At 35.9% G+C, this 72,089-nt stretch overlaps 2 protein-coding genes across 2 annotated transcripts; both read left to right on the top strand.

Annotated features, from left to right (window-relative positions):
* The first annotated feature begins 25,244 nt into the window (after positions 1-25,244).
* Positions 25,245-34,501, top strand: LOC143609828 (agamous-like MADS-box protein AP3). The gene is made up of 7 exons (XM_077084471.1): positions 25,245-25,556; positions 26,024-26,090; positions 33,266-33,327; positions 33,486-33,585; positions 33,987-34,028; positions 34,119-34,163; positions 34,272-34,501. The coding sequence occupies exons 1-7, from the start codon at positions 25,369-25,371 to the stop codon at positions 34,473-34,475; spliced, it is 708 nt and encodes a 235-aa protein (XP_076940586.1). The 5' UTR covers positions 25,245-25,368; the 3' UTR covers positions 34,476-34,501.
* Positions 34,502-43,942: 9,441 nt separating this feature from the next.
* On the top strand, positions 43,943-48,309 carry LOC143609827 (uncharacterized). Its single transcript, XM_077084470.1, has 7 exons — positions 43,943-44,042; positions 44,908-46,410; positions 46,499-46,574; positions 47,153-47,301; positions 47,369-47,455; positions 47,922-48,050; positions 48,142-48,309. The coding sequence occupies exons 1-7, from the start codon at positions 43,974-43,976 to the stop codon at positions 48,235-48,237; spliced, it is 2,109 nt and encodes a 702-aa protein (XP_076940585.1). The 5' UTR covers positions 43,943-43,973; the 3' UTR covers positions 48,238-48,309.
* Positions 48,310-72,089: the final 23,780 nt, after the last annotated feature.

Below are 72,089 nucleotides of genomic sequence, written 5' to 3'. Positions count from 1 at the left end.
AGGCAATGTCAAAGCAGATTGGTCAGCTCGCAGCAGATATGGCAAAGTTGCAAAAACGTACGGGTCAACTACTGAGTGATACTACAGTCAACCCGAACCACTACAGCTCAAGTTCGAAGAAGCACGTCAACCAAAAAAGTATTTTAAAAAAATGGAAAAAAAATATGATAATAAGGTTAGGGGTCCACCGCCATTGTTTGAGGGGGGGTGGTGGAAGAAATTGACGAAACTCTCGTTAGTGATGACGAGCCGGAACCGGTTAATTTAACTGAACCTAACAAAATAAAAATAATATTAATAAACTGACTCCAACAGATGACACCAGAGATCCTAAGGACAAGGGAAGGGTGAAAACCGTCCCCTATCCTGATGCATCGTTGGTGCCAGCTATGGTGAAGATGGCATCCAAAAGGGGCCCACAACAAGAAGAAATGTGGGAAACTTTTAAACAAGTTAAAATTAATATTCCCCTTCTAGATGTCATAAAATAGATTCCCGCTTATACGAAGTACCTAAAGAACTGTGCACACAAAAAAAGGAGTCATAATATTCCAAACAGATTGATTTTACCGATAATGTGAGTGCAATCCTTTCGGGTGCTCTTCCACCAAAGCTACAAGATCCTAGAACACCTATTATACCCATTCAAGTGGGTGATTTTAATATGACACATGCGCTTCTAGATCTTGGAGCTAGTATTAGTATCCTCCCGAGAAGTCTATAGGATCGGTATGACTTCGGTCCGCTTCGGGCAGCCGTTACCACAATTGTTCTAGCTGACCAAACACCAAAACTTCCCCGGGGGATATTGACTGATGTGATCGTCAACATGGAAGACTTTTACTTTTTTCAGCTGACTTTTTGGTCCTCGATTACGTTTCGGGTGAAAGGACCACACAACCAAAGGTTATCCTCGGTAGATCATTTTTGGTCACCGCAAATGCCAACATTAATTGTAGAAGTGGTACTTTTGACATGGCATTTGGTAACCGTGATTTGAGAATTAAATTTTACACACATGTAAATAATTCTCCGGTCGATGACGAGTGCTTTGTGGTCGATGTCATTGACGAGTACGTCCCTTTATACGACTCTGTCATCAGCATGGATGGCACAACGGAGACGTGTTTTTTTGTTTGCCAGGTTACATGTGGAAACTGCTAATCAATTGGAAGATGAAGAGAACAGTTGGCGGTTGCAGCTCTGCGAGGGGACCGTACACCATGGTCATTTAAGGTGGAGTCACCACCCGAGAAGATTGATACCGGGTTGAAACCGTCACTGCAGGAGGCACCAAAAGTCGAGCTGAAAGAGCTCCCAAAGCATTTAAAATATGCTTTTCTTGGTAAGAATGAAACTTTACTTGGTATCGTAGCTTATAATTTATCTTTTGAACAGGAAAGTGCTTTGATGGCGGTGTTGATTGCAAACAAGGAGGCAATCAAGTGGACTATAGCGTATTTGAAAGGGATTAGTCCCTCTATTATTATGCACAGGATTTTAACGGATCCGGATGTCAAACCCGCACATGATTCTCAGCGGAGGTTGAACCCGGACATGCAAGAGGTAGTGAGGAAAGAAGTGCTGCAGTGGCTAGACGATGGGATTATTTTCGCCATCTCTGACAGCACGTGGGTGAGCCCAATTCAAACATTACAAAAGAAAGCGGGCATCCAAGTCGTCAAGGACGACTCAAGTAACGAGGTAGCCACCCGGCCGGTAACCGGGTGGCGCATTTGCATTGATTATCGAAATCTGAACACGGCTACATCGAAAGATCACTTTCCGCTTCTGTTTATCGATCAAATTTTTGAAAAGCTTTCTGGTAAAAAATTTTATTGCTTTTTAGATGGTTATTCCGGGTATAGCCAGATAGCTATTCATCCTGAAGATTAAGAGAAAACTATGTTTACTTGCCCGTATGGTACATTCGCATTTAAGCGAATGCAACTCGAGCTATGTAACGCCCCTGTCACCTTTCAAAGGTGCATGATGAGTATTTTTTTCCGATATGGTGGGGGAGTATTTAGAAATCTTCATGGATGACTTTTCGTTTTTTGGCACTTATTTTGAATCATGTTAAAATCAACCCGAAATAGTATTGAAAATATGTGTTGAGACGAACTTGGTTCTCAGTTAGGAGAAAAGCCATTTTATGGTCCAAGATGGGATTATTTTGGGCAATGTTGTGTCGAGTTGTGGGATTGAGGTGGACCGAGCTAAGGTTTAATTTATTTTCACTCTACCTCATCCCACAAATGTCAAAGGCATTAGATCATTTTTGGGGCATGCCGGGTTATATAGATGATTCATGAAGGGATTTAGTGATATCACTAAACCCTTGTGTAATTTATTGTTAAAGGATGTCCCGTTTGCTTTTAATAATGAATGTGCTAAGGCCTTTAATATTTTGAAATTGAAATTAGTTGAAGCCCCTACATTGCAATCACTTACCTTCTAAAATAATGTGTGATGCAAGTGATTATGTGGTCGGGGCTGTTTTGGGTCGACAGGTTGAAAAGAAACCCGTTGCCATATACTATGTAAGTAAAACCCTCTGGACTGCTCAATTGAATTAGACCACAACCGAGAAGGAGTTACTAGCAGTAGTATATGCTCTAGATAAATTCTGGTCTTACATTTGAGGTAGTAAAGTTATTATTTATTCTGACCACTTTGCAGTCAGGTACCTTACGGACAAAAAGAATGCAAAACCAAGGCTTATAAGATGGGTTTTGCTGCTTCAGTAACTTGATCTAGAGATTCGGGACAAAGGAGTGAGAATGTTGTTACAAATCACTTGTCCCGACTTATGGTGGAAGATGTAGACAATGACGGGCCCATTAATGAGTTTTTCCTGAATGAACGCATTTTGGCAGTTTCACAAAATCCCTAGTTTTCTCATATTGTTAATTTTAAAGTTTCAGGTGACATACCGGAGCACTGGCAAAGAAGTAAGAGGAAACATTTGATTTCACAAGCTAAACAGTTCTTTTGAGATGACCCGGACTTGTTCAAGATTGGTGCAGATTAGATGATCAGACGATGCATACCTGAGGAGGATGTCAGATTCATGTTGGAACATGCCCATTCGTCAGCGTGTTGGGGTAACTTTAGTGGCCAGAAAACTACTAGAAAAGTCCTTACGAGTCGTTTCTTTTGGCCATCATTGTCAAAGGATGCTCACGAGTTTGCGACACACTGTTTAAAGTGTCAACAACATGGGAGTATTTGTAAGAGGGATGAGATGCCCTTGAACCCGATCCTTATAGTTGATATTTTTTATGTTTCGGGGATCGATTTAATGGGACCATTCCCTAATTCACACGTTAATTTATACATCCTAGTGGCCATCGACTATGTGTCTAAATGGGTTGAAGCGATAGCCACTAGGACAACTGATCACACGGTCGTTTGCAGTTTAATTCAAAGTAACATATTTTCAAGATTTGGAGTCCCCCGGACCATCATAAGTGGTTGGTTAATTTGTATATATTTAAGTTCGTTTATTTACTAGTTTTAATCATTTATTGTGTGAACTTAAATACTTCATACGTGTATATTGTATTTCAGGTCACATGTGTTAAAGAAGTTAATTTGGACATGTTGAGGCACAGGATGAAGACCCGAGATGTCCAGCATGCAATATATTATTTTTCAGTTGATGAAGACTCCCATCGCGGTACGCGATGGTAGAGGTTGAAGGCCCATCGCGTATCGCGATGGGATTAAATATTATTTCAGCTGCCTAGGGCTATCGCGATACGTGATGGACCCCAGAAGACCCCATCGCGTACCGCGATGGGTGGGAAAAACGGAGAATGTTAGGGTTTGATTAAAATATGTTTTTGACGACCCTATTCGTATCTAACTCATTCGAGGCAGCTTCTAGAGCAACGAGTGATCAATTCCATCATATCGGTTCATCCCAATATCATACACATGTTCCATATCATTAGAATTAAAGATCTCTTGATGTCAAGGCTCGGCTAATCCTTTCTAATCATACCCAGGATGTAAAGATTGTATTATTTTCAGTTTTTCATGTACTTAGAACATACATTTTGTAATAATTGTTGATTAATGTATGAGTATTGATGTATAGTTTGTTGTGCATTCAATCGGTTTAGGTTTAACTTGATCAGAATGATTACTTTTCCGATTGCAATAATAATTGCTCATATGATTGTTTTAATTAGTTGAATACAAAGAAGCTTACAATTGCCCTTAGTTGAAACACTCTGGCAGGGACCGTTTGATAACTAGTGTCGCGTGTTAGCGATTGTTGATGCCTAAGATTTAGCTCGTTTATCAGTCTATGTTATTAAATGATAGTTAATATGCTAGGTTGCATGAGATTACTGTTTGTTTGCATACTTGAACCCCGAGTGTGATTTGCTTTTGTTAATTGCTTGAATTTGTTAAATTCTTAACCATTATTGAAATCAAACTATTTGCTTTTGTGATCAGCACTACAATTCAATTCTTCATAATATTAGAAATTGGTTACACGTTACACTGACCACATACTCCTCGTGGTTCGACACCCTACTTACCCTAGCTTGCTTAGGTGATTAGGAACTTGATTTAATTGTTTTTTACTAGATAGTGACAGTCTAGCATCAATAATTATGGTACTATTTATAATACAGCAGAACTACAATCATTCCTTAATCATAGAAGTCTGACTAGGCACATTAAAGATACAAATAAATATAATAATTGAGATTATTGGCTTTCTATTTTCTATTACCCCTTCAATCGAAAAGGTGGCGGTCCAAGTCGTAGCGTAGTATGTAAGTCCTTGGAACGGATCTTTCAATATGATATTAAACTGTCCCGTAGTTAAGCGGAAATTAACATGAGACGATTCAAGGTAAAACAGTTAAACACACGAAGAACACAAGAGGAATGTTTCAAAACACACGTATTATTACGTCTAGTGCTTAAGCACTTTGTTACACAATAACTCGTTCAACAATGTTATGAACGGGGCCAACCCAAAACCTAGATACAATGCATGTATATATAGGTACTATATCCTTGCCCAACATAAGTTAAAATCCCACCGAGATCACTAGGATCTCGGTTTACATATAAGCCCAAAAAAGAATATAATCAAGCCCAAAACTAAAGTACAAACAAAAATAATATAAGCCCAACAATCTCGCCCTTGGTTTGTATCTCAATCTTCAATTATGCTCCAGAATATTCGCATATGCTTCTTTATATCCACTAAACCACAAACCCGTTCTGATAATCGATCTCACCATTCTTGTATACTCTTTAGCGGCAGGCTCGAACAGTGGTTCGGCCACAATCTAAAAATTTCTAAGAGTCTTGATATCTCTCTCATGGAACTTCAGCAAATCACGTGGAACGACAAACCTAAATTGTCCCTTTCGTAGACGAATGACAACTGTAGTGGTTTCACTGTCGTACGTCCAGAACTTCATTTCATCAAGTGACCCCTCTGGAATTGAAGTAGACAAGGGAATGCAAGTTGCTTTATTGGTTGCAGGCCACATCACATTAACCATCGTCTTCCCGTCTTCAGATCTTTAACTCTCTTTGCTTTATTCAAGAATGACTCAGCAGCAGACATGTTCGGGAATCCTTTGTCAACTTGTTTTCTCAAGAAATTCCAAAAATAGATAGCCCTCTTGTCATTGTTGGGATTGTGAAATGGAGCATTAATGAGGTCGCTAAGATCCACCTTCGTCCAGGATCCAAAATCCTTCATTTTCTTATAATACTCAGTATTCCTGGACTTTCGTTTCATCCACCACATGGACTTATTAACATCAAAACCCTATGACATAATACCAGATCGATCACCATACTTGTCTGAGAAACCTTTCTTGAATTCAACAATAAACTTATCTGGATGATCAGAAGATTCCATGTTTTGATTCGAATTCTTCATGATGAGAATATTCTTTTGAAGTCTTTCAGATTGTTCGGCTATTCTTGTAGGGGCAGAAAGATGCTATTCCAGTAGTTCAGATACCTCGATATTTGAAGTCGGACGTGCACTGGAACTGCCACCTTGATCATCAGCATGTGTCTTTGTAGCAACGTCTTCACCGCTTTTAAATACATTTATAAACTTATGAATAAGATTTTGTTGGAGATCCAAGTATATAGCGGTGAGACCACCCATGTTAGCTTGAAGCTCTTTGATATTCAAATCCTTTCAGCATTGCTAGCTTCAAGCTCTTGGATGCGTACATCCTTCAGGACAGAGTCTTGTTCAAGCTCAAAGACTCGTCGTTGCAAGGACTGTACATCAACTGGTTCATCATCCAGAGAAATTCCCTTGCCTTTATCCTGCAAAAAATTTATCTTGCATTGCAAGAATGTAAGCAATCTTTTCAGCAGCGCTAGAGTTTGACTGGCCAATCGGGTTAGATGATCCCGATGGCTCGGTAGCAGATGGAATATCAGCCTCAAACTCGAACTCGTGAGCAATATCTTCAAAGATCTTTTCTTGAGTCCGAGTTTCAGCAGTAGATGGACTTGTAGCAACATGAGTCTCAGCAGGTTCAGTCTCATGCTTTGATTGTTGGCTTGTCGGTGTAGTTTCAGTAACCAGCACACTGGGTCTTGGATCTTTCTTTATTCGCTTTCGTGGAATAAGATCGGTGGCTATTTCTTCAAGAATCTCTTCATCATGTGTCACGGTGACTGATTGAGGAGGTTTCAATGCAGTCGACTGGAGCTGATCTTTAAATTTCTCAAAATCTGCTAGTTGATCAGCAGGGTACGGCTTCTTGTTCTTGGTGTTCTATCTCCATGTGTTGTACTGGAGAGCTTTCTGGCTCATCATCATCAGAGATGGTTTCAAACGAAGCAGTGAACCTCCGAGAAGGTGTCACATGCTCATCAACAATTGAGGCACTGGCAGGGGCAGCCTCAGTTTCAGAAAACCTTCCGAACTTAACCAATTCGAGAAGGCCTTTGTACACAACCTTCGATCCCTTCCTTGATTGCTTCATTAGCCCAAAAGTATTGGGACCCATGGCTTTCAGATTGAGCGTTCCCACAGGTTTGATAAGATCAGGATAGTGTGAGTCAAAGATCATCTGCAGATCCTCGGGTACATCAAAAACATCTCCTTCTTCTTCCCCTTGAGATTGCTCATTATCTCATCAAACACGAACTTAGAGTAGTTATAGTTCCAGTCCATGATTAGAGCAACCACAACCGACATCTGAATGTGGCTAATATCGTCAAAACCCCCTTTGCGTCCTAAGAAACACGTAAAGAACGTGTGAATCAAGAACCTCTAGTAAGGATGAAACAATTTCTTGATGGATTGAGGGTAGGATCCTTCATATCACATCTTGAGTGCAACGTCAGTAATGACATCAGTTAAGTATTCAATTGGATAGTCTGGTTGATCGCCGAATAGTAACACTTCACGGATGATGGCCTCTGAGATGACGACTGGCTTCCTTTGAATCTTGGAGTCAATTGCAACGACTCTCTTGACACCCCGTTGATTGATGGAGGCCTTGTTCCAAATATCCGTCACCATCTTCTTACAAATAATAGGAGTTTCTCGTATAGCGTGAGAAATCCTGCATGTGCTGAGCCCCACAATCATGTATTTGAGTTCTTTGCGCACCAGGGGTGGATCATATAAGCATCATGCTATATTGTGAGTATCTACAAACTTCAATGGTGCTTGATAAGCCATTACTGCAACAAACGAGTCAAGTTAATACATCATCCACTTAACTTAACAATATCTCAATATTATAAGGACAAAATTTTAATTTACAAAATAGGAGGGACCAAGAATGGAAATTTTAAGTAATATTGGACATTTAATGTAAATTAATGTCAATTTAATAATAGTTTTCGGTCCAATGTTGAGTTTTCTGTCCAAACACTGAGTTTTTAGTCCAAGTAATGAGTTTTTGGTCCATAGTTGAGTTCTCTGTCCAGATCCACCGAGAACATGAGTTCTCAGTCACTCAGAATGAGTTCTCGGTCAATAAGTCAACTGAGAACCCTTGGAATTTCAAGAGAACTCAGGAGTTCTTGTTTGACCACATGTTTTCAGTCAAATATCCCGAGAAAACCCTTGGGTTTCTCCTCAAAGTCTGTGTCATCTTCTCCAAAACAACAAAGTCCGCCATTGATGTTACACCTGCAACCTTAATTACTCACAACATGTTAAGCCCACAATCTCATAGACATCATAATCTCCATTCTAAACAAGATTCATAACAAGATTAATAATCTGTCAATTTTGTCTAGTTATCAATTACAGTGAAACGAGAAGCCCCTTATCAAGCATTTGTTTACCTATTTACTGATGATGATCGCAAGAGAGCTTGAAATATAAGAGTTAAGAAGCTTAGTGACACAGAAGATCAAGGGTTTTCAGCTTTAGAGAGAGTTTAAAGATTATGAGTTTGGAGATACGAGACCAATAATACACGTAAATCTTTTTATAATTCAAACTTCTCAAGATGGGCCGAAAACCCTGATGGGCGGAGAACCTAAAGTAAGCCAGGCCCAAGTTATTATATCCAAACCAATTGTTTATGGGTCACATGGGCTGAGAGCAGTTTTAAACCAAACATGGACGTGATCCTTGGTTTTAAAAAACTGATTCCTTATAGCATCCGTTTCGACAAGAGTTATTAAGAGGTAAAAATAAAATAATAACTAAATAAAATATTTTTATCACTCGGTCTTCTTGCAATTTAACAGAATTTTGGATCAGATTTCAGTTTCGATAAAAACGCAACCTCTAAAGAAAAGATTCGAACATGGAATCACATTGATTAAGATGTTTTCACAAAGATTCATGTTCAGCGTTATCATAACATAAAGAGACAGGTTGATAGCAGGTATAATAGACTTAGCATGATTTTCATTCCATCAGTGATACGAGTTAGGTTCAATTTGGCATAAATATTAGATGGATATCACTCATGGACCGACCTGTGATGCCTTCTATCTCTTCTCAAAGTGTATTTGGCTTTCCCCAGATCACTACAATTTGACTCCAACCCCCTAGTGCTTGATCAAAAATTTCCTTTAAACGAGCAAAAATGTAAGATTTAAGGTTGAGCGTTGGACTTAAAAGCCATCCAGACTTACATGCCTTTCATTCAGGGTGTTTAAAATCAATTTGAATGCACCACCCTTGTAGTTCTAGTTTGACCCTTTAAGCTTTTGAGAAACGAATTTAATAACACAATAGTGTAAAATAAGAATATTTTTTTTAAACAAAACAATGACATAATACTTTTGGAGATCAAGACACTAACGGGCTCGTGTATGACTGGGTAATAACCTTTACGGCCTATCATTCGGAGAGATGTATACGGAGCCTTTTAAGCCTAGTAACTTCACTCGTTAGGCACACAGAATCAATTTTCCTATCATTTTCCAAAGATTGGATCAATTTTCATTTGAAAATAATTAAAGCTTCTAAAGATCTCTTAACTAAATAATCATATCACTTCCCATAGAATTACAGAAGACAATTTTTTAAACTCAGTCGCCCCAGTCACTTTTAACTTTCATGTAAATGGCTATCCCGTATGCCTAAAGATAGATAACATGACCGAACACATATATAAATACATGTCCCTCAAACTTAGAGTAACCGACAAAATTTTAAGCGAAAGAATTCAAAAATAAAACACATCACAATCTCCCCAGATGCTTTCAGTTTTTAGGTGATTGGCTATCCTGTATGTCTACAAGTAGATGACAGGACCAAACATATACAAGATTATGTCCTTCAAACTTAAGCAACCGACATGATTTTAAGCGAGAGTGTTTAAAACAAAAATTTTTTAGTAATAACACACACACACACTCTCTTTTTGAATTTTTTTTTTAATTTTCTCCTCCTAAATTTGTGCAAATTTTAAAAAAGTACAAATATAACCTCAAAAAGACTCAATCATCGAAACGAAACATTTTAAGAAACCCCACAAGCACATTAAATCTGGTTGTTCCGACCGGTTTTGTAAATAAGTCTGCCACATTATTATCAGTGTGAACTTGCTCAAGATGAATCAATTTACGGTCGTAACAGTCATGAATAAAATGAATTTTGATGTCAATGTGCTTGGTTTTTGAATACTAAACAAGAATTTTAACAATAGCAATAGCAACATCATTATTACAAAAGATTGGGCTGTCAAGAAATTCCAAACCGTAATCCAGCAATTGATGTTGCATCCAGATAACTTGTGAGCAGCCCGCTGACACAACAACATATTCAGCCTCGACAGTGGATGTGGACACCGTTTGTTGTTTCTTGCACTGCCATGAAATGAGTCGATCTCCCAAAAATTGACAACGAACAGATGTGGATTTCCTGTCAATATCATCTCCACCATAATTTCTATCAGCAAAAGCATACAAATCAAAATCTGAGTTTTTTGGGATACCAAAGACCTAACTTCGGTTGCCCTTTCAAATATCTAAAAATACGTTTAACAGCAATTAAATGAGAGAGTTTAGGGTTAGCCTGGAAACGGGCGCATTGGCAGACATCAAACATGATGTTAGGGCGACTGGCGGTAAGATACATCAGGGATCCTATCATTGACCGATAGTACGTTTGATCTACGGGATTCCCTTCAGGAACAAACGACAGAAGAGGTCTTTCCACCATAGGAGTTGTTGCGCTCTTAGAATATTGAAATTCGAAATTTGCTAACATGTCTTCAACATACTTTCCTTGATGCAACAAAATTCCCGTCGAACTCTGACAAAACTGTAACCCCAGAAACGTTGTCATCTCCCCCAATGAACTCATTTCAAATCTCTTCTTCATCACCTCTTCAAATCCAGAACATAGTGCAGTACTTGTAGATCTGAAGATGATGTCATCCACATTTATCTGAACCAAAATCAAATCTTTCCCAACAATTTTAAGAAACAGAGTCTGATCGATGGTTCCTCTCTTGTAACCATGCCCCAGAAGATGAGTTGTCAAAGTTGCATACCACGCCCGAGGCACTTGATGAAGACCATGCAGTTCTTTATCTAACTTGTAGACATGATTTGGATTCTTCGAGTCAACAAACCCCGGTGGCTGATCCACATAAATCTCCTCCTTGACTTCACCATATAAAAACATTGTTTTGACATCCATCTGATACACTATGAATCCCATGTAGGAGGCATATGCCAAAAAAATCCGAATGGCCTCAAGTCGAGCCACGGGAGCATATACTTCAGTGTAGTCTAAGCCTTTAACTTGACGAAATCCATGAACGACTAGTCATGCCTTATTTCGAATGATAACCCCCGTATCATCTTGCTTGTTGCGAAAAACCCATCTTGTATCTAACGCTTTCTTTCCAACGGGCAGCTCGACCAATCTCCAAAATTTGAGCTTATCAAACTAATTTAATTCCTCATGCATAGCATCCACCCAGGTTGGTTCTTGTAGTACCATTTCCACTGACTTAGGCTCTATCTGAGAGATGAAACAAGAAAACAAACAACTGTTTATGTGTCCGGTCTGGCTTCTAGTGGACACGCTTGTTTCAAGAGGACCTATGACATTGTCAATTGGATGACCTCGTTGAATTCTTGATAGATTGAATGCCCAGGAATAGAACTGGTGGAAGGTAAGTTTGATAAAAAAACTGGTGGAAAGTAAGTTTGATAGATCTTAGAAGATTTCAGCGAGAGGGTTCTTCCATCCAGATGTCTTCGTACAATGTGAGTACGAGGTACTGGCGATGTATTCATTTGGTATGACATCTGAGAATAGAGTGGTTCTAAATATTTGACGAATTGGACTCTCCCCCTCAACTGATGGAGTGTTGACAGCATGTGTTGGTGAAGACACAGTTTCGGTAACCTTTTCTTGTTGATTGTCTGACAATGGCTGAGTGGTATATAGTGACTCTGAAGGATCAATACCCATCACTGGAGATATATGAGAATCAGCAGTTAAGTCTTATTCTTCATCAACAGAATTAGAAATAGATGCACTCAAAATTTCTGTATTGACAGCTGGAAATACATTAAAAGGCTTAAAAAGTTCATTATAATCGAATAACGAGTCAGGACCAACACGAGCTACAACCTCATTTTCTTCCAGCCAACATACGTCATACGATTCCACTATCTACTTAGTTGACTTTTTGTAGGCTCTGTAGGCAGTACGACCAGCATATCCGACAAAGTAACAATCGTCAGCTTTGGCCCTAAACTTTGGAGTCGATTCAAGATTCAGCAGAGTACAAGGACAGCCAAACGCCTGAAAATGCCCAGTTGTGGGCTTGTGACCATAGACAATCTCATATGGATTCTTCATTTGAGACTTGTTGATCAGCTCTCGATTTGGAACATAACATGCCGTGTTAACAGCCTCTGCCCAGAAAAACAATGGCAGCTTTGAATCACACAACATAGTTCTTTCCGTCCCAATAAGAGTTCTGTTCCTCCGTTCAGCAACACTATTTTGTTGCGGTGTCTGAGCTGAACTGTACTTTCGAAGAACCCCCTTTTCGGCACAAAAATAATTTAGTGTAGAATTCTTGAATTTCGTACCATTGTCACATCGAATACCCTTCAGTTTTAAGTTGAGCTGATTCTTCATAAGAACCACGAAGCGTTTAACCAATTCTGCAGTTTCACTCTTGTTTGACAAGAAAAACACCCAAGTGAAACGTGAGTAATCATCAGTAATAACAACGCAATAAGAGCTGCGAGGAATACTCAAAACATGAACGGGACCGAACAGGTGCATATGCAGCAACTGAAAGACTGATGAAATGATGTTAAAAAGTTTTGGCTTGTGAGACTTACGATTGTGTTTACCCAAGGCACAAGCCACACATTTTTCAATAGTAACAAAATCTTTTACAGGTAAACCACGCACCAAGTCGTTGTTAGTAAGACGGTTTAAATTTTTGATATTTTCATGACCAAGACGACGATGCCAAAGCATGGAATTATATTCTGACACTTTTGAAAACAAGCAGTTTATTTCTTCAGGAACATTCTTGTTCCTGTCGATCACATAAGCATTATCTTTTCTCTATGACCGAACAAGAACCCAATTCTCTAGTATAATGATACCAGGTTTTAAAATCAAACACTTTTTGTTAGTGAAACGGGTTGAAAAACCTTTATAACATATATGCGAGACACTTAGCAGACTGTGCTTCAACTCGGGAACAAAATTAACATTTTCAAACTTTAGAACACCATTACTTCCAGTACCCTTCTGCGTAATCTTCCCTTTCTCTCTTCCCTCAAAGGAAACATACCCACCGTTAAAGGTTTGAATGTCGTGCAGTTGGGAGATATCTCCTGTCATGTACCTGGAACTACCACTATGAACATACCAAGGTCTAATGATATTCATCCAGAACTGTTCCTGCACAATGTGAGAGATTAGTTGGTTTTTGGTATCCAGTCCATAGTAACACTGGGTGAACCTGATTCATCTAAACTTGTCACGGGTTTCCATGACATGTCTACCCGATTATCTAATATAAAACTTGATGACGTGATCACCGAAGATTTAGGCAGCCATTCATATCTATTTTTAAAAGATTTACTGTTGTTTGTATGAATGGATGGCTTAGTCTCTGGTTTACGAGTGGGATACACAGATGACTTTGTCTTTCTAACTCGTTTCAGTCCAGAAACCGAGTTGGTTCTTGCGACCGAAGAATAGTTTCTATCACCTTTCCGAAACGTGTTAGGCTTGGTCTGATGAGGACTAAACCTACTAACTTTGTTTCTCTTCCAGTCACCGTTAGAGAGATTTGCCTTATAATACCTTGATTCTCTTTTATAGGTATTTCGAGGCATATTCCTCTGATAGTATCCAAAATATGGAACATATGGACGGTGTGGGGAATTTCTAGCAATATGACCAGGAGTACTACAATTAAAACATATTTGACGTTTTCTGTGAAATTCAATGTGGTCAACTCCTTGTATAGACTTGTTGTGTGAGCTAGTTTGCTTTACTTGGCGTTTACCGCCTAACTTATTTCTAGGTTTATCACAATTTTGATCACTTGAACTTCCTTCTTTAACAAACTTAGGTGATATATGTTTATAAGGTTTCTTATTTTTATCAAGTTTATTCAAAAACACATCACCAGATTTCAAAGTTTTAAAGGAATCAAGCGCACAAACATCTGAAGTCACAGAATTCAAAACAAGTAAATTTAAAGAAATGTGAGAATCAGCGTGTTTATTATTCAAAATAGGCAAATCATCATCGTCATCAATCCAATCCTCGACAACTACTTCATCTGCACGTGAAGTAAACGCATTAGTATCATTCACCCCTGAGATTGACTCATTAGCTTTTACTGAACCAGGAGTATCTTTACCATTCTTATTGTTTTTACAATATTTCATGGTTTTTACCCTTTCTTTCTGCTCTTTGGTAAGAGGAAGACTGGGGTAATTTTCGTTGTATGGAGGGGGTACAGCACAGTAACCTATCCCTTCACCAGCGTTTTCTTTCCACCATAATTGATTCTCAATCATGGAGCTAACAACAGTACTAGATCCTTCGATTTTTTTAAAATCTAATTCAGCTCTTGCAAATTTAGCAGTTAAATTCATAATTTCTAATTTAGAGGCTTCCAGTTCAACAGTTAACTCGGTAATTTTCTGTTTTGCATCAAGGTGATGACAGCATTTTATGCTAAAATCAATAGAAAATTCCTTTTTCTGTGCCTAAATTTTATATATGAAAGCTTTTTCATTCTTCTTTAGAGTAAAATTTTCAGATTTTATTCATTCCATTTCTCTAAGCATGTTACTATTATGTGATCTGTAAAGATCTACTTTACTAACACAAGCTTGAGAACGTAATTGGGAACTTACCACGGATGAGATGGAGGGAGTGAAGGCCATGAAAGCAAATTGAAGCTCCTTAACTTGTTCCTCAGCAGCATTTTCTTCTTCAGCAATGTTAACACAAGCAAAGTTTGAAGTCTGATTATCTATGTTGAGGGTTGCCATCTTATCGTTCCTGGAGAACTGTTAAGCCACCATACTTCTCTCACCTTCAGCCGTACTTGTCCCATTTTCTCCTCTAGCCTTTCCCACTGGAACAAACTCCTTTTCTCTGTTTCCTTCCTTCGTTGGGTTAGTACATTCAAGAGCAAAGTGACTCGGCTCGTGACAATTATAGCATCTCAGAGTATCCTTGTTGAATCCCACCTTCTGGTTTGCTGGCACATTCCAGTTGTTTCTACCTATTCTCTTAGTAAATTTCTTTGCACAAAACACTGCCATTGCGATTTACCTAGAGATATCCATTTCTTCTACATCATCAATATGAATTTGATCCAGCTCAGCAGCTAATACTGGTTGAACCAGATTTCCAGCAAGAAAGGCTTTGTAACAATTCATGAACCCTGCCATTAAGGTGATGGTTTACTGAGTTTCTTTTGAAATGGAGGGAATCTGACTGGAACCCTGATTGGAAGAAGGAACAGATGTCTGAGGTTTAACGGTAGCAGTAGACGGTTGAGCAGATTTAGGAAAGAACACATGAGCTGGTTGCGGTGGAGCTTGAGAGAATTGACCCTGAGCGGATTTAAACATAGAGAAATTGTTCTGAGGCTGATACTGCTGAGTATGCTACCCTTGAGAAGCCTTAAACATTGAGAAGTTGTCTTGTGAAATGAGTGCATTGTTGGAAGCGGCACTGTAACCAGCTGCATTGTAAGAGTTTGCATGGTTTATGGTACGCTGTTTGTCATCCATGTCACAAGCCTTGATGATTACCATAACTTCTGATAGAGGTAGTCTGTTGAGATCTTTCGTCTTCTTAATCACCGCAACATTCATATCCCAACTTTGAGGAAGGGAATTCACCAGTTTATTGTTTGTTTCAGCGGCTGTCAGATTGATATTCGTAGATCTCATCTCAGTCAGAAGGGTTATGAACCTATGCAGCTGAGTTTCCAATGACTCTCCCAGTACGTGATTGAACATGTTGAATTTTTATCGCAGGAGATCTTGACGACTTCTCCTCATGTACTCATTACCCTCATACACTTCAATCAGGGCTTCCCATAGTGCCTTAGCTGACTGTAATTCTCTAAATCCCAAGGCAATTTCAGGTGAGAGTGCCATGGTTGTCATCCTCTTCAACCTTTTCAAAATCAGCATCATCATATAGTTCAATAGGTTTCACGGCAACTTCCTCAGAGTTTTCACATTGGTACGTGATAACTTGTGGGCCTCTAGTAATACTTCTTCAAACCTTGACATCTTTCATTTTCAAGTATTTTTCAAACCTGAACTTCCACTCGCTAAACCCCTCATGAGACAACAGACAGGGTATATGAGTAGTAGTTCCCATTATAGAGTCCAGTTCTTGATGCAGTGTAGCATTAGTTGACCCATTAGTTATTTGGTCCATTTTAAATAAGAATAAAGATTGGTCCAACGAATAATTTCAACCAAAAAAAATTTGATCAGGCCCAGAAAATGATTCCAAACCTAAACATTTTCTTAGTTTACTTAAGGCCCAATGTGATCAGGCCCATATATAGAGTCCAACCGAAAACAACAGTTGACCGAGAACTAGTGTTGACCGAGAATAGCCAAAGTCAACAAAAAACACTCAAATCTGACAGAGAACCCTGAAAGTTGACCGAGAACGCCCAAATCTTCCAGAGAACACTGAATATCTGACCAAAAACGATCAAATTTACCCGAGAACTCTTGAGGATCAACCGAGTGTAAGGCCCCGTTACCGGTGCTCTACTTTGGACGTTGGATTAACTCGTTAACATAGTTCTAAACATCAGAGTTAATTAATACTTTACGCGGAATATAAAAACTTCAGACCAATATATTACATAACCATCAATTCTTTTCTTAAAGAGCATTCAATTCGTTTAAACATAAAACATTGTCTTTTAAATAACATAACATTTCCTTGAGATACCAGTATCTTAGATTCCATGCCATGTGTTTCCCCTCAAGCGAGCTGCCTCATTCTACTCACCTGCGTGCATACTAAAAGTCAACTACGCTGAGTGAGTTCTAGTTAATCATACAACATACAATCAGTTCACATACTTGCACACATTCCCGAAGGTGTGTACATAATCCATACTTTACTTTACATGCATAACTATCCATACTACTTGAAGAGCCTCCCGCCCTATAACCTCACAGATATTATAAGGGTCTGGTCCCCAACATCCCAGATATTATTAGGGTCTGGTCCCTACCTTCACAGATATTACAAGGGCCTGGTCCCTATCCTCACAGATATTATAAGGATCTGGTCCCTATCCTCACAAATATTATTAGGGTCTGGTCCTTATCCTCACATATATTATTAGGGTCTGGTCCCTTTGTTTCGTGCAACTGTACCATACTTGTCTTTACATACTTTCCTTAACAATACGTGCAATATCCGAAGTTCGTTCACGTGCTATCAACATAACATACATACATCATTCATACATCATATATATTAATCATATCTTTAACTACCACCTGGCGGTACATGCAATATCTGAAGATCGTTCACGCACCGTCAAGCAATCATCATACATGAATCATACAAGGCATACACTTACCACTTAAGGTAATTGTATTAACTATCACATCGAGTATGCACACAGCCCCGAAAACATAATAAGGAAGTGGGGCTAGAAACTCACCTGAACGCGATCACATTCACCGTTTATGGTTATTCCTTTCTTGAGCTGTGCACGACTAACTGTTTAATAAATGCAATATTAAATGCTACTCTAGCCAATCTCATTGTTTACTTAATAAATCTTAACTGTCTAAGCCGGTTTTACTTCATTAATTCGTTAACCAGTTAGTTAATCGTTACTTGTTAACCTCTAAAGGTATCTTTCATAAATTATCAAAGTCCAAGGGCTATTATGTAATATATCATTCTTTTCTAAGTCTATGGATTTTCTGTCATTTTGTTAAACTTCCCGTTCGTTGCTCAGTTCTTAACGAATTAACTATCATAACAAACTGGTCCTTGTAACAAATTGGACCTTATAAAGAACTGGTCCTTTTGACGAATTGGACCTCATTCGTTTGGTCTGGTTAACGAATTGAACTTCATAGCGAATTGAACCCTTATGACAAACTGGTCCTCATAACGAACTACTCTTTATAACAAACAGGCCTTAACGAAGGATCATAACGAACTGCTTCTAATTCATTATTTTACTTAACGAATAGGCTTGACGAATTACCGCTAATTCATTATTTCTCTTTAACGAATTACTTAGCGAGTTTCATAACGAACTGTTTCTGTTTCGTTGTCTCTTCTTAACGAATGGAATAACGAATTACCTCTAATTCGTTAAGTCTCCGCTAACGAACTAGGGTTATGTTAGAATGTCAGAACATTCTCTGACATCCTCGTATACGTTTTTTCGACGCCGTCATCGCCGGTAAACCGGGATCTCGCCGAAAAAGCGAGATCTCGCTTATTTCACCACTGTTTTTCATCTCGTTCGATCCAGATCTGAGCTAGGGTGATCCCTAGGCTCATCTTTTGCTCGGTTCATACCCGATTCCACCCGGATCTCGTGACTTTAACGGTTTAAAGGTGTCGGCTTGTCGTTTCGCAACTAAGTCTAACGGGTTTGAGTTTATACATTACCTTGGATCGGGATCGGTTTTCCTTCTTGGTTCGGCTAGAGAAAAGAGAGAAACTAGAGAGAGAGCTTAAGTGTATGTTTTGGGTGGTGTATGGAATATGTTAAATAAATGAATTAATTGGTAATTAAGGTTTATATATTATGGATCATGGGCTTAAGCCCATGGTCTTTTCTTCTTTCCTTCTTACTCCAAGTCCATAACCCATATTCATTACACTAGCCCGACTCATAATAACTCATATTTTCATTTTATTAACCGAAACGAGAAAAACGGGACGTTACACTGAGAATGTCCAAATCTTCCCGAAAACAGTCACAAATGCCTGAAAATGTGCTGATCAGTTAAGTTTGGTAACAAACCAAATCCCGAAGTTAATGGGATTTGAATATTTCACCAAGAATAACTCAATCTTTGACCAAAAAATTTCACTTTCCTTCTCCGACGTATGGTTCACCGGAAAAACAAACACCAATTCCACCAAGATGATCAACACACCAAAATCCTTGAATCTATTATATAACAACCGAGCCTAGAATAGGTCAATAGGCTCTGATACCAATTGTAAGTCCTTGGAACGGATCTTTCAATATGATATCAAACTATCTCATAGTTAAGCGAAAATTATCTTGAGACGATTCACGGTAAAACAATTAAACACACGAAGACACAAGAGGAATGCTTCAAAACACACGTATTATTACGTCTGGTGATTAAGCACTTTCTTACACAATAACTCGTTCAACAATGTTATGAACGGCTAACCCGAAACCTAGATACAATGCATGTGTATATAGGTACTACACCCTAGCCCAACATTGATCTCGGTATACATATAAGCCTAAAACATTATATAAACAAGCCCAAAATTAAAGTACAAACCAAACTAATATAAGCCAAACATAGTACGAAAAACTTCAAACAAGGCGCCCAGAAGACTTTTGTTGAAGATATTGGCCACTTAAAGATTGGTTGGAACAAACCGTGCATATAATTTTCCCGATGTAATAAGCTCTTTTACAAAGTGATAATCCATATCAATGTGTTTAGCATGCTTATGAGAAACTGAATTATGAGTCATAAACATGGCACTTTTTTTGTCACAAATAAGGGTGGGTTAATCGGGTGGTAAGGCATTAATCTTTCGTAATAAATGGGTAATCCATACGATTTCTGAAACATCCCAATTTTCCGTTCGGTTGATAATAATAATAAAATATGATAGGATAAGTAGGCTTTTTAGATGGAATTAATTATGAACCAAAAAGGAAAGATGGGCCTTAGGTCCATGGGCTTAAGGGAGTATAAAGACCCCTTAAACCCTAATCCTTTCCATTTTTATCCATCTCTATACCATAGCCTACACCTTGAAAAACACACACAAACATTATCCAAAACCCGAGCTAAGATCCGAAGGTGGAAACCCGAACCCGTTGGTGCTAGATCATTGTGACGAACCAAAACAACATCAATACTAGACCGTGTTCGTAAACCTACTCGTTTAAAGTACGTTTATATCGAGAACTTGTTCGTTTAAGTTCGGATTTAGTCTAGAAATCGTAGATCTGTTTTAGTATGGTAAAAATGAATCCAAAGAAGTAGATGGGTTAATTGTTAACCCAAAGGAACCCGTATATATATACATAAAGCGCACCATGCAAATGCGAATGTTTGGATGATTAATGGTTTAGGGTTTGTAGGCACTGCATAGACGATTCCAATGATACCTAAATCATGATTATTCGTTAAGAAACGAAGGTTTAATTGCAGATCTGATATATGTTGACTATTTATTGTTCTTGACGATTTTGGCTTTGACCTTAAGTCAAAGATCTGGATAAGAATTGGGATAATTCGTTATGACTGGTCAATTCGTTACGCGGTCATAACGAATGGGGACACATTCGTGTGACTTGATAACAAATGAACCTTTAATTCTTTACTCACCAATTCGTTATATTAAGATAACGAATCAAGTCACGTCAAGATAACGAATTAGGCTAACGAACTGAGATAACGAATCAGACGAATCAAGTGATTCGTTACTTTCCCAATTCGTTATGTTTAGATAACGAATCCAGCCTGGATAACGAATCAGAATGACGAACCAGATGATGACCAGATAACGAATTAGCTAACAAACCAGAGTAACGAAGCATCTAACGAAGAAGATAACGAACCAGTTGACGAATCGGGGTTAATTCGTTATAGCAAATGGGTTAACGAAGTAAGATAATGAATTAAGCTAGATAACGAATCAGATCATGTGCAGGATAACGAATTAGGCTGTGTTCTGATAACGAATTAGGCTTAATTCGTTAAAGCGGTTGAGATAGCGAATTAGATAATAATTCAAAATCCTAATGGAAAATGTGTTAAGGTAGATAATGGAAATAAAAATTTTCCAAGCTGACCTGACAGCTCGACCCCAGCCAGGAGCTCTGCCCCTTGGACCCTGCTAGGGGTTGTCGCCCCTAGAACCCCGCTGCCAGGGGCTCTGCCCCCGGACCCCCGTTTGTTGAGGATAATAATTAAACTAGAAACGCGATATGGGTAGTGATAGTTAAATTGATACGTGTAATTGTTATACAATTAGTCGTGCACAGCCAAAGAAAGGAGTAACCATTAACGGGAGAAGTAACCGAGTTCAGATCAGTTTCTAGCCCCATTCCTTGTTATGTTTTCGGGGCTGTGTGCATACTCGATGTGATTAGTTAATACACTTACCCTAAGTGGTAAGTGTAGGCCTTACATGATTATGTATAAATGAATGCTTGACGGTGTGTGAACGATCTTCGGATATTGCATGTACCGTCAGGTGATAGCTTAAAGATATGAATATGATATGTAATGTAAGGATGATTGCTTGTCGATATGTGAACGATCTTCGGATATTGCACGTATTGCCAAGAATAGTGATTGTCTCCTTATATGGATATTAAATAATAACTTATGTATAGAGTTCCCTCTACGGATAATATATATTATGTTCCTCTAATGGAAAGCATGGTGTTCCTCTGATGGAAAGCATAGTATTCCTCTAATGGAAAGCATAGTGTTACTTTAATGGATAACATAGTAATAGTAATAGTTCTTTTAATAGGTGTTACGTGACCTTCCTCTTATGGATATTTATTTAAGGTTAATATATGTATGTATGCACGATATGTGTATGTATTTTATGTCGCCTGATTAACTAGAACTCACTCAGCGTAGCTGACTTTTAGTATGCACGCAGGTGATCAGGTTTAAAGAGCTAGTACGAGGGCGGCACATGGCATAGATTGAACGGCTGGCATCTGGAGATGGAAGAAATTATGTTTTAAATATAATGTTTTATGTTATGGTTTTAAGGAAAAGATTAATTTTTTGTATCGAATGACTAAAGTTAACGTTTCCGCGAAAGTTTTTAATGAACTCTGATTTGTAGAACTGTGTTTATGAGTAAATCTGACGTTAAAGTTGGGCTACCTAGTTCGGGGCCTTACAATTTCTGCAATCGTGCTTGCCATAGCCCTATACTCAGATTCACAGCTGGATCATGAGACCGTAGGTTGTTTCTTTGCACTCCATGACACGATATTGCCCCCCCACCCCACCCCCAAAATAGAATAACCATATGTGGATCGTCGTGTTTCAATGCATCGTGCCCAGTCAGCATCAGAGTATCCGACTTGTGAGGAGTTACTAGGTCGACTAAAAATGAGTCTGAAAGAGATAGTGCCTTTCACATAATGAACTATTTGTTTAACCGACTGAAAATGATCAATGGTTGGAGCATGCAAAAATTTATAGGCCTAATTCACAACATATGATAAATCTGGACGAGTTATGGTCTGAAGAGCGCCGACTAGAGACCGAAATAGAGTGGGATCGGAATGAGGTTCCCCGTTGGTGGTAAAAGTATCATGAGGTGCAAGTGGTGTACCAATCGGTTTGGAATCATAGAGACCCGCACACTTAAGAATATCAGTGGCATACTTCGACTGTGTGAGAAAGAGGCCAGTGTCGGTGTAGGCCACTTCAAGAACTAGGATATAGTTTAGATCTCTAAGATCTTTTTTGGCAAACTCGGCATTAAGTTTAGAAATAAATGGATTGATGGTTAACCCGTCATTTTTTATGAGAATAAGATCGTCAACATAGAAAAGTAAATACATAGTGTATGCGGCTTGGCAAAACACAAAAAGTGAAGTATCGGCACGGTTACATATGAAACCATAAGATAAGAGAAACAAGCTTAAATGTTGAAACTATGCTCTTGGGGCTTTCTAGAGACCGTACAAATCTTTGGATAACTTGCACACGTGATTGGGAAATTCTGGATTAACGAAGCCCGGTGGTTGTTCCATGAAAACGGTTTCGCTCAAGTTATCATTCAAAAATGCAGTTTTAACATCGAGTTGGTTGAACTTCCAACTGTTTACAACAACAAGAGATAGAACTATTCGAACTGTGGAAGTTTTCACCACGGGGCTAAACGTGTGTGAAAAGTATAAACCTGGTATTTGGGTATAGCCTTATGTCACAAGACGAGCTTTGTATCGTTCAATAGATACATCAGAATGATACTTAAAGCGATAAACTCATTTGGACCCATCAATATTTGTAGATAGTGGATGAGGAACAAGTGTCCACGTGCGATTAAAGTGTAAAGCATTGAGTTCTTCATGCATAGCTGCCAACCATTTGGGATCCTTGGCCGTTGACTTGAAACCACGTGGTTCAGCGAGAACGGATAAGGTAATTTGGAGAGGATGAGAAATGAGAGAGGCTAAATCAGATATGTGTTTCGGTTTAAAACTCCTTGCTTTGGACCTTGTGGTCATAGGATGAGAAGATGTTGAAGGCATAGGCTCAGTTGTATCATGAGTGTGGGAAGTATGGACGAGTGAGGTTTCTTGAGTGAATTAAGCATCTGGTACAAGATCAGAATTGGTGGCTAATTGAGCAAGTGATGGGTGGGGAACCGAAGATGGGCAAGTATTTTGGGTCGAGGGTGAGTTTGGGGTGATGAATGAATTTTCTTGAGAAGAAGTATTATCAGAGGGATGACATAAGGAATAAGGATCTGAGCCACTGGAGGATGGACTGCTGGATGGAAAAAGCTGGTATGGTTGGGTGGGCTTACCTGGGCTTGGATTTCGGCTTTTGTGATAAGGGAGATGGTGGGTTTGGATGTTGTGTGGATGGGTTGGTATCAATAGGTGCTGGACCGTTGAATTCTTCTAAAAATGTGGTGATATCAAGCTTGGATAAACTCGCAACATTAGTTGAGCCTTGAAAAGGAAAGATTGTTTCATTAAAACGAGCGTGTCAAGTGATATAAATATGAGAAGTAGATGGATCAAGGCACTGGTATTCTTTATATTGTGGGCTATATCCAATAAAAACACTTGGGATACTCCAGGGTGCTCGTTTGTGTTTGGAATAATCTCGTAAATATGGAAAAACTTGACAACCAAATGCTCGAAAATTTGCATATTGCGGCTCTTGAGCAAAAATTAATTGAAATGGTGACTTGTTGTCTAATAACGGAGTCGGCAATCGATTAATAATAAATGTTGAAGTAAAAGCCCCAACCCAATAAGAAGCGGGAATGTGAGCATTAAATAACATGGCTAGCCCAGTTTCAACAATATGTCGATGTTTTCGTTCTGCACGACCGTTTTGTTGTGGCGTGTAAGGACACGAATATTGATGAAAAGTGTCATTTTCTTCAAAGATCTTACGGACCGTATAATTCACAAACTCTATGCCACCATCACTTTGAAAAACTTTAATTTTTCTTGCATATTGTGCCACCGTTGAATGGAGATTAGGATAAAGGACAGGCTCTTAGTGAGTGATGAAGTACATAGTTTAGCAAAAGATAAATGTTTTGAATTGTAATTTAGCCTAAAAGATAAGATAAAGATAATCTTTTGTCACTAAACAACCATTGCTAATAGGGCTATAAACGAACCGAGCCAAATAATCTTTTGCTTGTGTTCGTCCGTTAATAGCTTTGTCGAACTAACGAACGGTTCATGAACACTTTACCGAATGCAACCTCGAGTCTGTGTTTATTCGTTAATGAATTGAGCTTGTTCGTGTTCGTTCATGTCCATTCACTAAGTTTGTAAACGGACACAAACGAACGTAACGATTATAACAAAGTAGCAATAGTATAAAATATATACATAAATAAACAGATAAAACTAGTAATGGCAAAATTCTAATAAACGAACATATGTATATAAACGAATGTAACCAAATGAACGCAAACACACATAAATAAATGAACACGTTACCACACGTTCACAAACACATACTCTATTCATATTCATTCGTCAAGCTTACAAACAAAATTCTATATTCATGTTCATTTAATTATTAAGCGGACAAATATACACGAAAAGTTCGTCAAACGTTCGGTCCGTTACAACTTACAACCTACTTGCTTAAGAAGGGTCTAAATGTAATTGTAAAATTAAGTAGCTATCTCCACCTTCCCACCCTTTTCTCCTTTGAGGCAACTTAACTTAACGCTGCTTCCTATTTCTGGTAACATTTCCACCCGCCTTTCTTCCTCTTCCTTCCCATTATTATTATTGTTCACACACACATACTTACTGTGTGTTTGTGTTTCTTTTTCTTGAATTCTTTCCTCACCACACAATTCCAACCCACCCAAACTAAAACTACTTGTGTGTGTTTTCCTCTTCTATACGCAACAAATATATTCATTCCAGATCGATGGCGCGAGGGAAGATTCAGATTAAGAAGATAGAGAACTCGACGAACAGGCAGGTGACGTATTCGAAGAGGCGTAACGGCTTGTTTAAGAAGGCGAGTGAGCTCACTGTCTTGTGTGATGCAAAGGTCTCCATTATCATGGTCTCCTGTACCGATAAGCTTCATGAATACATCAGTCCTTCCATTACGTACGTATCGCCGTCGCTTTTGTTAATTGTTATATGCTTAGTTTCAAGTACTTGAATCGGTTGATTATTTTGCAGTTTGTTATTGATCGATTTTGTTAGATGCTTTGAGTACTCGAATAAGTTAATTGTTTAATTTACGGGTTGTTTGTTATTGATTTTCTAATAGATGCTTTCGAGTAGTCTTCTTTTTCGATGTAATCACTACTTTTCATTTAACATTTATAGTAATTCTAAACAATTTGATTTACGGTTTTTATTGATTTTAATTAGATGCTAATTTCAAGTACTTAATCGATTGACTGTTTTACGGTTTCTTATTGATTTTGATTAGATGCTTTTGAGTCTATATGTCACTTGATTATTTTAGGGGTTTTAGAATGTTACATGTTTTCGTGTACTTGGATCGGTTGATTGTTTTACTGCTTGTTACTGATTTTGATTGTGATGAATGTTTTGATCATGATCAGGATGAAGCAGTTCTTTGATCAGTATCAGAAGGCGTCCGGAATCGATCTCTGGAACTCCCATTATCAGGTGAGTGTTTTGATTAATTGATTTGAACATGTTGATGATTTTGGCTAGAAATTTTGTCAAAAGGTTATGACTTATGAGAAGATTGGACTGATACTAGTCTACTACTAGCTAGATTCATGTTAAAAGTATTTAAAACGCAATAATTGTTGATGAATTAATTTAATAAATACTAACTATTGATATATAAAATTATTGATATATATAATAATTGCATGTGTCATGTATAGAATAACACCGTTTAACTTATTGTTGATGAAAACAAATTAGTGAATATAGGAAATGAATAATGTTATTAAAGGTCGTACTTGATTAATACATGTTAATAGATTGTCCGTTGTGTTTTCAAGTGGTGACAAATTGAAGAATTTTGTTAGTTGCACATACTTGTATCTAAAGGCACATAAGGGTGTAAACAAACTCAGACATTTGTGATTTACTCAAGATCAACTTGCTAAAAAATTGAATCAAGTCAAGGATAAATAGACTAGAATATGATAATAAGCTATGAGTTTCACTTATGAAGATTAAAGGGTAAAGTTAAAATACAAAGGACAATAAATATGAGAATGGTGAGAAGAAATCTAGTCCATTGATCTTAGATTAATGGCTGAGATTAATTTAATAAATAAAAATTGATGGAAAGGGCATGAAGGTAATAAGCCACCTTTGTTGACTTTCTCTCTTCACATGCAAGGCACATGCCAATTCCCCCATCATTTTAAAATGTTCATAACTTTTTCATGCGACATTTTTTTTTTTTAAAAGTCACCATAATAACAAGCATTTTTTTAACTTTAATATGAGTATCATATTGTCATATAAAAATAAAAAAAAAATTAATGGGTTTTTTAATTGTGTTTTTTTGTTGTTTATTGTGACATTGTGTAATATGTTGTTTCCATTGTGTTTTACATTTCAAGTCATTGTGTTATATATATTCACCATTCTGTCTTACGTTTTAGGTCATTGTGTTATACGTATTTACCATTGTGTCATACGTTTTAGGTCATTGTGTTATACGTATTCACCATTGTGTTTTACGTTTCAAGTTATTGTGTAACATGTATTAATCATTGTGTTTTATGTATTAGATAATTTGTTGTTATTTTATCATTATTTTTACATATTATTATTACACAATGGTGTTATTAGTATTTAAAAAAATATAATGATGAGTTGAAAGACACAATGACGAAAAACACAATAACAAAAAAAGACACAATGATAAGCGAAAAGACACAATTGGGTGCGAAAAGACACAATGGTGGCGAAAAAACACACAATGGTGTGCGAAAAGACACAATGGCGAAAAAAGACACAATGGTGTGTGAAAAGACACAATGGTGTGCGAAAAGAAACACAGTGATAAGCGAAAAGACACAATGGTGTGCGAAAAGAGACACAGTGGTGTGCGAAAAGATACAATGGTGTGCGAAAAGACACAATGACGAAAAAAGACACAATAATAACCAAAAAGACACAATGACGAAAAAAGCCACAATGATAAGCGAAAAGACACAATAACGAAAAAAAGACACAATGATAAGCGAAAAGACACAATGGTGTGCGAAAAGACACAATGACGTGATTTTTGTTTTAAATTTTATATAACAAAAATCATACTCATATTAAAGATAAAAAAAACGCTTGTTATTATGATGAATTTTTTTTTTAAAATATCATACGAAAAAGTTATAAACGTTCTAAAATGATGGGGGTATTAACATGTGCCTTACATGTGGAGAGAGAAAATGTGTACAATTACCTTTATACCCTTTTTTGTTTGGCATCCACTTGAGACCTGTCAATTATTTATGGTTTCTCACACTTCTCATTTTTATTACCTACCCAAGATTAAGTTGGCTCAAGAGACTAAAGGGAGCTACTGATTACATAATATTATATAATCGAAGGAAATCTTTACATATTAATTATTATTACATGTAACATCAGTATAAAAATAACATAATAGTATAACTGTAATTAAATATAAAACTATGAATTTTAAAAATAAATTAATAAGATAATTATTAAATAATAAATGTGTCATGCTAGAGCTTAAAGACTACTCAAATGTCGAGTTAAAGATTTAGACATAGCTCAGAACAAGTTGAACTCCCGTAAGTTAAATAAGTAGAGCTCGGGCATGGCCAATGAAGGAATCAGGATTTTTTCTTCAGATAGTTTACTGTGTTTGGATGCTCCAATTTCATAGGGTTGGACATAAAAAACTTCGGGTCAGTTTGATCGGTCGGATTAAGTAAAGTTCATCACTTTAATTTCATATTCAGATGGTATTTGATTATAATAGAAAGTTAAAAGCAACCTTGTTATAAAAAAATGCATGCTTTAAGAGGCGTTACTCTATCTACAAGACTACAGCCAAATAAGTTATTATAGCATATTCCTCTCAACCAAATGGTATAGTGGGTATTTAGGCGGTGTAAAGTTAGAAGGTGTGTGTCGCGTGATAAAGTTAAGATTTTCTTATATATATATTTAGAGGTATCTCTCTTTAATTTTTATATAGCAACCTTTTTTGTTAGGCAAATCTTTCATAATTTTTGCCTTCTTTTGGAAACTCTAATTTTAACCAATTTTAGCCTAGAAGTACATTAGACTAGACGTGCACAAATCGGGTATTGTTAAAAACCCAAACCGGTTAGGAACCGGGTTTTTTTCACACCGGGTAGAAAATGAGACTGGTTCCAGTCAGGAACCGGTTCGGTTCCGGACCGAACCGATGACATGAAATGGCAACTTTTAGGAATCGGGACCGGGTATTACGTAAAACCCGGTTCCACCGTTTTTTTTTTTTTGACATTCAAATAATGTAGCCGTTAGGAACCGGTTCCAACGGCTATATAGCCGTTTTTGACCGTTGGAACCGGTTTTTTTTACTATATAAACCATACCAACATACTATAAATAGCAATGTGTTGTGTGTTATCAAGTTAAACCACTTTCAAAAGTATAAAACACACTCTAAATCACAATTAAGGTTAAACCGAGAAGAAATGACAACTAATGACGACGTTGTTATATTGATCGAAACAACACGATGCCCTGATGTTTGAATTCATTACGATTTGTGTCTCATGACCGACGCACAAGAGATGGCTCGGTGCAAGTATTGCTCGAAGTTTCTTAAAGCGGGGTCGAACTCGACCTTACGAAGGCATACGAATAAGTATTGTCGTGAGAAAAGAAGTTTGGATGCCAAGAAAGCGGAAGTGGGAGAGTCGTCCAGCTCTACAACTCAAGCATCTACCGGCGGTCAACGCTTAATCGTTGTAGAACGCCGGATTAAAACGACGGACGTTGCTTTTTAGTTTAAGTTGTTATGTTTAATATCGTTTATATTTTAATAATTTTGTAATAGTTATTGTTTAAATAAATAAAATATTCGTCGTTATTAAAAAAGTAACAAAAAATTAATCATGACTAATAAGAAATAAACCGGTACTAGTAATAAACAAAACAAAAGTAGTTATTAAACAAATCAAAACTATAAGTTAGTTGAACTTGTTACAAATAATTTTACTAAAACAAATAAAAATTACAAATTACAACTCTTCTTCGTCTTCATTCTCGTCTTCATTATTGGAAGAAAGCCCGTCCTCCGCCTCCTCATCATGAATAGGGCGCTCTATCGGTATTTCGTCTTCAAAGTTCGCCTTGTGTTGTACACAATCCATCGCATCCAAATGGTCCTTTAGGCAAATGCAAACCTATAGAGACTCGGGAGTTAATTTTGTTCTTCGCATAGATAATACCCTCCTACTAAGAGAAAAATCCGATTCGGAAACAACCATTGAGGCTTGTACGGCAAGCAAATCACGAGCCATGGCGGATAGAATAGGAAATTCGTTTTGTTTTCCTTTCCACCAAGCCAACAAATCAATATTGCGAATTTCGTCGACCGTTGCGCCCTCAACATAGTTTGCTCCACTATATCGACCAAGTTCACTAGTTGGTGTGTTTCCTCTTTGCCTCTTAGATGCCGATTCATGATCCGCATTCATCAAGTTTATAAGTGGGTCCTTGCACGGCCTTCTAGTTGTTGTTTTATTCACAAAAGACGATCTCGTGCTTGGACCATACATTTGAAAATAATGGTCATAAAGGTCTTGAAGGTTTTTGTTGAACTTTTCCTTCGCTTCCGTCGAAAACTTGGGGTCGATCTCGTGCATACCCATGTTGTCGAATATTTCCTCGATCGTTGTCTCAACCCCATGAACATTCCAATAGGGGTTTAATGCGGCGGCACAAGTAAAGACCGGCGGTATTTTCAAAATATTTTAAAAACTTTTCCTTCATCACCACAACAATATTCTTGAAGAGTTTGTTCTTCTCTTCAAACTCTTTAAAAGTACAAGACATGTAGTATAATTCTTGCAAAACCCAACAACTAGTAGGATAATAGACTCTCGATAACTTTGTTGTTGAGTTTTTGAACACATCAAGATACCCCAACAAAAAACCGACATTGACCCAAACACTTTCCGGAAGCATATCGGCCTCGCGTACGTCAACAATATTGTTATGAAAACATTGTAGAGTTTGGCGTTGGGCGAAAGCACACTTGAGCATATGACAAGTTAAGTTCCAACGGGTTGGAACGTCCCAATTCGGCCCCAAATACTTTCTTTCAACTGACTTGCAATAGTTCTATATTCAAGGTATCTTCTTTTACCACTTTTGAAGACATCTTGTAACATAAGTCTAAAGAATTTTAAATCGTCACAAATGTTTTCATTGTCGAGACCTTTTTGAACAACCAAGTTGATGATATGTGCAACACATCGAACATGAAAAAAATCCGCGAAACAAGGTGGTGAATATTTAATGATAAATTTTTCGGCCGCCTTAGTATTGCAAGCGTTGTCAAACGAAATCGAAAATATTTTATTTCTCAAGTTGTAAGTCGTTATAACTTCATCAAGCAATTCAAACAATTTTTCGGCGGTATGTGAGAACGGAAAGTTTTCAAAAGCAATGGTGCGTTTCATCAATTGCCATGTCACCGGATCAACCCAATGAGCGGTGACAAATATGTATGATTCGGGCAACCCGTGTGGTGCCGACCAAACATCGGTAGTTAAACTAACCATCGCTTGTAAAGAATGAAAAAACTCGATTAACTCTTTTTTAGCACACTCCCACAGCTTGATACAATGACGTCTTAAGGTAGTACGACTTACATGTGTGTATCGCGGTTGTAGATTTTCTCGAATCAACGACGTCAAATCCGGGTCATCAAAGTGGTTAAACGGCAAACCCTCGTTGAATAACGAACTTTGCCATTCTATCTTGAACTTGAGTCGTGTTGTAACGAAATAGTGTACCATCTTTACCCAAGTCAACTTGATCGGTTGCGCCAATCCCTTTCAAGGCCTTGCAATATGGCTTCTCGATGTGCTTTCTCAAAGTCGAGTTGGAATCGTGCTTTAATTGTGTTCCACATAGTTTGCAACGAGCCTTTTGATCACCTTCGACATTGACAACCAAATCCCAATTCTTCCATATGTCTTGGTTGCGGTTATGGGTGACGACCGCAAGAACACTTGGGTCATCTATAGAACGAACGGGTTCAATAAAAACATTCTTCTTAGTCTTCTTGTTAGTTTTTTTGATGGGTGCCATAATAATATTGAGTTGGATGGTTGGGTTTGCTAAAGGAGAAGTATTTTAGTTTGTTTTTGAGTTTGGTGGTGAAACAAGTGATGGAAAACAACTTATATATAGGTTTTGGGCATCAAGAACCGGTTCCAACGGCTATATTACCGTTAGAACCGGTTACAACGGCTCTTTTTTTCTCAAAAACCGGTTCCAACGGTAATATAGCCGTTGGAACCGGTTACAAAGGCTATAATACTCTCAAAAACCGGTTCCAACGGCTATATTACCGTTGGAACCGGTTCCAACGGCTAGTTTGACCTGTAGTTAACCTTTTTTAAAAAAACCCGCCGGAACCGGTTATTTCGGGTAGGAACCGGACCGAGTACAATTTGGAACCGGGTAGGAACAGGGTAGGAACCGATTGGAAAATACAATTAGTGGAACCGGGTATGAATTTCGGGTACAAAAATACCCGAACCGGGTATGAGGTCCATCAGGTAGGAACTGGAACCGGTTCCGGAACCAGTTTTTTGTGCACGTCTACATTAGACCCATGGACATTTCCCACCTCCTAAGGCGCGCACCTTTTAAAACTTAGGAAAAAACAAGGTTATTAACAAAAATCCACATTTAGGTGGCCATATGAGCCGTTGGAATGTTAAACATATAAAATTTTTAGTACTGAGTTGAGCCATTGACATATTTAATTTTAGTCTCATTGGTTTTATACATGAGATTTAAGTTATTTTAAACGGAAATTCTTGTAGGCTAACTTACAATACGGGTTAGGAGATGCAAAATGTAAATTGGTATAAAATAATCTAATTTTAGACATGATCAATAATCAAGTGTCAAGAAGGTCACGTCCTATTGTCGGGTCTAGGGACATTGTCTCCTCGGAGCTGTATGCGTGAATTTAAGCTAGCAATAGTTTTTCTGCAAATTAAACCATCTGCTTTTACAACAAAAACCAACAAGTTGTTTTGTTTGTCGTCTAGTGCAAACATATTACCGGCTTGGAATATTGGAAAAATACACACTTGAAAAATTCTTTGTGTTGCTTTGTTTCATGTCTAAAACTCGAGTGTCATAGACACTGGTTGGATTTAAATATTGTTCCTTTATCATACTCTTCTAAAAAATCGAGTTGAAATATCAAATACTCAAATACGTCATAAGTTAACAGTTTCATAATTTCCTAAGACCATCCAATGGAATAACCCAACTCAACCAACCAGGTCGTTAATTTTAGTTGAATTCTCCTTTACTTTTCCAGTTTTTAATCGACAGACCTGTTCTGATTGTATTGGATTTCCAATTGGCCGGGTTATCTTATTATTACTTTCGCTTATAACATTTTGTTTTTATATTATAATAAAAATATACGTAATCGATTTTTTTATTGTGTCAGACTTATAACCCAACTCGTTATATTGTCACCTCTGGTGCAAAATTTTTGAATCCATCACTAAACAGACAAATGGATATAATATATAGATGAAATAATTAATACAAAGTTATTATTAATGACTTCTCCATAAAATGTTATGCAGAAAATGCAAGAAGAACTGAGACAGCAGAAAGATGTGAACAGAAATCTTAGGAAGCAAATTAGGTACCATTAACTTCAACTTTACTTCCTCAACTTTAATTTTCTAAAATTAATTTTTCTCTATTTTAATTTTCTTAAGTTAATTTTAATTTATATTCATCTAAGACTAAAGTCATGGGTCCCTTTTGACTCTTTTTTTTTAATTGATGGATTTTGTTTAGGCAAAGACTGGGTGATTGCCTGGAAGATATGAGTTTTGAAGAATTGCTTGCACTTGAAAAAGATTCACAAGAGGCTGTTTATGTTATTCGTGAGCGCAAGGTCAGCATTGTACTTTTTCTAAATTACAATTCGCTTTGGTCAGTTCTAACAAAACGTTTGAAATGAACCACTGATTACATATTTTGAATATTTTGAATTTGCACTTTTTTGTTTAATAATAAGATCTCAAAATTATAAAATTATTCTGCATATTATAAACACGAAAAAAAGTTAACCAGTTAAGGTAAAAGGTTCGGTATGCATAATCTATGTTTGCATAACCACAAACTGTAAATTTAACTGCATGAACCTCAAACCAGCCGATTTACGAAACACCACTAAAATACACCTTCAAAATGGTTGGTATTTCACTTGTTCATTTCAAGCCTTCTGCTATGATTAATTGATTATACTTTTGAAGATGTAAAAACTCATAATCTGATGTTGACAAAACAATGCAGTTCAAAGTAATTGGTAATAAAGTGGAGACTTCAAAAAAGAAGGTACTTATTATCCTTTTTTTTTAAATAAAACTTGTTAACATATATATTTTTTTTAATAAAATTAAAAAATAACCCAGAATTTTCTTTCAGGTGAGGAGTGCCCAAGATGTATACAAAAAACTCATGCATGAATTTGTAAGTATTCTTAACTTCATCATTATTTTCACCATATCTAACCGGTTTAAAGTGTTACAAGTCGCATATTCAATTAGAGTGTTAATCTTTCATTTTTATGAAATGCAGGATATAAGAGGAGAGGATCCACAATATGGGTTGATAGAAAATGGAATGGAGTATGAAAATGTGTACGGATATACACAAATGGGTGCACCACCACATATTCTGACTCTACGGTTGCAACCGGACCACCCCAACAATCTTCATGGTCCGGTCACCGCCTCTGGACCCACTGCATCTGATCTCACCACCTATGGCTTGCTTGGTTAGCTATTATTTGACTAACTAAATAATTCATGTGAAGTTTAAGACAGCTATAATGTGTGTTGACTGTTTGTTGACTTATGATAGATTGACATTTTGAGTGTTTCTTGTTTATGTTATCAAGTACTAGTAGTAATTTACATTTTCCCATATATGGTATTTGCTTTATTCAAACATATTGTTTCTACTTTATTTTGCTTGACACTCAAGAATTTCAAAAGGAAAAACAGTCACTTTCTTGATGATATTGCAACTATATACTATATAATTCACTTCTTAATCAAGGCCGTTTGAAATTGAGGGATTCTTCATGGATGGGAAGGAATTGGTAGGCGTAGCTAACCGGAAGACATTTAGCAAGCACGACATCCGTTTAACGAGCAAAGACTAGAATATCAGTCATATCTTAATATCAAAATTTGACAAGTAATGGTCGAGGACAACACGCACGTATACCCTATAGTCCTATACGAGAACGACTTTTAAATAATGTATTCTAAGAAATTTGTTAAGCATCCAAGGAAAATACAAATAAATCATTTTAAAATATTTTAAGCATTTGTAAATTGTAATCACATAATACATGATTCTTCTATATATCAAAAAGTGTTGCACAAAGCTAATCTCGTCGGTGACTCAAATTGTTCTATAACTCATGTGTTTGATATTTGAAACCACACATCGCACACACTTAAATGGAATATTAAGTGAATGTATAACATAAAAGTGACATACACTGGGTTAAAGTGTACGGAAAATGTTAAAATACAAATGAAGATACAAATGACAGGCGTGAGAATGATTTGTAATCACACAAAAAACTCCTCAACAAAAAATTCAAATAAAATAATAAAAAAATCATAACTCAAAATATAAATAAAAAACGAAGAAAATTTTAACCCCCAAATGTTTCCTCCGTCATTCTTGTTCCAAAAAAAACGACGAAAAGACACAATGACAAAATAAAGAAAAGACACAATTATAACTTCATAAAGACATAATAGATACAACATATAACACAATATTAAGATATCAAGGTAGAACGACACAATCAATAACGAAAATAAACACAAAACACAATAATAAATGAAAAGACACAATGATCTTTTTCACTTAACATTATGTCTTGTTTTATAGAAAAACGATGAAAATATTTTTGTGTTTTTACTTCTTTTGTTTTTTATTAAATTTTGGGTTCTAATTTTTTAGGGGTCTTTTTTTGGTGTCATTCTTCTCATTTTTACTCTCATTTATAGAATAATTAAATAACTGCACACACTAGATAAAAAGTGCATGGTGTATATTGTTTTACCTTGAGCAATATATATAAATCAAATAACTTAAATTTATCGACGCACAGATTTTGTCGTGATGATACGACCCGTGGGTCAAATTTAGTGGAAAACCGGGCATGTGCAAATACCTCCTAAGGGAACTTTAAGTCGCACTACCAACGGATGCTTCACGATAAAATATTCATCGACTTGTATTGGGGTGGTGTCTTGATATTCAAAACCACACCTTACAACAAAAGCAGGGTGCAAAATGTACCCAACATGTGTTCCAAACTAAAGCTCACAAATAAGCAACAAATAACCGAGCTATATTATCAAGGTTGATGGACTTTTCATTCCCTTAAGATTCTTTTATGTTTTCTTTTATTATGAGACAAAAAATAAGCAAAACTATATGAGTTCATGTACGATTCACACATAAAATCAACCTAAAAACATTTTGGAAAACAACTTACTCTTTATACACAATATATGTGTGACCCAAATGTTTTATGTAAACTATTTTATAAAACTTTTGGGAGGTTATAAAACATTTGAGTGTATTTATTAACTTACCCTCAAAATATAAGTTGAAATAGTTGATTAGTCGTTGTTTAAACACGCCAATAATATGTTGATCCTTGTCTAGAAGTTACGCATTTGATCATATATGAGATCATAACTTTTTTTAATTTTGCATGGTTTTTTTAAGTTGTTAGGCATAATCGTTGCACGGTATGGCCATTAAAGAGATAGGATACTAGACAACCCGTGGGCCCATGTAAATCACAAGATGGTCTCCGATGACACCCGCGGGCCTAACTCTATCACCATACAAGAAGCCCGCAGGCGGAAGACCTGCCACCCACAAAGGAGACAACAACACATAACGTATAATCCTCAAGCCAATCACAGCCCTAGATTCCTTAAAAGGCAACAACCGGTACAAAGGGAATCACAAGGGTGTTAAGAGCCTATCACAGAACGCCAACGTTGTACCCTCATGTGACAACCGTCCCTATCCACTTGTTGTTATGTCCAATTAGAAACCCCGTACGTGGTCTTCCATGAGAATAGAAGATTCTACTCACAACGATAGCTCGACCAATCATTCTCTACCTCCCGACTATATATACCACACTTGGACCAACGGTTAAATTTCATCAACTGCATAACCAATTCAATTACAATTGTTAAAGTTATTTATAGACCTCTATATGGTTGTATTCAATTACCTAAGAGTGGATTTGAGCTTCATTTGCTCGTTACAATACGACTCCTCCTTTTCAAATTGAAAATATAATTGATCACATTCCATACAAGAGTTTAAGTTTAAAAACTAAGCAGTTAATGCAGAAAAATATCAGATATCGGTCAAGGACCGACATCTGAAATATCGGTTATCGCAGTGAGATATCGGTAATTTTAATATCATGTAAAATTCATATATATATATATATATATCAATTTAACACTAATAATTCAGTATAGTTTCATACCATTAACAAATTAACCTCTTGCAAATTGCAAAACACTAACAATCGTAGCATGTAATAATTGATTAAAACTTAAAATACTAACATTGACACTAAAAGTTGATAATTAAGACTTAAGACATTGATATCGGGAATATCGGTGATATATTGGTCAAATATCAGTCAATATCGTTGATATTATCGGTACTGATATTCGAAACCGATATTCTAATTTATATATCCCCAAGGGACCGATAACCGATATATCCCTGATATATCAGCGATATCGACTGTATGGTTTAAAAACACTTAGACCATCCTCTATGGTGGGGGCATCGAAACCCCTCCACAATGTCACGTCAGCGCCACATAAGCACCAGGAGCATCGAACCCCCAACCAATAATGCCCCGCTATGGTTTAATGCCCCAAGGGAGTCCATTTATATAATATATGCATGTGTGTGTGTGTGTGAGAGAGAGAGAGAGAGAGATTGTGATATCCGTGAAATTCGGATCTCGAGTCGTTTTCGTTTTGTAAACTTTTATTACAGGAACCCGACTCAACATTTTTAGAACTTTATTTATTTATTATACAATATTATATTATATATTTCGATCACCAATAAATCGATGTTTTGTCATATTGTAGTGTCGTTAAAAAACAAAAGGGATTCAAACTGATTTTCGTAAACTCGTTATAAGCTCTTGAGAACCTTTAAACTCGTGTTAAACAAAGATTGAAACTTGAGGGGCCAGTTTTGAAAATATGTGATGCATATAAAAAGAAAAGATTAACCTAACCCTAACATTATTATCATCATCGCCCCCCCCCCCCCTCATCTTCTACCTCCTTTCCGGCGCCGATTTCCGGCCGTCGCCGCCCACAGCCACCTCCGGCGAACCCCGACGCACCACCACCGGCCTCCAAACCCTAACCCTAACAAACATGCCCAGCCGCCACCACTCCCCCTAGCCGTTTCCGGCGACCCCGAACTTCCGGCAGCCCCTTTTCCCCCTGACCCGGTAGCACCGCAAAACCCCCCTCGTTCTCTCTTCTTTTGCGTTTTTCCGGCGGCCGGAATTGGTTCGCTCCGCCGCAGCTCTCTCCCTCTCTCTTTCTTGCGTCGATCTCTCTCTCGGCTTCTCTCCCTCCGTTTCTCTCTCTCTCCCTTGCCGCTGCCCTCGTCTCCGGCGGGTTTAACTCGGGTTCTTCCCGGTGTAGAGCCACGAGTATATACACGTTTTATAGGTAAAGTAATTTCGGGTTTTAGTGTTATTAGTTTTCTTATATCAATTATCAAATCTAAATTGTTAGTAATCGGATTAGTTATCGGTTATATTCTTTGAAATGAGTCGGATGAGTATCGAGTTGGTTTGATTTTGGGTAAAAGACGAACAGCCGGGTAATGGATATAATTTTCCTTATGGGTTTAAGTTAACAATTGTTTACCTTGGTTTCGGTTGAGTTAGTACATAAATTGTTAAACTAAAGGTCTCGGGTTCGGGTCTCATCTTAGACCGGTTTTAATGTTATTTTTACACTTAACAAATCTCGGTTATTATTAGTATTATTATGTTAAACTTACTAATATATGTATCCATCATTAATGTTATTATTATTATCATTATTATAAATATTAAAGTGGTTATTAATATTATTAAAAGTCATATTATTATTAACTATTTAAAAATCATATTTTATCATTTATTACTAGCAATAATATTAATATAGTTATTTTGAGAACTCATTTAAAAATCGAACCAACATCGGGTATGGTATCATTATTTACTATAAATATTACTTATTATTATTACTATTTTTATCAACAACACCTTAAAATTAATATCAAGATTTTATTCTTTACTATCATTATTAGTATTATTAATAATAATTATCGTTATAATTATTATACTATATTAGTATGATTAGAAATAGTTATTGTTGTTATTTTTATCTTATATATCTATATATATATATATATATAGAATTGTTATTATCATTACTATCTTATCATTAATAATATTGTTTTAAACTTTATTATTTATTCATTTTTTTTATAAAACCGAACTCTTAAATTAAACTTGTCTTGTCTCCTTTAATATTGGTTTAGCTATTTAAAATCACAATAAGATAACATTACTTTATTATAATTATCAATTAAGTACGAGTCCCTAATCGTTAACAAATTAACCGGTAACCCGACTAACAACCCAACTTTCTCGTTCAATGTTTTCCAATATAGTTTCATTATGGTTTCAAGTTCATTAATATATATTACATTATTTATTTTAGCTAAGGTGTTTTTCATTTCAAGTCGGATCTGTTCGTTTACCGTTCGAGCTTCATTTATTTATCTATTTATTTCTCGGTTCATCAATCGAGGTGAGTACTTTCATACCCCTTTTTCCATCTTCCGTTTTGGGGTGACATTTCATACTTATCAAACTAAATGCTTTACTTACTTGAATCTTTAAACCCACAAACGTGATTGTATACTTTACTTAAATAAATGCTCGATTTGGTGTTATATGCTTACATGCTTATGTGTTTACCGCTTTTGGAAGGTTGATTCATAAATCCGTGAACTATCTGGTATACTCTTATAGCACGGTGCCGTTAATGTATTCTTATTAACAACTTCACGAAATCCCGAGTCCATTTGGTATTCTCTTATGGAGGGTGTCGTTAATGTATTCTTATTAATGACTTCATGAAATCCGAATCTATTTGATATTCTCTTATAGACGGTGCCGCTAATGTATTCTTATTAGCGACTTCATATTATCCAAATTGTTGTTATTTATTTATTGTTTTGTATACAAGTTTTGTGGCTTCTATTACTATATATTTATATGCTCAAACTTATGAATTGCTCACCAACATTTGTGTTGACAAACTTTATTTTATGAAATGTTACAGGTTTGACTTTTGTTGACTCGAGGACTTGATGAGAAACGTCACCAAAACTATTAGGGTATTAGTGAAACGAACAATATAAATGTTACTTGTATTAAATTGTTTGTGTGAACGAAAGGTGTTGATTACTAATTTTTGAAATAAATGAGTTGATTAAATATTGTCACTTTAAATAGTGTCTTGTGTATTTGTCTAATCACGTTGCCCCCCGGCATGTTCCGCCTTTGGTCGGGGTGTGACAGAGATGGAGAGAGTTGTTGGAGGGGAAGAGCACTTGTTTTCTTCTTCCGCGCCGGCCGTTCCAACAATCGGCACCACCGCGCCCCACCACCAAGGGCACCCCTTGGTGATGTTCAGCGCCCAACGGCGCCCGCCTTGACCCCTTAGGTGCCCCATAGCGGGTGGTCTTATGATGGCATATTTAAACACATAAACCAGTTATTGAAAATTTGGTCGATCACTTCTTCAACTTGTCGTGTCGAATTAATTATCTATATAGATTAAAAGCAAGATGTCAGCGCCACAACCTTTTTTAGAAACACTCAATTTGTGTATTTATTAATTTAGTTTCATGGTTTAAACAACTTTGTTGTTATGGTGGGTTGGCTAGAGTTTGTTCTGGTAACTTCTTTGGGTTTTCTTTGTCCGGGTTCGAACCTCCTTGCTGTCCTTATATATTTCTTTTTCATCTATCTATTGTTTAGTTGTTTACATTTGGTGGGTTGTGACTTGTGATCACGTTTTTTAAACGTCTTTGACTTTAGGATTTTTTTTAAAGGTTTATTTTAAGTATAGTAATTTGAAGAAAATTAAGTTTTAGATTTAGTTTCCGTATGATGCCAACTAAATACATAACGCCTCCTACGTCGCCGCAACAACCGTATTTTTTTATTTAATTTTGGTAACGTAACGAACCTAGCCAATAAGGAAATTAGTTTTTATGTTTACTTCTGATACAATGACGAACCTAACCAATGCCGATCGAATGTGTGTCGGCTCGCCGTGCAATGCCCGTGTTTTTTTTTTTTTTTGTTTTTTATGTTTACTTCTGATACGATAACGAACCTAACCAATACCGACAGAATATGTGTCGACTCGCCGCTGCAACGTCCGTGTTTTGTTTTTTTCTTTTTTAAATATGATAATTTTTCGAGATTATCTTTTGTGTTTAGTTCCAGTACCGTGGCAAACCTATCGATACCGGCCAAATTTCCGCCACTACCCCCGTATTTTGCCAACCGAATAAATGTGGTTTTACATATATTATTTTTTGTATCATAAGCTATACGCCTTCATCATAAGTTGCGTGTGCTAACACTATTTTGGACGTTTACATATCATTTTTTTATTTAGATGTTGTGACGAACTTCATCGATACCGACCGAATTTGCATGAAGCCTCCGCCGCAACGCGGCGGGTTTTAAATCTAGTTAAAATTAAAAGCACCTTTCCTTTAAGTAAAAACCCACCTTTTTTACAAATAACCATGAATTTTCACCCAAATTAGTTAGAAGAGTGACTATAACTGATTTCAATATACATCTAATGTTTTTAATATCATACAAAAACACACATTTGGATTTCTTTTATCCAAGTTATTGGTTAAGATATGCAATCCAATATCAAAGCTAACCTACCATTCAGCATATAAGTCTAATTTTTATAACTCGTAAGTTGACTATAAAAATTCAATTAAATGTTAATAAGGATGTGGCATATTTCTTGCCAATTAATGATTTATCGGCTTTTTTACTTGAGATGTTGTTTGATATTTATCTCCATCAACTTGTATATTCCTCTTAGTAGGTTAGATACCATGTACAACACGAGTTTAACAAATTTAATTTTATAAATATTTGAAAAATAAATAATAAAAAGTCTTGATAAAAATTTGAGTATTAAATATAAAAGGTACAAACATACATTCTAGTTAAATAATTTATATTTTTAATAATACATTTATCACAAATCTTGCAAAATATTAAATGATCAAACACAAAATAAATGTTTGTTAAAAAATTACGTATAAATAATACATACAATAATGGATAATCAACCGAAGTCTAGAATATTGAATTAGTTGGCCTTCTATAATGAAATCGTACTTCAACCCTTAAAGTTGGTGCAATTTTTAGATATGTTTGCCAACAGAAGATTTTTTTAAGCATTCTTCACATGCTTGTGTATTGTAATTAATACATAATTTGTTGTGTTGTAATTAATAGAATAATTACAAAATATGATGATCAATGCAGGAAAACAAGAAAACATACTTGGATTGTAAAACCGTTTTACCAAAGGATGCTGAAGAGTTAATCCTATATGTTTTTGTCATCACGTTATGGAATTTATAACATTATAGAATTATGAATCATTTAATGAGTTAATCAATAATTTGGAAACAGAACAATTATTTTGAGTATGAATCAATCAATTTATTTTTAAATGATTACATGTAATTTAAAAAATTATCCTTAATTTGATAAAAATGTCAAAAATATGCAGTTAACACAAAACTTGAAATTTAAAATTCAAACATAATATGAGATGTAATTTGCAATATTTAAATCTTTGTTGAATCTTTTCAATTTAGAGAAGTATAATTATGACGTAAATTATGGAAATAACATAATTATGAGTTTATGTTTAAACAAGTAAGATATATTGTATTTTTAAATTAGTTGACTCTAATTAATGAGTAGAATGACAAAATACTAAATTATAATAGCTATTTATATATGGTATATATTCTGTTAATTGGGTCAGGTATGGATATGAACCGAGTTTGTAAAATGAGTGTGGTAGGAAGAGGGAAATTGAGAGAAATTGTAGGCTAGATAGAGAACACGTGATATAAGAAAACCTTTATTTATTAATTAGTATAGATGATTTGTCAACAATCCTTTTTTCTTTGGATTAGTCTACTAGATAAATGTGTATTATCATAACCTTTTAGCTAAAAAGATCTAATACAATAACGTATTATTATGCATTACGTACAAGACAACCTAATTACCTAAACCTTAAAATTTATCTATGAAATCACATCACATAATCTCGAAATCATTAATCTTTATCCAATTAATCATCAAATCATCCAAACAAACATATTTGGATCTTCAATCAATCAGTTTTTGACATATTTACAACTTCAATCGATCTGGACTTTAAACTTGAGCGTAAGTCTATATATACCCTGAGCTTAATTTGACTTGTTCTTCTTCGAGCATAATTGGATTTTACCTTGAGCGTAATGGGATTTAAACTTGAGCATAATTCGCGTACGTAATGTACGATAAACGACTATTATACGTTAGCACTCCCATTTTTTCGAGTAACACATATATCATCTTATACCACGCAAATAAATTTTATTCAAAGCAAAATCTATTACTAAAAGGTTAACAATAACATCTGAAAATCAAAGCGAGTTTTTCACTACCAACGTATTCATCAAAACCATATGTAACGTCTAAAAAAAATAGACGTCACTACCTAACTTCTCTATCTTCTCTCAGATAACAACCATCACACGCAATAACCTAGATTAATCAATATCGAAATCCATTTACTAATTCTATAAAAGTGTAGAAAAATGTACATATAAAAACCTTAATACAAAAAAAATGTTATAAATATACAAAACAAACAAACAAAATTATTTGGTTACCCAATAAGAAACCGCACCCAGGCACCCACCGTGCAGTCCACGCTAGCAACATACATACATACATACATATATAAACCCTCTTAAACCCTCACAATATTATTTTATAATATTCAAAATCCTCTGCTCATTCACAGACTCAACCAGAATTCATTCACAGCCGCCGCCGCCATGGGAGCCTTCTCCGGCGAGTTGTCGTGGACAATGGAAGACGATTATCGCCTCAGAAAAGCTGCCGAGGTACTAACCTACATTCATTCATCTGTTCAGTTTTATGATTCGATATAGTTTTTTTTTTTAATTATTATTATTATTATTATTATTCTCATTCTCTCGAAGTTGTTGTCGCTAGGGTTTAATGTTCGTTGTTCGGTTTGCGTTTCTTTGTATCAATTGATCGTTATTACTACATAATTAAAGTTATTGCTGGAATGTTTGTGTATTTGATTTGGATTGTTAGGTTTATTGTGATCATTTAGGTTTTCAACAGAATTGTTAGGTTTGGATCATATTTGATATTCATTCATAAAATTGATAGATTCATACAACCAATTCGCACAAAAACCTGTAAAATACAAACAGTTGATGATGATTCATACAAACGGTTTACACAAAAAACTCGATGATACATACACTGAATTGATGATTAATACAAGTAATATGATTGGGGATTTTGCTGATTAGGATATCATCTTCAAAAAGGGGTAGCGGCGCAACTTGTTGCCTGCTTGTCTTTTGTTTTGATGTAATCGCTACTTTTTAAATTAATCTTATTATGTGGTATTATTTATATGTTTCTTTACTAAAAAATCAGCTTCTTCATCGGCATAGAGGCTCGATTTTTTATTACGTGGATTCTTTTTCAAAAAAATAAAAATCAAGAAACTATTTTTCTATGATGAAATTTAAAGTTCTAAAAAGCTGCATTTATGTTTGTGTGTTTGATTGTTTGAAATGTCATACTTTCCAGATAAGTTTGTTTTCTTGTAAATGAGTCTTTATTCTTAAATGCAGTCATGATATGACACAAGTCAGTACAAAAACATGTTTTGTTACATTATTTTTGTGAGATGTTAATCTATGCATATCTGTTTATCATTATTAGACTGGCACTTCATTGGAATCACTAGCTAGAGGAGATGTAAAGTTCTCAAAACGTTTCACAATTCAAGAACTGCAAGAGCGGTGGCTTGCCATACTCTATGATCCGGTTGTTGCTGCTGAGTCATCAGCTCGTATGCTAGAGTTTGAGCATTCTGACTCAGCACCAGTTATAAAAACCGACCATCTGGGAAATGTTGAAGATGATCTCGTTCCTGTATGTGTCAAGAGAAAGCCTGAAAGCATCCGAAAACGTTTCTATGCGTTGCAAAAGAAGATAAGGCTGGACCACATGCCAGCTGAACCTCCTGTATTAGACATTTGTGGGCCCCTTCAAGATGAGCCTGTTGACATTTTGACTTATGAACCTGCTCATAACACTGGCATTGTTAATCTTGATGTTAATCAGTATGAAGAAGAATCTGATGGATTTGAAGAGATTCTTGAGTTACTTGAAGCTAAAGGACCAGAATCATTACCTCCCATTGATGAAGCGAAATCTGAAAATTTTGATGAATATCCTATAATCCAAAACATGCAAAATGTTAATCTTGGTGATGCTGAGCTGGAAAACCAAATGTGTTGTGATGACGTTACAACTGGAGTGACTAATAGTACCAACTATTTGATAAATGACCTTTTTGACCTCACTATGGAGAAGAATGATCTTCCGTTGATGGATGCTGATGGCAACTTAATCAACATGTCATATCTTGATGATATGAGCTCTCATTGGCTAGATTCTCCTAATGCTAAACAGGATACCGTTTTAGCAGACGAGTTTTTTGATAATAATAACTATAATAAGGGTCAGAGTGAAAGTGACAATCTGGAAACAAAAACTTCAGATGCTTTGTTGATGGCACCACCATTTAAACCACCGGTGACATCAGCGATCATCTGCACTTTAAACACCGAGGACCCGGATATACCTAGCAATGATGATGTGTTTCTTTTGAATCTTGTTCCTTCTACATCTCAAGAAATGCGAATGGATGCTTTCAAACCTCCACTGCCAACTCAGTCAACTTCCAAATCTAGGGTTTCAAAGCAGATAATCCCAAAAAGTAACCGATATGAACAGTCCCATTTTTCTTCACCGATAATCGGTTCACAATTCCGTTCAGAAGTACAAGTGGATCACAGGATTAAACAGGATTTTTGTAATGAAGATCGGTCAGCAATAATATCTAGAAGCAATCTTTTTCCTGCATCTGAGAAAGTAACTGTAAAATCTGATCAGGACACGCATAATTTCAGTTCTGTAAGGACTGTTGTTGATAATAAAACAGGCGGTTCAGATATCTTTACAAACCATGCTCAGTTGAATCTTATGGCTGCTGTTCAACAAAAAACATTACATCTTGACTTGGTCCCTTCAGAAGTGAATAATTCATGTCTTGTTGAAAGAAACTTGCCAATAAATGAGGAAGCAATTTCATCTCAAAGTGATGATGATGGTGATTATGATCATGATATGCCTAGTTTTTCTGATGTTGAAGCGATGGTAATTGTTGTTTTAATCTATTTTTAGTTCTAACTACATTTATCTTTTATTCAGTTATTACATTTTTTTTACTTTTGTAATTTTGCAGATACTTGATGAGGATGTGAGTCTAGATGAACAACATTTATATATGAATCGAATTGGGAGTTCTGAGCTTCTACAAAGTATAATCTTCATCTTAAATATAGCAAAAATATGAATTTTATTTTATCATGTAGATTCAGTTGATCTTAAAATTAGGCCTGTAAACGAACCAAACGTTAAGTGAACCCTTCATGAACTGTTCGGAAGGAACTGGGAAGTTCATTTTAAAAAACAAACGAACGTTTTTGTTCATTTTATTAAACGAACGAACATAAACATATGTCTCGTTCGTTCACTTATGTTCGCGATCATTTAATTTAGATTGTGTTCATTACTTTACGTTTGTTTAAGTTCATTTATATATTTATTTAAATTTTATAGGCTGATACAATATAGTCTAGTTTTAGTAACTGTTTATGCCCAACACATTGTTGTTCACATTTAAACACGAACATGTTCATTTCTTTAACGAACGAACTTAAACTCGAATAAGAAAACCCCATTTGTTTAGTTGTTGGTGTTTGATTGTTTGTTGGGCTAAAGCTAAACGAATGAGCATGAACATGCTCAGTTTGTATTTGTTTAGTTCGTTTACACGCCTTTTCAAAATGGGTGCCATTTAGAAAATCATATATCATATATCTGACTTAATTTGCAGCCTTTATATACGAGAATGCAGAAGCACGAAAGGCAATCATGAGACTGGAACAAGCTGCTAATGCGTTTGTAAAACGGGATATCAAATCACATGGAGCTTTTGCTAGTTTACAAGGGAGGCATGTGAAGTATTATGTCAAGAAACCAGAGGTAAAAACGACAATTTTACAACTAATTTCTTACATTTGATTTTTATGAATGTGTGTTGTGATTTTAGGTTTTAATCGGAAGGGCAACCGAGGAATTTCATGTTGACATTGACTTGGGAAGAGAAGGCCAAAACACTAGAGTATCTCGACGGCAGGTAAAACAGTTGATCATATATTATCAAAGACAATGATTTTCAAATTTATGACAATTATACCATTCTTGTAAACCTTGGATTAAGATTTGCGGGTTTGGAGTATAAGGAGAAAGAGAAGGGTATAATAGTCATATTTTAAATTGTATTTTGTGAAATCGCTAAGTATGAAATAGGTCTTATGATCGGGTATACTTATCGTACAACAGAAAATTCAGAATATCAAATATAACCGTTTTTAAAATTTATGGTGTTTGTATTTTTCACCTTAACCTTGGATTAAGATATGAGGGTTTGGAATTCAAGTAGAAAGAGAGGATATAATGGTCATTATAAATGTATTTAGTGAACTCAGTAAATAAGAAATTTAAAGTATTTTGGATGGGTATATCTATAATACTATGCATGTTTCAAGAATCACATAACATAAGATTTTATCATAAAAAAATAATATATGTCAAAATTTCAGGCAATTTTACACATGGATCATGAGGGTTCTTTCCATATAAAGAACCTTGGCAAATATTCAATATTCATAAATAACACTGAATTGGCAACCAACCAGAGTATCACATTGACTTCAAGTTGTCTAATTGAGGTAATTTAACAAACACTTTGGTTCAAATTTATTATATTCAGTTTCTTAATGTTATGTAAATGTTACTAACTGTGATAAACTTTATCTGCAGATAAAAGGAATGGCTTTTCTGTTCGAGACAAATAAATCGTTAATAAAACAGTATGTCAATAGCACGAAGAACAAAATCGTTATGGTAGATAGTTAAATCATTCAAGTTTTCCCCCCTTCTTTTAAATGAATTGAGAAAGTGCTACTTTTTAACTGCACTTTCCGATATGGTTTAGTGCTACAATGATTTCTTTTATTTTTGTTTACGTTTTAAACAATCTTTTTTAGAGATAATTGTTTTTTTTTTTTTTGTTGAGTCAAGTTTTATGCATTTTTATCATGTCCAATTTGTATTTTACATAGCATTTAGAATTTTATGAAATTCTGTTGAATGTGGAAAGAAATTTGATAGTTTTCTTTTTAGATGATGAAGCTTATCTGGTTGATAATCTTTATGATGGTGTAACATTAAACTTAGGTAATTGATATACATTTGTGTGTGCATATATTATGAGGGACATAAAGAGTGGAAGAATAAATGTTTTTTTGTCAACAAACACATCACAAAATTTGGCCCATTTAATCTCCATTGTGATTGGGCTAATTATGATATCTCGAGAAAAACAAGTAGTTGTGGCCGAAAGGTTTTGATATTGGAGTTACTTTTATTCGGATTTGGTTTTGGCTTGCTTGAATCCAAAGGGTTTTGGCTCAAACTACAATCTAGATTGGTCCCATTTATAGAATGTGGTTCAAGTTTGCCCCCCCCCCCCCCTAATTCAAGTTTCCAACTTTGTCTTTTTAGTATTTCGTCGCCGGCAACATGTTAGCGAACATCGACGATGTGTTACTGAACAAATCGGATAACGACACGTGGCCGGAATAGGTCGTCAGCAATGTGTTCTCCGACACATTTAATAACAGACTATAAGTTCTTGTTAACGACGTCATCGACGGGCTGCCATACCTGACACTCATGTTCATATCGCCGACGATGACTTGCCGGATCTCATGACCGTCGACTTGTTGACATAACATAGGGTTGACGATGCGTTTATGTTGCTAACATAGGGTAGCAGTGGATAACGCATCGCTGCTACCCTATGTTAGCAACATAACACATCGTCAATCCTATGTTATGTCAACAAGTCGTCGGCGACGAGATACCAAGGGGACAAAGTTGGAAATTTGAATTAGAGAGGAAAAATTTGAAATCACATTCTATAAATGAGTCATTTTGGGAATTTTCCCTTAATTTAATTATATTTGGGGGTTTTAACACATGAGAATATAGAAAGTTTAAAGATCGTGAAATATGAAATGATTTATATAAATCAATGGACAATATTTATGCAGGTATGTAATTAACAAATTATAAAAAATATAATTTATTTTCTGTCACATACTTTAAGGCGGCTTTGAAGTGAGGAAAAAAGACAGGGGATGACAAATGGTCGAATGAGAATTATGGGTTTCATATTCACCATCATCGCATATTGATTTAAATAATAATAATAATCAAGTATTTGATTGAACCACTTTTTACCCGACTATCATGTGTTGCGCACCATTCCCGTCTCCCACTGCCCCATAATATCAGATTTTGTCCCATTCCTTTATATTTGCTTCATTTGGAGTTATATTCATCATATCATAATGTATTAATGTATGGTGTGATAGTTGAAGCTTTGGATATTTATAGTTTTAGGTTTGAAACCTAGCCTAACTGAGGTCATTTCACAGTTAGAGATTTTCTCATTAATGGTGTTTACATATGACTCAAGTCTGTAACGTCACAATCAGTATGGATGATTGATATCCTGTGTAAGGAAGACTTACTCGAAGTCGTATATTGGCGGAAGTTTCAAACGTTGTGAAAAAAATAATCTATTAAAATAGAACAGGATTAACTACGGGTGGGTTTAGTTGATAGGGTTGAACCGACATTTATTGGGCATGGTGGTTTATTATGACGTTTGAAATAGTGAACTGGTCCAGTGGTTGACGTTTTAAGCTAATAGTGTTATTACCGTTGTTTTTCACATATTAGCAGGTTACAAATACAAAGCTTATTCAAATAGTACAAAGTTATTGTATGCTAATTTAGGATGATTTTAATGTTATATTTCCCGATAGTTCAACTAAATACTACCCCTTTAAACAATCTTTGTTTCTGTTTTCTTAGAAAATAATATAGATTTTACCTTTTAGTTATAAATATTATGACCATATATTATTTAAATTTTATGTTATACATAGTTCCTTTTAGAATTAGTTATGACATCACCTAATTTTTTTACAAAGATTCAACCTGTCTAATTAACGAATAAGTGGCGTGATCGGTTTAAAACCCGGACCAAGTTTTAACGCATTGATAACAAGTTAGAATTTAAATATGCAAAATGGAAAGTTAACTTAAGAAAGTCTTTCATGTCACAACGTATTACTTTTATATATTTTTTCACACAATAAGTTATTATTTAATAATAATACTTTATCTATTTTTAAAAACAATTTATACTTTTATGATGACTCTTAATATTTATTTACTATTTGTAGAAAGTAAAATTACAATAATAATATATTACTATGCCGACTAAATAGATGTGCACATTGGTATAAAATGTCGCTATCCGTTATCCACTCTTTATGCCGGCCACTCTGATAGGAGTTTATTTATAACTAGTTTGAGGTCCGTGTATCACACGAGTAATTGCTGAAAATTTTAAACTTTGATCATTAAGTGAAATACAGTCAACAAATTGATCATTAATACAATTACAATTAAATTAAAATTACAGAAATTACATAACTAAGACTACACAAATATATTACAAATAGGTAAAAACTTAATTTTACACTACATTTGTGATTGTATTAGGTATACATTGTTTATCAAAAATCAATCTTTTTAGTCCATGTCTGCTTGTAATTCTTAATAAAGTAACATATAGGTCTGCTTATAACTTTTGATATAGCTATATATAGTTGTTCGTATGACAAAAAAGGTTCTCCAAATACATACCAACTCTAGATAAATGATAATATATATCCATAATACTAATAAAAAAATATTCATACACATACAATATCATAGCTTTTAATCAATTAGTATGATGTCATTTGAGAACATCTCCTCATATTTATAAAAAAAAAACATGATTATCCCAAAACCATATACCTGAACTTTGATGTAATTATCATTAGAATCTTTACAATTTGAAATGTATTGATCATGATAAATTTGTTGTCATTAATATTCTGTGTATAACAAAATTTTTAATTAACTTTATATTTTACAATTAAAAATTGTATAATCAATCAACATAAAAAACGAAAATTTAAATATATCAAAATGATTTGTTTATTTTATATGAATGTAATTGCCAGGAAAATGAAAAATACATACTAACATTAAAACCATGTTCAAATAATAGTGATTATTCCAAGTTAAAATAATATTAGAAGATTAAAAGTTGCATAAAATTAATGTAGTGATTCTTATTATAATCATTGAAAGTAGGGCTGCCACTTTTACCCGTAACATGAGACGCAACCCAAGAAAACCCGTACCTGAACCCAAACTAACATGACCCGAGAAACTCGAACCCAAGAAAATACTAACCTGAACCCGAACCGAAGTAATTCGGGCTGGTTTTTTGGTCCAAATTCTAGGTTTCGGGTCAACATGAAAACTTTTAGTTTTAAAATCATATGTATTTTTAGGTATTAAAGGCTAAGCCTTAGCCGCTGACGTTATCAGAATTTAATCCAAGTCAATTGTTCTCATTCTACATATTATGAATCGAATGCTTATTGTTTATTATTTTGAATATAAACCATAATAAACACTTTAATTAACACTTCAAAATTCACTAATCGTGTCTTGTCAATCAATATGGAGAATACTTATTATATGTAGTAATTGATTTAGTTTGAATAAACCTATAATTTTAATGTCATATATTGAAATGACTTAAAAGATAAGGACCATATATGAAAATTGGTTGATAAAAAGGGTGAGGAGGGCTATGGTATTGACACGTGACAAAAGTTGTAGGCTTTTATTATAATAGATAGATGGATATTCTCTATGTTTGCAATATTTATAGAAAACGATTGGAGAAAATTAAGAAAATACACATCTTCCCGAGTTCAAATGCATATGAGAAGATTTAGATCCAAACCTGAAACCAATCTTATATAAAAAATTATGCATGGTTGCTCGAATCCCATTTAAAAAACAATTTGTAGTTTACCATACAAATCCAAACTCTTCGACAATGATGCACCTTTATTTGCTTTAATTTGCAATTACCTGTGACTTTAAAATTATATTCTAACAAACCTGCAACATCAATTTTAATATTCCTTATTTTCTTATTTCACCATTAATGTTAATGAATGAATCGATTAGGATTTACATATAATAAAAACAAACTTGAATTCATTTATTGACATGGCTTAAAAGATAAGAACCATATATTGAAATAAGTGAAAAAAATGTGAGGAGTGCTATGAGAGTGACAAGTGGCAAAAATAGGTAGTTTTTTATTAGAATGAATAGATTTTGTAGGGAATATATCATAGGATAGTAACTAACTTTCAAAAGTGTTATAATTAGGTCAATCATGTATATTTTTCTTAAATTGGGTCACTAAATCATCAAATCTGAGTCTCACCGATTTTTGTGTGCGTCAAGAAAGAAATGGAGGATAAGATGTGGGAGTCGGAATTTGCATTATATGTAGTTATAATTAAAAAAAATTAAAAACGTTAATTATTTTAAAATTCAAAAATAAAAAATAAAATTAATGTCGTCACTCAAAGTCAACATAAAAAAAGATAAAAAGATCTCCTATGTGAAACAAAAAAGAAAAACATTAAAAGAACATGTTAAAACCTTTAATTTAACAATATATGAAAACTGAGTGGCTTAATTGGAACACTTTTTAAAGTTGAATGACCTAATTAGAACACTTTTAAAACTTGGTTATTATTACAGTAGGTTGAATGATGGCAGACAAACTAAAATAATGCTGACATGACGAATGATCTAGAATGATAAAGTGACCCGTATGCGGTAATGTATAGTTTAATACCGTCTAGATTCATTCACTTGTTAAATATGTTATCTGAAGATGATTTGGAATTCTATTGGGCGTGGTACTTTCCTCTAAACAATGTGGTCCACTATTTGATCCATGTATTATGGGTGCCCTTCTAAGGTGCTCTTTTTATTATGATTATAACTTATAAGTGCATGTGTTATTGTAATATGTTATATCATTGAAGTTTGAAAGGAACCTGTGGACATCGAGATTTGAAAATCTGTCACTTCATGTGATTTTTTGTTTAGATGAAATGAATTATATCCACTCATATATATGTGTAACAACAGCATGGCATACAACTTTGGCATATTCAGTATGTATGCCAAAATCATTAACATTAGTGTTGTAGTCTTGTAGACGTCACAATGAGACCAAGTCGATTAAGGTGTCCCATGAACATGGTCATGGGGATTCATACCTCATAGATTAATCTAAGTTTTCTTAATGAAAATATAATATGATTTTCTTTTAAAACAAATTAAATTAAAATGGTGGAGAAAATAATTTATGATAACCGCTTGATTAAGAACTTCTTATTCTATCGTAAGTAGATGGTTAACTATCAGTTTGTTAGTTGTAGGGTTGTAAACGAACTTAACATCCAACGAATAGTTCGTGAACCATTCGACAAATTGTTCGTTTACGTTCGTTCATTTGATAAATTAACGAACCTGAAAAATAAAGTTTGTTCGTTTAGTTAAATGAACGAATATGAACAAAAGTTATATTCGTGAACGTTTGGTAATGCGTTTACTTATCTTCGTTAGTTAAATGTTTGATTTATATTTTTAATGTTTATATTTTATTGTAATAACCAACCTAACATTTAAATTTTATAATTTTATTGTTTATATTTTGAAAACTTGCTTTAAATAACAAATCTAACTTATGTGTCGTTGGGATTATCAGAATAAAACTGCCGATTAGAAGATGATTATGTTTATAATTATTACTTTATCTTAAGTACGTAAATTTATATTTAATTAAGGTGCTTAGTCTAATGTTTTGGATTAAGAATGTTGCTTTCTTTTTTCTTAAATGGTACATGGTCATTTGTGTTCGTGAACATGTTCAATTCCCTAATGAATGAATACGAACAAGATTTTCTATTTGGTTAGCATTCATGAACAAGTTTAAACTACACGAATGAACATGCACAAGGCTTTGTTTGGTTCGTTTATAACCCTAGTTAGCAATGTAGAAATATTTAGAACGATACGTTATAGTTGCGGATGTTTGAAATATTTGAAACTATAAATCGTCAACAATATTGATATTTAGGTTAACTAAATTATTTTTGTTGTATTATTTTAATTATGATAACAATTAGCAGAAAACCAAACCCCTAATTCCCTAAACAAGTCAATCTCAAGCCAGAGTCCCACATATAAAGTTTATGTTATTTTACTTGTTTGTTTAGGCCTACCAATTAAAAATCACTAATTCATATTTAGCATATGTCTATTCATTATATCACATCAACTATTAGGGATGATTATTGATTACCAATCTTAAACCATTTTAATCATATATTTTATATAAAATCATCGCTTTTATACAACAATTTTAAAAATATTTTAGGTTGTAAGAGTAATCTCATCATTAAGAGCTTAACATCAAAAGAGACTTATGAAGAATCTCACAAAAGTCACCAATATTTCCAACAGTAAGTGTAGAGCTTATATGATAACGTCAAATCGTGAAAGAGATTAATGTGACAATGTTTTCAGGGTGTTTTATTTATTGTTCGGGAGCCACACCGTGCCGCAGTGGCAAACAAGTGTTACAAAGCACGACGTTTTGGGGTGTCTCCACTACTGATGTAGCTTGCTTCTTTTGACGTAGGATGGCTCCAACGTCCTGGGCGTGGTGGAGCACTACGCACACATGCTCTGATAGCGAGAGTAAATGCAACTTATATGTAATAAATTGTTGCTATGTATCACTTTTTCTTGTTAGAAGAAATAATAGATTTTGAATAATTAACTTATAACTTAATAAGAGCAATAATTCATTCTAGCAATTTTAATGTATAACTAACCTTTACTTCTTTTTTTCCTTTCTATTAAATATAGTCCCAAATAACTTAACCTCCCTTAATCAACAATCTAAATATTTTTTTCCGCTATAATGTTGAAAAAATTGTTTTAAAACCAGATAAAAGAAAGATAGGGACATGTGAGTTGTTTCTCTCATAAACTTATAAACATGAAAGTTAGCGACTAGTCAAATAGGTCACAAATATCATTCCGAAATCTCATATGCTGATTAATTTATCATTTCAGTATTCATATTTTTTTTTCATTAGAGTGTCTTATTCTCTTTATTCCAATTTTATATCATGTTAACATTATACATTAATATAAAGGAAAATTGGTTTTTATTGGTCCCAACTATCGTCTTTTGGTCACTGCCAGTCCTAACTAACAAATTGACTGCTGACGGTCCCACTTTTAACGTATTTTTTCTTAACGGTCCGCGACTAACAGAATTCTAACGTCGTTAGTTTTAGTTCGCCGGAAAAACGTTTTTGGCCGGAAGTCACATAGTTTTTCCCGAAAACTCAACAATTTTGTCCTAAACATCATGGTACCTTTTTATCGCACCTTTAGGAACATTTTTTTTAGTAAAAGCCCCAATTATTGAGGTCGCCGGACCCTAGAACCATCGTCGGAATCAGTTGATGGTTCTTAAGTGATGGTGGTTGGTTGGCGGTGAGTCAATTGGTGGTGGTGGCGGTGTTCAGGTGGTGTTTTCCGGCAAAAAAAATTGACTTTCCCGGTCAAAAACGTTTTTCCGGAAACTAACGGCGTTAGGATTCTATTAGCCGCACACCATTAGAAACAAATACATTAAAAATTGGGACCATCAGTGTGACCAATTCGTTAGTTAGGACCGACAATGACCAAAAGACGATAGTTGAAACCAATAAAATCAATTTTCCTAATATAAAAAGATAAAAGTAGTATATATTTTGTTTCTCAACAATCCTATAGCCTATGTATAATTTATAAATTATAAGTTAATTCATTTTTTTTTTAAAATCGGTTATATCAATGATTAATTTAAGATACAATAAATTATGTATGTTCTTATTATTGTAGCGATCATTAACGCCATTATGTTTTCTTTATTATATTCAACAATTATTAAGTAACATCTAGAAGTGTGTTTTATGGTGTCCACATCATGGTGTGGAAATGGCATGCATTAGGATAAGAGGTGCAGCCATTGGAACAATGCCTACAAGTATGCCAAACCGTCCGTACGACTCGTCGGTATTAACTTTTAAGATGCCAATAATAGATTAAGGAAAAAATAGTTCAATATTTAATTATCGGGAAAATTACCAAAATAGACAACTTTGACCAAAATTTTACTAAAATAGACATGCCTATTTTAGCCTAAATCTCTCAAATTATTGATTTATTGACCAATAAACAAGTGACACGTCAGCGAAACCGACTAAGGCGACTATTGGCCTCTACCAAACTTAGACATTATTTTGAGACACATACTATTCATTATTATACTAATTATGTTATAAAAATGTTTTGAGAAAACCCGAGATGTCTGGTTGTAAGTCCCAGTTACCGGTGCCCTACTTTGGACGTTGGATTTACTCATAAACACAGTTCATAATATCAGAGTTAATAAAACATTTGCGGAATATTAAAACATTCACCCATCATCTTACAAAACCATACTTTGTTGTCTTAATGGGCATTCGAATTATTTAAAACACAAAACATTGTCTTTAGAATAACATAACATTTCTTGAGATGCCAGCTTCTTCAAGTTCATGCCATGTGCTTCCTATTATGCAAGCTGCCTCAATCTACCCACCTGCGTGCATACTAAAAGTCAGCTACGCTGAGTGAGTTCTAGTTAAACACATAACTTACTTTTCATACACATATACGTGCCCGAAGGTACGCATTACATGCATATCATGTTCAGCATTCGTCCATACACATTCATATCTAACCATACATTATAAAGGGCGTTTCACCCTACATACCTCGGATATTATTAGGGTCCGATACCCTCCATCCTCGGATATTATTAGGGTCCGGTCACCCTTCATCCTCGGATATTATTAGGGTCCGGTACCCTTCATCCTCGGATATTATTAGGGTCCGGTCACCCTTCATCCTCGGATATTATTAGGGTCCGGTACCCTTCATCCTCGGATATTATTAGGGTCCGGTACCCTTCCTTCCATAGCTTCATACTATATCTGTTCTTAAATACTTTTCCTGACAATACGTGCAATCTCCGAAGAGTGTTCACGTACCATTAACATATCATACGTACATTATGCATACATCATATATATTCATACATGCATCTTATCTTACATCATACATGGCAATCACATCTTTAGCTACCACCTGACGGTACATGCAATATCCGAAGATCGTTCACGCACCGTCAAGCAATCATCATACATAAATCATACAAGGCATACACTTACCACTTAAGGTAAGTGTATTAACTATCACATCGAGTATGCACACAACCCCGAAAACATAACAAGGAAGTGGGGCTAGAAACTCACTTCAAGACGGTTGCGTTCACCGTTTACGGTTATCCCCTTCTTTAGCTATGCACGACTAAATGTATAATAATTATACGTATCAGTAACTATCACTACACATATCGTCTTTCTAGTTTAATTATTACCCTCAACGAACGGGGGTCCGGGGGCAGCGCCCCTGGCAGCGGGGTCTAGGGGCGGCAACCCCTAGCAGGGTCCAAGGGGCAGAGCCCCTGGCTGGGGTCGAGCTGCCAGGTCAGCTTGGAAAAATTTTATTTCTATCAACTGTCGTATCACATTTTCCATTAACATTTTGAATCGTTAATTAACTTGCTACTTGAAAGTTCAAGGGCTTATTTGTAATTAAATCATTCTTTTCTAAGTCCAGGGACCATTCTGTCATTCTGTTAAACTTCTAATTCGTTACTGGTTCATAGCGAATTGGATTATCCTAGCGAACTGGTACCTATAACGAATTGAACCCTTAACGAACTGGACTCCTTAACGAATCAGTCCATATAGCGAACTAGTCCAAGTAGCGAATTGGACATTCTAATTCGTTATTTCTTTTAACGAACTAATCATAACGAATCAAGGGTAATTCGTTACCCTTTTCCCTTAACGAATCAGAGACGAATCATAGACGAACTAGAGCTAGTTCTCTGTGCTCCCTTATGCGAATCAACTAACGAATCACCTTCAATTCGTTAAGTCCCCATAGCGAACTAGGGTTAGGTCAGGGAATGTCAGAACATTCCCTGACATTACCTACCTCGTATTAACTTGTCCGGCGCCGCCGCCGGAAAACCGCGGATTCGCCGGAAAAACGAGTTTCAACTCGTTTTTTTCCACCGTTTTTCGTCCCGTTCGATCCAGATCTGAGCTAGGGTGACCCCTAAGCTCATCATAGGTTCGTTTTATACCCGATTCCACCCGGATCTCGTGACTTAAATGGTTTAACGGTGTCGGCTCTTCGTTTCACAACTAGATCTAATGGTTTAAGCTCATACAATAACATAGTATCATTACCTCGGGTTGGTGCTCGGTTTCCTTCTTGGTTTCGGTTTAGAGAAGGGAAGAACTAGAGAGAGATCTTAAGTGTGTGTTTTGGTGGTGTATGGAATATGTGTAGAATGAGGAATTAAGTGGTGATTATGGTTTATATATTTATGGATCATGGGCTTAAGCCCATGGTCTTTCCTTCTTTCCTTCATAACCCAAGTCCATAACCCATATCCATTTAACCCAACACTAGCCCAACTCCTAATAACCCATACTTTCATTTATTAACTGAAACCCGAAAAACGGGATGTTACATAGGATGGCCAAGTGGTCTATTGAGTTGAGTGTTTATGATCTTGTCTATGAGCCTAGAACAACATTTAAGTCCCAAGCTTTAGCTGGCTGTGTGGCTGATTTCAGTAGTGATATCCAGCTAGAGGTTGACCAGGAAGTACAACAACTAGAATAAGATACAGACAAATGGATATTATAAACTGATGGAGCCTCAAATGTCAAGGGAACATGCCTAAGGATCATCCTGAAATCGCAACTGGGGGACATAATATCCAGGTAATGAGATGTGATTTCCAAACCACCAACAATGAAGCTGAGTATGAAGCTTTAATTGTTGGCCTTCAACTATCTAAGGATATGAAAATTAGAAATATTCATGTATTTGTAGACTCATTATTGCTTGCTAACCACTTTAAAGGATCCTATGCAATCAAAAGTGAGAGGCTAACTTTCAGATGGTTAAAAGTCTGGAAGAAAAGTTCGAATCATTTGTTATTGAACAGGTTCCAAGAGAAGAAAACACTGAAGTTGATGCTTTGGCAAACCTTGGTTAGGCCTTCAGGATCCCGATGGAGATAAAAATTCCGATCATACATATCCTGAATCCAACCATAGATATGCGTGAGCATAACGAGAAAGAAGTAATGAACACAAAAGATGTTGCTAAGCAGAATCCCGAAGTTATTCAGAAGTGTTGGACCCAACCTATCAAAAAGTTATTACAACATAACGAGATCCCTAAGGACGAAAATCCCAAAGCTTTTCTTATGATGGTATCTCGATTTGTTATCTTACATGATATCCTCTACAGAAAATTTGTTGCAGTTCCATACTTAAGATACTTAGAGGATCTTGAAATCCAAGAAGTATAGAAAGATATCCACGAAGGTTATTGTGGGAATCACACTGGAGGACGATCTTTGTTCATCAAAATCCTCAGATGTAGTTATTATTGGCCGACCATGAGGAAGGATGCAAACCCATATGCCCAAATGTGTGATGACTGCCAAAGACATAGCAACATTCTTCACCAACCAGCAGATTGAGCAAAACTTATGTACCAAATCTTTTCTCCTTGGCCATTTATGAAGTGGGCAATGGCTATAGTGGGTAACTTTAGAAGGCTCCAGAAGAAAAAGTATTCATGTTGGCCGTGACTGATTATTTTTCAAAATGGATTGAAGCTGAAGAATTCGCTCAAGTAAAAGAAAAGGAAGTAATATCCTTCATCAAGCGCAATATCCTGACCAAATTCAGGATCCCAGCAGAGATCACTTATGATAATGGCTCACAATTCATAGGCCAAAGGACAACTGACTTTTGTGCTTCTTGGGGAATAAAAATGATTACTTCCACACCAGTACATCCTCAAGCCAACGAACAAGCAGAGTCCTCAAACAAGTTCATCATCAACAATCTAAAAAAAAGAAACTAAGGACAAAGAAGGGAAAATGGGCCGAAGAACTTCCATTTGTGTTATGGGCAGATGGAACCACTTCAAAAATGTGACCGGTCAAGCTCCTTTATCTATGGTATTTAGAACCGAAGCCGTGATCCCGACGAAGATGGTAATACCCACAACAAGATCATGTTTGCGAAATCCTGAAACCAATGATTAGGATCTTGTCGATAATCTTGACACTGTTGATGAACTCAGGGATTCTACCAAGTTTCGTATTGCGACATACCAACAAAGGGTAACGAAGTCATACAATAAAAATGCTAGAGTTATAAGATTTCAAGTATGTGATTTGGTATTGAGGAAAGCCTTCCGAAAATACCACTAGTGCCAAGGATGGCAAATTAGCACCTAAGTGGGAATGACCTTACTTGATAGATGCGGAATTGGTAAAGAAGCATATCAATTGTCCACTTTGGATAGGAAGATCCTTCCAAGATCCTGGAATGTTGTTCACCTTCAGCTATATTATATGTAAGTTAGCATTTCATTTCTAACTTAGTATGGTGCGTTTTCTATCTTATCTATTTCAATTATGTATTCCATTTATTATTATCTTTTATATTCCATTACTGACTTAAGCATCGGATGGGTGTTAGCCAACCTAACACCTACCGTCAGAGAGGTTCAAGTGTTTTGCGGAATCAACATCCCGACTAAGAAGTGAATACATTCCTAAGAGTTTGGCTACCTCTCTATGTTTAAGGTTTTAATCCCTTTTAAGGCTTAAAGGTTTTCAACTTTCTAAGAAATGAGGTTAAACATTGTCACACTCCGATTAAAGATGGCGGAACATGCCGGGGCGTAACGTATTGATTGGACAGTAGCTCAAAAGACACTAATTAAAGCTACAATAATTATTTAATTTCATTGATATTAACAAGTACACAAGATCAGCAAACAAAACAAATATATCATACTTTTATATTTTGAACAAACATCCTAAGGTAAAACTAATATCTTCGATCTTGAACAAAATCAATTACTTGTACATGTATCATTTATAAAAATAGAGTTTGTCAACAAGAATATTGGTGAGTATACATAAGATTTAGTTTTCTATATATAGATAAGTAAATCACAATTCATATGTAAATGATGAGCATTACAAATCTTATAAAAATGTAAACTAAATAGATGTGTATTGATACCAAATCAGTATACTTGGGTAAATGTATGATCATACTAGATAAAAATAGATGAGGATGGGATATCAACCACCAAACATAAAATAAACATTTAAGCACGTAGAGCATAATCATAGAGCATAAAATAATCACACATTAACATATATCCAATTGTGTGTTAAATAGATTTGGAAATAAAACAAGAGTAAAATTGAATAAGGTATACATGCTACCCCCAAAATATAAAAGATGGAAAAAGGGGTATTGAATTTGGTAGGTTGAAATATTAAGATCTTGGTTAAGCATGTGAATGCCCTAATGTGCTAATAAAAGTAATAAGGCTAGTTTTAGTTTGTTCTTGACGAATAATTAAGTAAAGATTATAATGGTAAGATGATATGATAACTTGTACTTGAAAATGGTAAAGAAGGATGAAAACAAAATTTGGACAGCTTGTTGTCACAGCATAGATAAATTATATAAAATAAGAAACAATTACCAAAAATCATAACAAACTCCATTCAACTAAATCAATGTGTTAGGAACAACTTTCATTAAGAAAGTTTGGTCAGATTTGGACTCAAGATTGTCTAAAACAACCATTCTTCTACAAGGGTACAAATCTGCACACTAATTTTAGTTCGACCACTATGGAGTCATAAAAATTAATCAACATGCAAATAAAACGTCATTAGAACCAAAACTCAATGATTTAGTCATAGGATTTGGTCTTGCACCATTTCAATTTTTTATAACAAAGTTATGGCTCACCCTTTGTTGTCCAAGAATTATCTCATCTCCACCCTTATCCTCAGCAACCTTACTCGTTTGAGCAAGATCCTCTTCGGGATTCAAACCTATCTCGATCCTAAGCTCCGCCTCTCTGGCCTTCAAACCCTCAAGATCGGAAGCCATATCAAAGTTAGGTTTCTTGGCCTCCTCCATCAACCTTATTCTAGCATGGTAGATAGAGTGAGCAACAGACAATTGGAGACGGGTCTTGAAGTCACTTATCTCTATAGCATGGGTGACCTTGAGATTTTCATGATCCCACTTCAATTGATCAAACTCATCGTCCTTATTCTCGATGTAAAGAGACTTGGCCTCGTTGATCTTGTTGAGATCTGCCACCTTTCTCTTATGCTCTTCAAGCTCTCGGACAGTATTTGATGTGCTAAAAGTAGTCAATTAATTATTAACTAAAATTATACTAATCTAGACACTAAGTAATACTCTAGACCCTTAAACATAACTAAAACTACTAACCGACAAGTGAACCGGTCGACTCTAGTACAGCTAAGTAAGTCCGGATATCGAACCCACGAGACTCTTTAAATTACGAAACTAGCAAATTAGACTCAACTACATGATACGACTATTTATTAATAATATTTAAGGGGGATTTAAACTAATTATTAAAACTAATTAAAACAAACCCTAATTAATAAATAATAATAAAACATAATCATTACTTTAAACTAATTAATTAATTAATTAAACTTAAACTCAATTACTTTAAACTAAAGAAAACAATTAAGAAAACTTGGATTGAATCAGATGATGAAAATAACTACCCAGGCCAGAATCCCCAAAGTTACGGTTATTAATTTAAATATAAAAACGCAAGTTATGGAACCAGTATCATAAAATAGACCCTTGACAGAAAACCCGAAAAGGACCCTTGAACTTCAAGAAGACGCCTATGGATTTCTAACAAGTTTTAAGACTCACCAGTTTCATATTAAACTTCCTTACGGTTATTTAATCGCTTATGTCTAAGTATCTTTTATGACGAAAACCTACCTTACAATGCGGAATTCAAAAGATAGCAAAGCAAACTCAATTAATTTAATAGACTAAGCTGACAATCAAACCTAGACGGACTTCTTACGAAGAACTAAATCTAGCAATCCCGACAAGCAAAGATCTATCAATAGCCTATCACTTTACAACTTTTTAGACTAGCAGCTCACTTTTATTTGTTTATTGATTTTATTGTTTCTATGATTTTAATCGATCTTAATCACAAACTAGTCAAGAACACAAATTAAATGACCTAACAAAACCCTATCCTATGAAACAATCAACAAGGGTAATGTGAAACAATAAATTCAAGTAAACAACACCAAGCAATCATACACATCAACTAAATCGAACTCAACCGTTTACTTAGAACATAATATCCATAACGAAGCAAAAATCCTAATAAAATCAAACCGAACTAAGGTTCATCACGACCTAGGCAGTCTATGGAATTTAGCCTAGCATCTTAAAGTCTAAATCAAACAAAACGAATAATAATGAAAACATGGTGAAAATATAAGAAACGGGGAATCGAAGATGATAAAACCCATAAACTCGAACGTGAACGTGTAGCTCTTCACCGGATGTTCTCTCGCCTTTAAAATCACCAACAAACTCGTAAAATAGCTCCAAGAACTCTCCAAAATCGGCCAAGGGTTTTAGGTTATGTCAGGTTTAAGTTAAATGTGTTTAAATAACCAAAACAAGGCCCGACATTAAGCGAAAAACGAAATTAATTAAGCCTAGTGTTGCCTAGGCACCGCGCGGAGGGCATTTGGCCTTCCCCCTTCGCGCGGCGCGACATGCTTTTTCATGGGGGTCGCCCGGTCTGACCGGTTCTCTGTTCTGGTTCTTCCTGACGCGTTCCGGATCTCCGTTTCGGCTCGTTTTAGCTCGTTTTTCGCCCTTTTTAATCACGATCAAATCTCGAAACCTACGAAACATAGAAACGTTAGTAGTATACAAATCTCGACTAAAAACGAACAAAAACTATTAAAATATTAATTAAAATGAACAAGGGAAACATATATATTTAGCGTTATATCAAATATCCCCACACTTATTCTTTTTTCGTCCCTGAAAAAGTTTGATGCAGTTGGATCAGAATCGGAAAATTATAGTCTAACAAACATACAGGTTAATTTTTAAAACTCAGAAGAACGCAAAAACCGCGATCACCGATATTGTTGTCCACTTAAACCCATGCCTTAATCTTTATTGGGACAAATAAGATCCGACAATAATAGTACTCAGTGGTTTACACAATTAAGACCCGCTTATTTTCAGCTTTTATCGGACCAGACCACCCCAACTTGACTTAAACCTCAAAATTAGCAGATTTAAAACTTTTGTTGCTCTATTTTTTCATGAATAGCTAAAACTATCAAGGGTATTGTTTATCCACCTAAGCTTAAGCATCAAAGTCTACCAAGCAGCCATTAGATACGATTAAGGTTCAATTAATTAATAGCTAGTGTTCCCCACAACATAACATACCCCCGTTATCAAGCAACACCCCAAACCCATCACCATAGGTGAGTATGCAAAATTTCATCTGTAGGGCTTACATGTAGCGTGTCCCTTGTGGTCCGTTTCTTAATGGTAATGAGACGCGAGCAAGGGGACCCCACATGGCTAACAGCATGGATGATCAAGTCTGTAGTGAATTTGTACTTTTATAATCTTTTGATTATGTTTATAGATTTATAAGGGTTTGCTCTTTTGGGCTTTATTTTAAATATCCACAACCCCACTTAGGAATTGTGAATACCCAGATGAATAGATTGCATACAGACCCATGGTCTCCAGACCCGAAGCATCCCATCAATACAAGATTTAAGGTTATAAAACCATATGCCAATGAGGTGTAAAACACTAAACTAGCAGTTTAAGATTTATATCACAGGCTACACGGCATACTCTAACGTTAAACCTACCCAAGCATCTATGATAACGTATTCAGATTTTTTTTAAATTATGACATTTCCAATTTTTCATACCAAAATTTGACGCTTGAGTATGGCCCGACCTTTCAATACTTATTTTCCACGGACAAAACGCTTTACCCACAAAAGATTTCCGTTTTAACCATTTTATCAAATTTGCTCTTTCATTTTCAAGGCTGGGCCTACCGACACATCCCAAGTTAAGTGCGTTTTCTTTTATTTATCTCATATTATTAGTAGTTTGAAAAAATAATTTCCAATAAAATTATCATCTCCCACTTTAAAGCAACAAAAACTAGACTCAAGGGACATCTTTTTTAAAAAAACATTTTTAAAATTTTTTTAAACAAATACGACCATGAAAACAAAACTAAAATTAGTTAAAACAATTTTGTCCCATCCCCACACTTAAATTTTGCATTGTCCTCAATGCGGGCATGGGAAACACGACTCGAAAAAAAAATTTAAAAACAAAAGCTAAAAATATAAAAATAAAAAGCGAAAACCTAAAAAGATAAAAACAAAGACATAAAAATAAAAACATAAAAACATAAAATCAAAGTACAATGGAAAAGACTTAGCTGGTAATATGCGAGACTGTCAACGTGCCAGTCTATTTCCATGGGTGCTCTCCTTACCGACCGCTCAACATAAATTGGTAACTCATTCTCTCTTTCTGAACGGACACGACCTCTCCTCTCGACAAACCTAAGTAACATCAAACATAATTCTAAAAATAAAGGTTACTTATAAGGTTCAAGCATCCACCAACTTCCAACCCGCCAACCCAACCAAAAAGTCTAAAATAAATATCCGTACAAACCAAATAAAAACAAAAAAAATCATAAAAGAAATAAAATAAAAACATCACAAAACATAAACTCCCATGTCAGCTCGTCAACTCAATCCTCGTCTTCTTCCTCCTCCGACTCCGACTCCTGCTCAAGAATATGGTATGGCTCAGCATTATCAATTTCTGGATGACCCGTCCTATAAAAACGTACTCCATGACCAAAACCTGAACCACCCGGGGCGCTCGACCCGCTCGGTCCCGCATCGGCCGGCTGTCGAAGAGAAACGGGCAACTCAATTCTCAGTGCACTCATCATATGCCTCATGTGCTCATCCTGCCTCCGCTGGTTTGCCTCTATCATCTGTCTCAACTCGTCTCGACTCTCGGTCACATAACCCCTGATCTGATCAAAATCGGACTCCAACCGCATAATCACTCGCATCACACATGAGCTCAAAATGTAAATTCCAATCCGGTGACATGAGAATAGGAGCACTTACAAGCTGATCCTTCAGAAACTTGAACGCCTTTAAACAATCTTCATCGAAAACAAACGGGACATCTTTCTCTAACAATCGGGTCATCGGGCGGGTAATCTTTGAAAAGTCTTTAATATACCGCATGTAGAAACCCGCATGACCAAGAAAACTTCTTATAGCCTTAACATTTGTCGGTGGAGGAAGCCTACTAATCGTATCAATCTTCGCCCGATCCACCTCTATACCGTCTCTTGAAATTTTATGACCCAAGACTATCCCTTCCGTCACCATAAAGTGACACTTTTCCGAATTCAACATCAACTTCGTCTCGATACACCTCTTCAACATTTTCTCAAGATTAACTAAACAATGATCGAAAGAATTACCGTACACCGAAAAATCATCCATAAAAACCTCCATGGACGTCTCTATCATATCCTGAAAAATTGCCACCATACAAAGCTGAAAGGTAGCCGGAGCATTACACAACCCAAACGGCATGCGACGATACGCATATGTACCATACGGACACGTAAAATTCGTCTTCCCTTGGTCTTCTGGTGCGATAGGAATCTGAAAATAACCTGAAAAGCCGTCAAGAAAACAATAAAACTGTTGACCCGCGAGACGCTCCAACATTTGATCAATAAACGGCAATGGGAAATGGTCTTTGAGAGTAGCATCATTCAACCTCCGGTAGTCAATACAAACCCTCCAACTGGTAACCGTACGCGAAGGGATGAGTTCATTCTTCTCGTTCATGACAACCGTCATCCCCCCTTTCTTTGGAACAACTTGAGTCGGACTTACCCATGGAGAGTCCGAAATCGGATAAATCACCCCGACATCCGACAACTTAAGCACCTCTTTCTTGACAACCTCTTGCATATTTGGATTCAAACGCCTTTGGGGTTGAACCACTGGTTTATATTCATCTTCCATCAAAATCCGGTGGGTACAATAAGCGGGGCTAATACCTTGAATATCCGAAAGTCTCCATGCAATCGCTCCTTTATTCATATTTAATACTTCTATCAATTTTGACTTTTCTTCCTCACTCAACTTAGACGAAACAATAACGGACAAATCCGAGCCCTCTTCAAGATACGCATACTCTAAATGTGACGGAAGAACCTTTAATTCCAACGGAGCGGGTTTTTCCGCCTCTATTTCACAAATAATCTCACTAACCTCCATAATCTCCGCCGAACAAGAAACATCATCTACCACGTCTTCCACATCGTCCTCCAAAATTTCCGTCAACTCGTCATCCAACTCCATTCCAACCAAATCGATTCCACAAATAAAATCAAGACACTTATCAAAACCCGGAATAGAAGAATTAAGAAAATATACCGAATGGCATGGACCACTAACATCGTCACTATCATCCCGGTGTTTCACCGACTTTGCAATATCATAAGTAACATTCTCGTCACCAACCCGAAGTGTAATTCGCCCCTCATACACATCAATAAGAGCCTTAGCCGTTCTCAAAAATAGCCGACCGAGAATAATGGGAACCTTCTCATCGGCTTCCATGTCAAGTACCACAAAACCAGCCGAAAATACAAACTTGTTAACTTTTACTAATAAATTCTCAATAATACCTCGCGGATACTTAACCGAGCGATCCGCCAACGACAACGACATACGAGTCGGTGTAAGCTCACCCAACTCCAATTTCTCAAACAACGAATATGGCATAAGATTAATACTCGCACCCAAATCCGCCAACGCTTGACTCATCATATCACTTCCGAATGTACATGGGATTGTAAACACACCCGGATCTGATAACTTTTCCGGGACCCGATTCAACGCTACCGCCGAACATTCCCCGCTGAGTGGAATAGACGAAATCTCTCCCAACCGATCTTTTCTCTTGAGTAAATCTTTCAAAAATTTCGCATACTTTGGCATGTGTTGGAGAGTTTCAATAAATGGAAGATTAATCTTTAATTGTCAGAACATATCTAGAAAGTGACTGTATTCCCGCGTGTATTTTTGATTCTTGAGACGAGCGGGATAAGGAACATGGGCAATATTAATTTTGAGTAGTGGCCGAAATACGATCAGCTCTTTCTCAACTTGTGACTCGATAATTGGTGTTTTAATTTATGACTTACCCGGAGCTTCCAACTCGATCTCTTTATCCACCGCTTCCTCTTCTTCAACTCCACCCGTTTCTTTAACTACCTCGGGGCCCAAAACCCTTCCGCTACGAGTAGTAATCGCTTTCAGTTGAGCGGCCGGATTTGTCTGAGTAGAACCCGAAAACTGTCCTTGAGGCCTTTCTTCGAGACGACGAGCAATATCACCAACGGACCTTTGAAGGTCAAGCAAAGAAGATTGTTGATTCTTTAAGAGCATATCATGTTCGGTTAACTTTTTCTGTGTGACTTGATCTCTCTCCAAGATTTGCTTCATCATCTCTTCTAGACGTCCCATGCTCCCATTAGAATCCTGCACATTATTTTGAACAATAGTACCATTGTTATTATTATTATTGTACTGACTTTGTCCGTGATTGTAAGAATTTTGATAGCCGGGTGGTGCGCCTATCGGACGCTAGTTGGAGTTATTCTGATTCGGATTCTTGCAGGTGTTCCAATTCTGATTGTTGTTGAAGTTGTTGTTGGGAAACCTATTCTGAGCACCAACATAATCGATTTGTTGATTCATCACCAGGCACTCCAAAGTGCCAGGTCCACCTCTACAAAACTCACACTTGTCCACCTTAGTCTTGAGTTCCTTCACATCTCGGGTTAGTGATTCCAAAGCTGAAGCCACAGTAATATCCAGATTAACCTGGTGTACACCTCGAGAAGATGAGGATGTACTGCTAATGGGAGTGGAATTCCCGCGTCGTGGCCCTTTGGTGAATTCTGATTGAGCGAAGCTCTCAAACATCTCGTTACATTCGGCGACATTCTTCCTAGCCAGTAGACTTCCTCCTGCGGCCGTATCGAACCGAACTTGGGTTTCGTAGTTCAACCCATTGTAGAATTTCTCCACGAGAGCCCATGGTGTGAGACCATTCTGCGAGCATCAAGACAACAAGATCTGAAAACGCTCCCACGCATGACAATATTGCTCATTCGGCTCCATGTGAAATGAGTGAATCTGATCGCGAAGAACAGCCGCTTTAGCCGGTTGGAAGTACCTCTTGATAAATGCAGAACGTAGTGCTTCCCAAGTGGTGAACGTGCCAGGTGGCTGCGTGTCAAGCCAAATAGTTGCTTTACCTGTAAGTGAAAAAGGAAAAAGATGTAAGAAAATTGCATCTTCAATAGCACCTTGCAATTTAAAAGTTTTCAAAACGCGGTAAAGTCGGTTAATATGAGCCGGCGCATCCTCGTCATCGTTTCCATGAAACTGATTAGTTTGAATGATGTTGTTCATGACGTATGACGGAATCTGCCACGAGTTGAGGTTGTCGATCGCGGGAACGACGATGCATGACTGGTTTCCGGTTAAGCCATCGAAGGCTTGGGCAGCAATTGTCCTATCGTCGGCCATTTGAACGTCTGATTGAATTCTCGGACTTTCTGGTGGTGAACTGTGTGGTGACGATTTTTGTGAAGAAGTAGCTTCTGACGGTAGTTTCTCTGCTGAGGAGCTGGTCTCGGTCTTAAACGGAGAAAAATCCAGATTTACCAGCGGTGGTCATTGCGAACGAAGATGTGGCATAAACCTGAAATCACAACAAATCAAGTAAGTAGACTAAAAAAAAGAAAAAAATTTAAAGCTAAAAACGATAATAAACCAAAATTAACTTAGACTCCTACGACTAAAACGAAAATAAAACAAATAGCACGTATGTAGCAATTAAGTCCAAATAAAGCAAATAACGCAATTGCTAAGATGTCCCCTGCAACGGCGCCAAAAACTTGATGTGCTAAAAGTAGTCAATTAATTATTAACTAAAATTATACTAATCTAGACACTAAGTAATACTCTAGACCCTTAAACGTAACTAAAACTACTATCATCTAGCAAAGAAGTCAGATTTGATGTTTATAAACTTTCAAGCAAACTTAAGTGTTTTTATTGGATGTTTAACTCATTCGAGCAAACTTGATGCTTAGTTCCCTCCGAGAAAAAAAACAAAAAATCCAAACGAAAAAACCGCACCCTATACCTTTCCAGGGTATGGAGCCACGTCGGTCGTTTGGCATGGCTGTCTCTTGGGAGCACTAACCCCAAAGGGATCGTAAAAACATAAGCTTGTAATATAGCTACATCTAATTCCAGACCGGTTAATGCAAGAACTATAAATAAAGGACCAAGATCCCCTATAAAATACAAAATATCATTCATACATAGCATAGTCCAAGCGAACCCACTTAAAATCTTTACTAAACTATGACCAGCCATCGTATTAGCAAATAAACGTATTCCTAAGCTTAATGCGCGAAAAAAATAAGAAATTAGCTCAAGGAGTACTAAAAAATGTGCTAATGGCAGTGGGAATCCTACGGGTAATAAGAAGCTTAAAAATGAAGCCCATTTCTTTGAAATCCCACTATAGTAATGCCAATAAAAATAGAAAATAATAAAAGACAGTATCGATCGGCAAGTGAACCGGTCGACTCTAGTACAACTAAGTAAGTCCGGATATCGAACCCACGAGACTCTTTAAATTACGAAACTAGCAAATTAGACTCAACTACAAGACACGACTATTTATTAATATATTTGAAGGGGATTTAAACTAATTAAAACAAACCCTAATTAATAAAATAATAATAAAACATAATCATTACTTTAAACTAATTAATTAATTAATTAAACTTAAACTCAATTACATTAAACTAAAGAAAACAATTAAGAAAACTTGGATTGAATCAGATGATGAAAATAACTACCCAGGCCAGAATCACCAAAGTTACGGTTATTCATTTAAATGGAAAAACGCAAGTTATGGAACCGGGATCATAAAATAGACCCTTGACAGAAAACCCGAAAAGGACCCTTGAACTTCAACAAGACGCCTATAGATTTCTAACAAGTTTTAAGACTCACCAGTTTTATATTAAACTTCCTTACGGTTATTTAATCGCTTATGTCTAAGTATCTTTTATGACGTAAACCTACCTTACAGCGCGAAATTCAAAAGATAGAAAAGAAACTCAATTAATTTAATAGACTAAGCTGACAATCAAACCTAGACGGACTCCTTACGAAGAACTAATCTAGCAATCCCGACAAGCAAAGATCTATCAATAGCCTATCACTTTACAACTTTTTAGACTAGCAGCTCACTTTTATTTGTTTAATTGATTTTATTGTTTCTATGATTTTAATCGATATTAATCACAAACTAGTCAAGAACACAAAGTAAATGACCTAACAAAACCCTATCCTATGAAAATATCAACAAGGGTAATGTGAAACAATAAATTCAAGTAAACAACACCAAGCAATCATAAGGATCAACTAAATCGAA

This window comes from Bidens hawaiensis, unplaced genomic scaffold (genome assembly GCF_021521415.1).
Source record: "Bidens hawaiensis isolate Kalapana, Puna unplaced genomic scaffold, B.hawaiensis_p1.1 tig00016468_1, whole genome shotgun sequence".
NCBI classification, from domain to species: domain Eukaryota; kingdom Viridiplantae; phylum Streptophyta; class Magnoliopsida; order Asterales; family Asteraceae; genus Bidens; species Bidens hawaiensis.
This window is presented reverse-complemented; position numbering and strand designations above follow the sequence as displayed.

Excerpts from the sequence above, each read along its gene's own strand:
- LOC143609828 (XM_077084471.1), top strand. The coding sequence starts at position 25,369 with ATGGCGCGAGGGAAGATTCAGATTAAGAAGATAGAGAACTCGACGAAC. Across the intron at positions 26,091-33,265 it reads TCTGGAACTCCCATTATCAG|AAAATGCAAGAAGAACTGAG; the intron begins GTGAGTGTTTTG and ends AATGTTATGCAG. Across the intron at positions 33,586-33,986 it reads ATGTTATTCGTGAGCGCAAG|TTCAAAGTAATTGGTAATAA; the intron begins GTCAGCATTGTA and ends AAAACAATGCAG.
- LOC143609827 (XM_077084470.1), top strand. The coding sequence starts at position 43,974 with ATGGGAGCCTTCTCCGGCGAGTTGTCGTGGACAATGGAAGACGATTAT. Across the intron at positions 47,302-47,368 it reads ATTATGTCAAGAAACCAGAG|GTTTTAATCGGAAGGGCAAC; the intron begins GTAAAAACGACA and ends TTGTGATTTTAG. Across the intron at positions 48,051-48,141 it reads CTTCAAGTTGTCTAATTGAG|ATAAAAGGAATGGCTTTTCT; the intron begins GTAATTTAACAA and ends CTTTATCTGCAG.